This window comes from Dermacentor albipictus, chromosome 4, assembly GCF_038994185.2.
Source record: "Dermacentor albipictus isolate Rhodes 1998 colony chromosome 4, USDA_Dalb.pri_finalv2, whole genome shotgun sequence".
Taxonomy (NCBI): Eukaryota; Metazoa; Arthropoda; class Arachnida; order Ixodida; family Ixodidae; genus Dermacentor; species Dermacentor albipictus.
Window position 1 is genome coordinate 30,050,789 of NC_091824.1, and position 72,089 is coordinate 30,122,877.

At 43.7% G+C, this 72,089-nt stretch overlaps 3 protein-coding genes across 4 annotated transcripts; all 3 read left to right on the forward strand.

Annotated features, from left to right (window-relative positions):
• The first annotated feature begins 2,822 nt into the window (after nt 1-2,822).
• Nucleotides 2,823-7,035, forward strand: LOC135900213 (shematrin-like protein 1). Its single transcript, XM_065429647.2, has 2 exons — nt 2,823-2,978; nt 6,213-7,035. Exons 1-2 carry the CDS (start codon nt 2,967-2,969, stop codon nt 6,810-6,812), a joined length of 612 nt encoding a protein of 203 aa, XP_065285719.2. The 5' UTR covers nt 2,823-2,966; the 3' UTR covers nt 6,813-7,035.
• Nucleotides 7,036-21,946: 14,911 nt separating this feature from the next.
• LOC135900211 (uncharacterized) lies at nt 21,947-33,273 on the forward strand. 2 transcript variants are annotated; one of them, XM_070538037.1, is made up of 7 exons: nt 21,947-22,307; nt 22,397-22,475; nt 24,765-24,794; nt 25,962-26,024; nt 27,548-27,679; nt 29,255-29,339; nt 33,208-33,273. In XM_070538037.1, the coding sequence occupies exons 1-6, from the start codon at nt 22,296-22,298 to the stop codon at nt 29,317-29,319; spliced, it is 381 nt and encodes a 126-aa protein (XP_070394138.1). In that variant the 5' UTR covers nt 21,947-22,295; the 3' UTR covers nt 29,320-29,339; nt 33,208-33,273. The 2 variants fall into 2 exon arrangements, with proteins under 2 accessions (XP_070394138.1, XP_070394137.1); XM_070538036.1 differs by lacking the exons at nt 29,255-29,339; nt 33,208-33,273 and having other exon boundaries at nt 27,548-27,938.
• Nucleotides 33,274-57,935: 24,662 nt separating this feature from the next.
• LOC135900163 (charged multivesicular body protein 7) lies at nt 57,936-59,644 on the forward strand. The gene has a single exon (XM_065429612.2). The coding sequence runs from the start codon at nt 58,130-58,132 to the stop codon at nt 59,405-59,407; it is 1,278 nt and encodes a 425-aa protein (XP_065285684.2). The 5' UTR covers nt 57,936-58,129; the 3' UTR covers nt 59,408-59,644.
• The last annotated feature ends 12,445 nt before the right edge of the window (nt 59,645-72,089 follow it).

Here is a 72,089-nt window from a genome sequence, read left to right on the forward strand (position 1 = left end):
GTGCTGTAGTTATGGTGGCACGATATCAAGCCTGACAGGAAACAATCGGCGTTTGGGATCACCGAATACTTATATTGAGACAAGAAGGTATAAAACGACGACACAGGCATACTAACAAACTTACTATGAATCCCAACCAACGGGCCCAACTTTATTGAGCCCTGACAAACTTATCTCCGGCGTCGTATAAGTAGCGTGCAGTAACCACAGATTCCCTCAAGGATTACTTGGAGGAACTCCGGCGTTGCTGTCTTTAAGAGCGGCAAGCATGACGGTTCACCTATCATGGGAATGATTGTTGTACTATGTGGATGTCTTTTTTAAATTTCATTTACAGAATTCTTGTACCACCATAGTGACATTACTGTAGGGTAAGGGGGAGGTGCACATACAAAGTCGACGTTGCAATAATTCGCAATGAATATGCATTCACTCAGAGTAACATTGCCTTCTGCATATATGAGAATAGCTTGAAAATTTAGCTAGAATAGCAGCTTGGGCTCGTTGGTTTTCCATCCTGGTGTTAACAGCGCAAAACGTAGACGATACGATACGAGAAGACCACACCACGGCGCTTGTGGTATCGTCTTCACGTCTCATGGCCCGTCTATGTTCTGCCCTGCTAACACCAGGTCGGAAATTTAGGTCAATAAATCGAGATGAAGCATAGTGAATAAAGCCACAAGAATGTCTGAAGCCAGAAGCCCGAAGATCAGACTGATTCGTATACTAACTTCCATTCCCCGCAGAAACTGAGTGATAGCAACCCCAAAGTAGTGCCTCTAGTAATTCATGTACGAGTCTCTATGGCGCTAGCCGCTTGCTCAACTGGCGGCAGTCTATCAGATACCATCCAACAAGCATTCTGCCAGTTGGGTGAAGGGAACCACAGCCACCGAGCGCTCAAAATGTGGCGGATGCTTCTGGTAAGGTGCGTTAGGAATGGGTGTGGTTACTTTAGGCACGGACCCTGCATGGTGCTGATGGGGGCGTGTTAATGCCAGCTCCGGGTGACCGCGTTTCATAAAAAGTGCAGACAACACCAGATTTTAACCCCCTTCATTCGCCCAGCTGCATTTCGTGTCAAGATCCTAACCTGTCCAATATTATATGTTGGAATAAATTGAAGGTTCAGAGAATGGAAATCAATTCAGTGGAAATCCGCAGGGTAGAGAAAGTTTCATGAAAGGGGAAGATTGGGCATCTACTTGGACTGTAGGCCGAAGCTACAAAGGAATCAATACGGGTTTTTCCGACAGAGCCGTTTGGTTTCCATGAATAGCTTAATGCTACAGTCCATGTGTATGCCAATTTTCCCTTACATGTAATTCAAGTTTCAGAGTGAGTATTTTTGACAGTACTAATAGTAAGCACATTCTAAGGGCCAATCGCGTTTCCCTTTCTGGCCATGTGTTATGACAGGATCAGGTCTTAAGTAACATCCTATGCCATCGCTACGAGCTGTATCATGTCCTGAAATATTCACTTCAATGTTTCCTAGCCAGCGTTGGCAGGCAACCACTATCGGAGGAAGCTCTCCTAGGCCCATGGCCTGACTCTGCAACTTCAATGTGGGCAACTAATGTGTTCTTGAAGTTTCTGCAGGACAACGAACTCGACGAGTGGCTCTAGCAAGGCAACTGTCTCATATACATAAGCACTCACCACTTCTCTTATCATCATCATCCATCCCACTACTTTCACTCCCCTTCTCTCTTCCCGAGTGCAGAATATCAGACTAGAGCGCACTAGCTCAGGTTGACCTCTCTGTCTTTCTTGTCAATAAATTCTATTCTCTATCTCTCTCTCTCTCTCTCTCTCTCAGTGTCTCGGCACCTGAAAAATAAAGAGCATTCTAAAGAGCGGTTCATTAACCATGCCTCATTAGCGGCATGGTTAAAGTAGATAGTACGCCCATCCTTTTTGACCGTAAGCTCTGGGTAGGTACAACGCACATGATCGCCGTATTACCATACGAATGAGAAGTAAGCGTGGCACAGCTGAAACTCTCTATAGTTCCAGTCGCACAGTTCAAGACCTGAACACAAGCTTTCTAAGACGCATGTACGTGACTCTATAATTTCTTTTCACTGCTCGTAAGCTTTGCGGGGCTGCATAAATGTTCATACATGTTGAAGCAGGCCTGTTTTCCTCTTATAAGCCGTCAGCGAAGGATGCTGGGGACCATGAAGCCAGAGGTCGCAGTCAAGCGGCCTCGTAGGGTGAACTAGATGTACTGTTATCGCTTTCTGCTGCGATCTCTATTTGTTTATATCAAACAAAGTCAAAGTGACTGCTGCCCCGGCAAACAGTCTGTTGGTACTTCTTTATCGTGACAGGCACTGTCCTTGTTTTCTTAAATGCAACAGCGACAGGCGACGGTAACTGGTTGCCCACGGGACGCAATGAGCGTCAACAAACTATTTACATTGAGGACGCGCCGCATAATCAAGACGTTATCCATCAAAGCGGGGACAATGAGTAAAAGATGCCCAGCTTAACTGCTCCAAAGAATCATCCACCTTGGAATCCCGTACGCCATCCGCATGCATATATACTTTGCGGACACGTCCTGGTCACTTTTGAGAGATTGCGAGGCGCTGATCTCGTGGTCGGCTGGGGCACAGGGCTCAGGGCATGGAGACTGGCCAGGCGGCACCAAGGAAACAACAGCAACCCGTTGCAACCCAATCTGGACAATGAGAGTCCTCTGCCGTCCTTCTCGCCTTCCTCCTCTCGTCAGCGGGCAGATCCGAAGCTGGGCCGGTGGCGTGCCTCGAAAATCGTGCACGCTCACCGTCGCCCAGGTGCGCTTGGGAAAGGGAGCAGGCCGGACACGCTGCGTTATGCGGCCCCGCATAAAAACCTCGAATCCGGACCGTCCGGCACCATAACTCACCGGCTTGGTGTCCGCATCCGCTGGGAAGACCTTCTCTGGAAAAGGAGCACCTAAAGGACTTGACGCTATGAACATGAAGGTGAACACAAACCCCTATTTTCTGTCTGCATTGTTTTTCCGTCTTTTTTTTACACTTCGATTTATTTTTTGCAGTTGATATTTCTGTTTGAGTGCAATGAGTGCAACTTTCTCACACGTTTTTACCGCATGTGAACACTTCATAGTGTACTACCATTGAAGAACTTGGTGAGAGTTTTTACTATTTGTTTTCAAGATGTCCTACGTGAAAAGCCAAGACACTGTGCCTGTTAAACAGTTACTTGAATGTTGCAGTTTATTGTGGGATAGGGTTGAACCTAACTGCTAGCTGAATTTCAATCATTTCGTGACAGTAACCTCATTCCACATTTCTGGAACAACCATAAGCTCCATTGACCTTCGATTCGACAGCTCGGAAAGAAGAGCAGGAAGTCACTCCATTTTTCAGAATTTCTACGTAATTTTTTCGTGCTCGACAGCCGTAAGCGATGGCGTAAGATTGCATTCGCGCATTCCAAGGCTTGTCTGCGTTCCAGTACTCCTCACTTTTCGTTTCGTCGACACCAACTTGCCACATAATAAATATCGTTTCGTTGACACCAACTACATAATAAATATTGCATTTCAGTATTGCCATTAGTATACCTCCAGCTAAAACGAAACTTGTGTGTAGGATATAGCCTGTTTTGCAGGTTTGGGGTACATACCAGCTAAAGCGAAACTTATCTATAGGATATAGTCTGTTTTGAAGGATCGGGATACATGCGTCAGTAGAAATATCGAACGCGCGATGTATCCGAGAACACATTTTCGAGTGACCGCACAAATTTAGACTGCAATTATATATCCCTACAGGCAGGACTCTGTCTTCCTATACATTCCTGTCACCTAGTTCTCATCTGTTTGAAGGTACAGCCGCTTTAATTCTTACACAGGACACGAAAACGCGAACAGTCATAGCCGTCCTATGCAGCGGACGCTGGAGATCACTCCCTTTCTGAGTATGACAAGGTACTTTACTTTTAAAGTCAGAGAGAGAGAGAGAGATGAATAGGACAGGCAGGGAGGTTAACTGGATATCAGTCTCCGGTTTGCTACCCTACACTGGGGTTGGGGGATAGGGGTTAGAAAGAGCACAGAGAGAAAAGCGTTAAAAAAACACGCACACCCACAAAAGGCGTTCCAGTTAAAGACGTTCGCAAAGGCAGGTATAAAAGGTCAGAAAAGAGCGAATGGCTTTGCCGCTGAGGTATCGTCGTCGGAAAACCGAACGGAACACGGCCAGGTTCTCCAGATGGCTCAGTTTGTCCAAAAGCTTCAAGCTACGCTGAGGCCTTTTAACGTCGAAGATGAGCATTGCCAAGCATGGTCCCGCACTGGAAGAGTCCTCTGCCGGAATTTTCTGTGCATAAGCGGTAGTGTTTGTATCATACAATGCGGCCTGAGCACATACACACTGGCCTACTAACTTCTACGACCTCGTCACATCCATCGTAAGGTCCTAGTTCAAAAGCTCAGCATGATCAGGCACCAGCACAGCCGACCATTCGGTCGTTTTCCTAGGTGTCATTCAGTGAATTCAAAAAGTGAAAGTGTTTTCACTGACGAGCTTTTTTTTTCTACTGCAGCAGCCATCCAGACAGTCCCGGATAACTGGTGCAAATATATCTAATTTTGTCTTTTAGGAAGCTATCGTATCCGACAGCTTCACTACGAAGTAATCATAGTCTTATCAAACAGCTCGAGCATGCGGTAGTTGTCTGCAGCACATCCGTCCAAAAGAGGTTTCCGAACGCAGCAACCCACAATTAGAGGCAGCAATCATATATCTCATTTAGACATGCCAGCCCGCTTTCATTACGGGTTCGTAAGCGTAAATGGTTCGTCGAAGCCTATTGCGCAGTTGCGCAGTGGTGAGTTCGAACAGGCTGTGAGCGACGTCCGCTGCGAGGATTGCGAGTGGACGAAGAATGCGAAATTGCGATGGTCCGAGGATAAATTCGAGACGTCCACGTCTCTCTTAACCCATCGCGTCTGTAATTTCAAAATCAATTTCATTCTTCACGTCGTTACGCAAAACTTCTTCGGACCCCTTTCGTAACCACCGTTGCTGATGTCGGCTTTTCCTTATCGACCTGTTGAATAATTTTCGAATAATTAGCTTCCAGATTGCTTACTTGGTGCGTCTTTGACGTGAGGTATACTGCGCGATGCGCTCGATGAATACGCAGGACCACAGACACGACTGGTAGACCACTTGAGCCGGATCCACATTTCCTTACGTCGCCGTTGCCCGCGCTTCTTGCTAAATTTTGTATGAAAGCTCTTGCATCAAGCTGTAAGGGCTGCCGACAGCGATGAAGCGGAGAAAAAGTGTTCATCATTTTCGCAGACTGCCGCCCCTGGCGGAGTGTGTATATTTCGGTGACAGAAGTCTTTGATGACCGAAGGGTTCAAAGAAACCTGTTAATTATTATTGCGACAAATTCACCAGCGCGAGCATACGTTGTCTCCGTATGATAGATAGATAGATAGATAGATAGATAGATAGATAGATAGATAGATAGATAGATAGATAGATAGATAGATAGATAGATAGATAGATAGATAGATAGATAGATAGATAGATAGATAGATAGATAGATAGATGGATGGATGGATGGATAGATAGATAGATAGATAGATAGATAGATAGATAGATAGATAGATAGATAGATAGATAGATAGATGGATGGATGGATGGATGGATGGATAGATAGATAGATAGATAGATAGATAGATAGATAGATAGATAGATAGATAGATAGATAGATAGATAGATAGATAGATAGATAGATAGATAGATGGATGGATGGATGGATAGATAGATAGATAGATAGATAGATAGATAGATAGATAGATAGATAGATAGATAGATAGATAGATAGATAGATAGATAGATAGATAGATAGATAGATAGATAGATAGATAGATAGATAGATAGATAGATAGATAGATAGATAGATAGATAGATAGATAGATATAGATACCATTTTGTATCGAGGATGTAACTCATGGATTTCACCTCATTGTAAGAGCAAATTTATTTACAGGAGCCTAATTTGTCATGATGATGATGATTACGATGACCCAAGGTCTCCTTTCAAACAGAGGGATGACACTTGTCGCCAAGCTGTTCACTGCCGTATGTATACAACCAACCAAGCCAGTCATAAGCAGAACATTTTTTATTTAAATCCCTTCCTCTTTTTTTTTTTTGCACTCACATTCGCAGGTTCTCTTGGCTCTGTCAGCCGTGCTGATTGTGGCGGCAGCCGAACGCGCAGGCTACAATGCCGGTGCGTACAACCCGGCTCTTTACAACACCGGAGCTTATGCCGGTGACTACTACAACCGGGGCTACTACGCTCGCCAAGACCTTGCCGATCAGTACTATGGCAGGGACGGCTACTACGGCGCCTACGCTGGCGGACGCTACACAGCCCCGTACCGATCAGCGTACGGATACGCTCCGGGATACGCACCAAGCTATGGGGTCGGCTCTAACAGGCCATACAGCGGCGCCTACGGCGGCTACTCTGGCTACAGGGGCTACGGAGCGTACGTCTCACATGCAGGGTACACAGGTTACCCAGGTTATTCCGACGGTCGTTACGGGCGTTATCTTTACGGAGGTGCCTACAACCCGTACGGTTCCTACAGAGGTGGCCTTTTTGACGACCGTTACAACCAATACATGCACCATCGAGGCTACAAGGCGGCGACTTACGGTGGAGCCTACGGCCCCTACGAACAGCGCACGTCGCAGGGATACAGCTACGGCTACACTTCGCCTAACAGCCAGGTCTACAGTGCCGCGGGATACCGTGTTTAGAGGCGCTTTACGAAAGGGTAACCGTCTCGAGTTGCGTAACACGACGTCCGGCATTGCTTTCTTAGAGAACGTCGGCAGATGATTTTGGTCGTACTTTTCATTTTTTTTTACATCGTTTCAGCCACAATCTTTTTTTTTTTTGTAATCAGCGAAACGCAAAAGCGAACACATCCTGCGTATGACTGGCGGTGCCCATGCAATAAATTAGTTTTTTACAACATCACCTTGTCGCTTTGTGTTACTAGGCGCTAACACTGAAACTTCTACCCGGGCTGATAAAGCCTTTCGATTTGTAAGAGCTGTTTGTCACTGCAGGCCGCCTTCGCCAACCATCGTTTCATCCTTTATCCCTACGCGGCGTTGTCATGTTTTTTTACGAATAATTACATTACGTGTTTGCGAAAGGCGTCGTGATTCTTCCCCACATTATACTAGAACACAACGAACATTGCCGCCCTCGTCTTTGATGTCACACGTGTAGGCCGACAGCCCATGCGGCTATATGGCGGCGCCAACAATTAGGCGCGCAGGCTCTGTCGTTACTTAGCCTCGTGCAGTTTCGCAGCTGCCGTAGGAAGTTTTAGTGGCGGGGCCCCTACACATACGATGAGGCGAATAAATTATGGGGATGCAAGCCTTCTATATTGAAATTCTTAAGGCAATCAGAATGACAACGAAAGGCAGCCAATTTGGTATGGATTCGTAAATTATCCGGGGTAGCCCGATATAACTAAGATACAAGGGGCCACACAAATTAACTGGCAGCTTATGTGATATTGAATAACTAATTCATGAATTCAGTTAGTTAGTTAGTTAGTTAGTTAGTTAGTTAGTTAGTTAGTTAGTTAGTTAGTTATTTAGTTATTAGTTAGTTAGTTAGTTAGTTATTTAGTTAGTTAGTTAGTTAGTTAGTTAGTTAGTTAGTTAGTTAGTTAGTTAGTGAGTTAGTTAGTTAGTTAGTTAGTTAGTTAGTTAGTTAGTTAGTTAGTTAGTTAGTTAGTTAGTTAGTTAGTTAGTTAGTTAGTTAGTTAGTTAGTTAGTTAGTTAGTTAGTTAGTTAGTTAGTTAGTTAGTTAGTTAGTTAGTTAGTTAGTTAGTTGGAAATGCTGGCAACAAATATGTAGCCGGCTTCTCAACAACGCTAAATAATTGCAAGAGCGAAAAGTTAATGTGAGGCGAGGTGAATCCTTCCAGATATTGCATAATTCGCGACCACATGCATGGAATTCACACAAATCGACAACAGAGCGGCCCAAAATAAAAGAACAAGAATATAGCGATTTCCACATAGTCTAATGTAGACATGGCCCTGTGGCTTATGGAGTGCGACATTCTTCTAATGAGCACATGGTGGTTTGCTCGACTCCACCGTGGCGACCGCATTTCGATGGGGATGAAATGCAAAAAACGCTCGTGCGCTTAGGTTAGGGTGTACGACTTGAAAAAGGATGTGTGCGAGCTTTTTCCTTTAAACACGCAATTGACTTTTTGTTTTGTATTCCTAATGTTTCAAAGCAATGTTCAATATACAGGACTGTATTTCATCTTTCGTATGGTTAAATGAGTTCACCACGGATGTTAGACGCCGGTGTGTCATACGCATGAAACAGCGCGAAGAGCAGACGAACGAAGCACACGACACGAGCGCTCGTTCAAGCTTGAACATTTTCTGGGAAACTAGAAATCGCAGTAATTTCACCCAAATCCCACTAACATGAGAGCGTTGGCTAGCGCATTACTATCTTAGTAGGACTCGCCCCAGCTGTCTCGGTTCACTTCAGGTTTCGTGCGGATAATGTGACCGCCCAGGAGTGACAAAGTTCCCATTTTCTACTATTGCCTGGACAGTGCCCGAGAAGTGCGAGGCCTCCATCTAAATTGCAAACCATCCTACGAACATGAAGCAGTGGCTGGCAAACGATAGCCCACCTCACGCTTCGTAGAGGGCTTGACCTCCCCGACTGGTCCACCAACACCGACGGACTTCAATTGTCGGCAGTAAAGATCGTCCATGTCGTCATAATTTACTAAGAGAGAGCTGGGGGCTTGCCGCCCCATTCGTGAACTAATGGGTATGTCACTGTGACGTCACGTAGGCATCAGTAAAAAGGTGGGTTGAAGTACTTAGACGAATCTCATTCACGATAGCCGGCGTTCAGGGACGCTTGGCGCTCGAGACGCGTGACGCCACACTGCTCTAGAACAGTTCCTGAGCCTATATGGGGTGTCTCAGCCAACTTGCGTCAGGCTTAAAAAAAATCAACGTGTGCGCGAGGACAACGCCATCAAGTTAGCATTTTTCACTGTCTTCTTTAGGAACTGAAAGTACTTTTCACACGGCGTATGATAATTCAATAAAGATTATGTACAGACCAACATTCGGAGTATTGCTTTAGGCACAAAATGAAGAAGCTTAAAACTTGTCGAGAAATATAGAAATAATTTATTTCCGTGAAATTATCTGTTGTGGTCGTATTTTTCCGAGCTCTAGGAAAAGCGCGAAAGATTTGGAAAACTACCAATTGAGTAGGCGCCTGTTCCTGAAGATATTAGCGCTGTCAAAGATGCTGCCAACGAATAATCCATGCTTCAAGTGGACATGCATACAGCAGAGAGTTTTAAATTTTGCCGGGAAATGTCGGTTGAAACAATCAGAGCGTTCGCATGAGCCCGACCAAAATGGGTCTAGCCCTCTCGCCGGGCTACGATTTACTTGCCGCCCTCATGTAAAAGCTAGCTGGTCGGGCTGATCGAGCGTCGAGTCGAATTGAGTCAGCCCGACTGCACGGGATGTGTTGACCCAGCACGCCCCGATTGAAGCACGCTTGTAAGCGCGAGCATGTCGGTACATCCGTAGTCCGCAGCCAGCAGTGATTAACGGGTCGCGTTGTCGTATGTCTGGCGCCCACGCAGGCTGTCGTAACAATCTCGATTCATCAGGTACGAGTCCTTGTAAACGCTGTCGTGCCGGACTGCCTGAGCCCTACTTCAATCTCGACGGCATTCGGTCGCGATCGTGTAAACTTTGCGACTGAAGCAAATGAAGCGATGAAAAATACACTAAATTGCGCATGGTAATTTTTGAAGACCTGTCCTTTCTTCCGACAACGCCTAACAGAAAGCACAAACAAGTTTTTGCAGCACGTAGAGATGAATTGGAGACGGCGTTGTGACCATCGCCTCTCATTTCAATGTGAAGATTTTTTTGCCTCTTCCTTCGTATATTGCGCTGCTTCTCCTGCTGTCTTGCACGCCGCGTCGAAAGGTGGTTCAGAGAGTGTATACAGATGGGAGGACCGTGGCAGAGAGGAAAGGCAACGTGAGAAACTTTTTTGCACCTTTCCATCGAGTCGCATGTGCACAATGCCGTCTGGAGCTACCTTGAGGTCGCCATATTAGTCGCTTGACAGCTGTAATTATCCGTGACTCCTTGAAAAAACATTGGAGAAAATGCAGCAGTTACCTTTCTAGTAAAGTGCAGTTCCATATGGGAGGTGGATGAAATAGTACAGGGGAGGGGGAGAGGAGGCAGAGAATGGGTAGCACCAACCTATTCGCGAAACGAGTGCATAACAGACTTGGCACTCTTCGCTCGCAGTTCCCATGCTGGGGGACAGGCCAGGAGAGGGAAACGTTGACGCAATATAGACACAACAGGGGTTGAGGGAAATCTGAAGGTACGGTAGGCTAGGTTTTTGCGAAGCCACTGCTACCTGCCAAGTGTAGCTCAGCGGTGGCTTGCGTAGTGACTAACGATAATATGTGCAATATTACAAAATATTACAAAGTATAGAACATCTGCATTCCAAGATCGCTGTGTGCAACAAGAACAAACCTGTCACAATTGAGCACACACGGAAGCGATTAGGCAGAAAATAAAAAATCAGATAGTAGAAGTACCGAGAAACGTTACTGAGTCAGAAACATTGCAAAGCGTTTCTTCAGACTGTTTGCAAATAAATAATGAAGACCAAACTGGACTGCGCCTAATTTAATTCCTCAGTGGAAAGTTTGGAAAGCTTGGAATGCACTTTTAGCCCCACTTTTAGTACGAGCACCGCATAGGCTACATGCGCTGTTTGGACATGGCGTAATTAGCAGCAAAACCACTTACAAGTCCAGTGAAGCTATGGCCAAAGTTTCATGTCGCGAACCCACTGTCTACGATACCCGCCAAAACACAGGCTTGCTGAGCCTTACCGGACATCATGCACAGCCATTGCAAACACGGAGGCAGATGAGGCGAGCAATAGACACATAACCACGTGATCAAACATAGCGGTGGCCTCCAGATCCCCGGGAAAAGCGTGTACAAAAGTCCACTCGCGTGACGCACTGATGAAATTCCGACGATCGGCAAGTGCGCTGTCCGTTATTCTTGCGCGGAGCCTTACCTTTCTGCTGCACACAGGTTTGCCCAATGAACAGTTAGTTTCGTGACTTGCTTTGTGCCACTGTGGTTGATCACCGCAACAACAAGGTGACAATGTACGCTGCCGGTTGAAAAGCCCGACAGTGGTCTTCAACGTTTTGGAACAGGCCACGCACACTGGAGCGAACAACCCACTGCTAACAGTCCGTGACTTCAATGCAGCCCACCTCATGTGGGCCACACCCATGCCAACTCCAGTGGAAGCCTGCTTCACAAACTGATTGAGGACGTGGGCCTCACCCCCTCACTGGTCCCAAGAACAGCGAAAGGCTCGACGCAAGTGTTACAAGGGACACCATTACCGACCCGACACTGCTATCCACCACCCTTCATTGGCTTAAATACAAAGCCAGGATAGGCACTCTTCGCCTCACGGACTGGGCTAAACTGAGGAAGCCAAGCTCACAACGACCTAGAAACGAAGACAGCGAGCACCACTTCCCCATCCGGTTTTGAATCACCCAACTCCACCAGAAGGTGAAGGCGCACACCAAGACGCTACAAACGTCCACCACCGCTCCGTGCATCGACGCCAGCCTGTACATGTATGAAGCCCTGCGGAGCATACTGAAGCGGTTTAAAAGCTGATTAAATCACGAATTCACCCTATTGAGAAATCCTATTTCAATTCATACAGGATTGTGGAGGTTTAAAATTGGTTTAACATGATCCAGTTAACAAGCAATTCGGTATAAACAGCACCCATTTACGTGCAAACAGGTCTGCACCGGATCCTGTTTGGCTCGCAAACAGATTTAAACTGGGCCCTCTGGCATATAAACAGGTCTAAACAGGAGCCCTGTTTGGTAAGTAAACTGGTTAATACTGGACACTGGCAACAAACGGGTCTAAACAAGGACCCCTTTGGCCAGCAAACTGGTTTAAAGAGGCCTCTCTTACACAGAAATGGGCCTAAACAGGGGCCCTGTTTGGTAATTAAACTAACTCATACTGGTCCCACTGGCACCAAACAGGTCTATACGGGGCCTGTATGGCAAAGCACCATTCAAACTGGACTTTTGTAACAGCTATACTGGATGAAATCATATCAGGTTTAGGAAGTTTTGTTTGGCTGTCGAGACATTTTTACAGCTATTAAGTTGTGCACAGGGAAATCTTTTTTTCCTGTATAGAAATTGTGTGACCAATATCTGGCATTATGGCTTTCAATAAAGCTGCATGCTAGCATGCACACAGACATATGCACAAAACACTCTTGCAAGCAATGTCCTTGATTAACATGTGTATATTTTACATGCATCAACAGTGCAGAAATGTTCATTTGCAATCAGATACAGTGGAACCTCGTTAAGCCATATCCGATTAAGCTGTATAGCTTCATGCACTTAAACAGTAGTAATGCAACCTGAAACTAGTGCTACCACTGAATATAGTGCTACCATTCAACTTGATGCATCTTGTGACCACCTAAATCGTAGTGATTTATCTCGTACCTGTAGATTACCATACAGCTCTTCCATTCTTACTGCGAGATTTTTCAGGATATACTGCAGGTTCAACTATAATTAACGTTCTTATTAAAAGCACAATGTATAGCTAGCATCTGAAGTAGACACAACGATTTTGCAGACATGACCAGGGCCAGCCCCATTTTGGCTCTGCGTGGTTTTGGTATGCAATTTCAAAAGGTGTTGTTTATGGGGATCGATGTATCTGAACGTCGAAGAGGCATTAACGCTTAGGCACAAAACTTTTCTGTCAGCAGACCCTCCCTGTTTGAAAAAAGCGAAGATATTTGCTATTCACACACACGAGATCCCTCTTTGTAGAATTGGATGGCTGTCAAGGTTTTACTGCATCAGGGCGAGAGTCATGTACAGAAAAGGCGCTGCAGCAGACACACATGCCGCAGAGGATTGAAGCACTGGCAATTTCACGAGTTCTTGGAAAACTATCCCACCAAGGACATACTTATTAAGGACCGATCTGCCATGTACCACAAGCTACTGCCTGAAAGTTGTATAGGCCGCAAGCTTGCGAGACAGAATTTCTGTGACATTGGTTCTGAACATGACAGGAAGTGACTACTCGACTCTCTTAGTAATCGGAAAGTCTGGCAAGCCAAGATGCTCTAAGGGTAGCCGACTGGCATCGGCATGCTGTATCGCAGGAAAAAGGCACGGAAGACGACCAAGCTATTTGAAGAATATGTGAGGAACCTGGATCGCATTAGTGCTGGGAAGAAACATCCTTTTCGTGTTAGGCATTGCGTCATCACACGTTGAAGTGCAACACCTCTCCGCGATAAAGATAGCTTTTAAGACTTCCAAAACAGCCACTGTTGCACTACCTTTGATCCACGGTGTCAGCTGCACTGTGAAGCAGAACTACCAAAAGAACCGAATGTGTAACATCCTGCTTGCGATGGAATAAGGGAAATCCTACTCTACTGACTTCCTCGGAACCTTGCATGCACTAGCTCACTTACTCGTGGCAGCAAGGAGAGCAACCAGCCGTGCAGCATTGCTTTATGCGTGCCAAGTTTGACTCATGCACAGGTGATGCTTGCAACGTGGGATACAGGGTGACGTTGAGGACGATCGATGCTTGTGCCAGCCTCCTAGGGAGGTTCTGCAGCAGCAAGGGGCAGCAAGTAGCACCCTATTCTGTGCATTCCCTGACATTGACAGCAACATTGCAACGTGTCCAGATTTAACTGACGGCACTGTTGGTGTTGCTGCACCCCAACCATCGCTGGGAGTATGCCACAACGACGAGACAGATGCACTATCAGATGTGCCATGCCCAACAGTTGCAGATGTTGCAAAGGCATTGGATGTAACGTACCTGTTTGCGATCAAAAAAGAGCTGTTGGACAAGCTGACACCAATGTTAAACTTATTTGAGGCTGCGGCTGTCTCGTCCAGGCTGCTAAAGTGTCCAATTTTTTTCACTGCGCTTGAGAACAAAAGCATCTTCGGATGTTTTTTTCACTGAGCAGTGTATCTGAACTTTTTTCTAAGTACGTCACTGCAAATTTCTTGTCACCTGCTAAGCCGTAATTCCAGTTTGTGCGTACTTTTTCTTCATCCCTGCCAGGTACGGTTTTACAAGGTTCCACTGTATAAGCTTATATATATATATACATATACATATACATATACATATACATATATATATATATATATATATATATATATATATATATATATATATATATATATATATATATATATATAAGCTCTGATAAACATATACAGGGCCATCTGCTATAAAACGAAACATGCGAGTGCCCCTACACTTACGGTGCAGCACAAGCGGCCACTAGAACTAATTATGCAGGTGCAGTGAGCAAGAGGCAGCACGTCTAGCGTGTCATCTGCTACTCTTCCAGCATGTGCACGGCCTCGCCTGATAATGGCATCGAAGCTTTTTCTTGCATAGCAGTGTGCAAACGCCAGTCCTTCATATCGCCCTACATAAGGCTCTGAGCGTTTTGTGGAAAGCAGCACAACAAACTGCTCGAAATAGTAAACAAATTGTCCGAGACTGATATTAAATAGAAGTGTGCTGCCAAGCACTGAAGCAATTGCTTCAAAGCTTGACACAGTTTCGCGTGTGCCACAACAGTAGGAGGTGACAAGCAGCAAACCCCGCCTTTGGCTCTCAAAGTGCATGTGTAAGCAGTTTGTTCAATGGCTGCATCTGGCGCTCCTCGGAGCGCGGCCACGTGCATTTTCCCTAAAAGTGGATGATTGTGTGCATCATTTACAGCCATTCTTTCTCCCACATGAGCAACGCCGTACAATACTGAAACGTTCATACAATTTTAACTTCTTCCACAAAACAGTGCATAACAATCTACAATAGCATAATACATATTTAATTCTCTAGAAACTAAAGATCTTAAAAACAACCGGAGTCAGTTGTGATGCAAATTATGTGTGCAAATATTAGCAGCACAACGCACTTTTTTATGCAAATATGAGTTTCTGAAAAAGCATGAATGAACTCTTTCATTGCGTACCTTTAGGTTGAACAATTTTACAAGAATCGTATGTATTTTTAACACATTTTGATCATGAGTGAACCTATAGTCATAAAGGCTAATAGGGCTCAAGGATATAAACAAAAGAGTGTGATAAGCCGTAGTTTCATACTTAAACAGAAAAACAACTCAAGAAAGTTTGGTAAAATGGCAAACATTCATAAAGCACATGCGACACTGTTATTCAAACGCAACTTTTTGTGAGAATTTAACAAACTTATAAAACAAAAATTAAATTACTCTTCATTTTTAGATCACTTCGCACACAACTTCAGGTAAACATTCCTGTAAATTCGAACAATATTCTGCGATTTGTCCTTCTGGCACAAGGTACATTCAAATAGATATTACCTGCAGCCCTTCTGCTACACACTGTGAGCATAAATATAGAAATGTGCAATAGGTAATTATCCATGATTACCCTATGTATGTGCTAAGCTGCTTCGCAGTGTAAATTACGTCTAAAAGAAGTACCCAAATATACTAGAATGAGACTGGATGCTGTCAGTACACTCAGAAAAAAGATTTCTTGGCACCTGTTTCGGTAAACAAGTCATTGTTAAGAGATATGTAGTACATGTGCGGCCCCAAGACTCTATGCAGTGACATTGTATAAATGCAAAGTACATACTGCATAAAACCGGTGTGGGAAAGCAACTCGGCACTAATTTGGAGGATAACCTGTTAATATGCATTTGCCAATGCATTTCCGAGTGGAATATTGTCCCCAAATATTTAACTAAAACTGCGCAATGTAGTTCTGTATTTTGTAGATAAAAGCATAAGTTGACATATATCACCTGCTTCTTTTGAAAGTAAAAAGCAACCTAATTCGTTTTATGAAAATTTTTCATTCTTCATAAACCATGACAGAACACTGTTCAGTTTCTCATAGACAATAGTTTCTACCTCGTTAATGTTATCGCCAACAAAAATCAATGTGGTGTCGTCTGCGTGCATTGAGGTTTCAGAACTCAGTACCGAAAGAAAATCATTCATTTATAGCATAAACAACAGATGTCCAAGTAGGTAGCGCAAAGTTAGTTTTGATATGGCCGTAAATGCACAAAATAAATCTTTTAGCCTGAAGAAAGAGTAGAAAATACCGGTGAAGTACCAATAATGACTAACTCGTTTTTGTCAGGGAAGGAACCAGGCCTATGCCCCAGATCACTCAACTCTGCAACTCAAGAAACAGTATTCCCAATTTACACAATAGACAACATGTGGAAAAATTGACACATAACTGTATATCTGTATATTATAACCGGAAATGGCCAAGATCAATTGTATGGTTGTAGGAAATACAGAATAGGGCACATATTACACATCATTATCATCATCATTATCAGCCTATTTTACGTCCACTGCAGGACGAAGGCCTCTCCCGGCGATTTCCAATCACCCCTGCCCTGCACCAACCGATTCCAACTAGCACCTGCAAATTTCCTCATTTCCTCGCACCACCTAGTCTTCTACCGTCCTCTACTGAGCTTCACTTTTCTTTGTATTCATTCCGTCCCCCTAATGGTCCAACGGTTATCTAATCTGCGCATTACATGACCTGCCGAGCGGCATTTGTTTCTTTTGATGTCAATTAGAATACTGTGTATACCCATTTGCTCTCTGATCCAAACCGCTCTCTTTCTGTCTCTTAAAGTTATGCCTAACATTCGTCGTTCGATCGCTCTTTCAGCTGTCCTTAACTTGTTCTCAAGGTTCTTTGTCAGTCTCCAAGTCTCTGCCCTATATGTCAGCACCTGAAAACTGCACGGATTGTACACTTTCCTTTTCAATGATAACGGTATGCTTCCAGTCAAGAGCTCACGAGGACTGCCATATGCGATCCAACCCATTTTGATTCTTCTGTTAATTTCCATTTCGTGATCAGAGTTCCCTTTGATTAATTGACCTAGGTAAACGTACTCCTTTACCGACTCTAACGGCGGACTGGCGATCCTGAACTCCTGTTCCCTTGCCCAGTTATTCATCATTATTTTTGTCTTCTGCAAAATAATCTTCAGCCCGACTGTTACACTGTCCGTGTTAAGGTCCTCAATCATTTGTTCTAGCTCGTCTGCAGTGTTGCTGAATAGAACAACGTCATCGGTAAACCGAATGTTACCGAGGTATTCGCCGTCGATCCTTACCTCTAAGCGTTCCCAGTTTAATAGCTTGAATACTTCTTCCAAGCACGCAGTGAATAGCATTGGAGAGATTGTATCTCCTTGCCTGAGCCCTTTCTTTATGGGTACTTTCCGACTTTTCATGTGTAGAATTAAGGAGGCTGTGGAACCTTTGTAGGTATTTTCCAAGGCATTTACGTAAGCGGTCTGTACTCCTCGATTACGCAATGCCTCTATGACTGCTCGTATATCCCTGAATCCAATGCCTTTTCGTAATCTAGGAAAGCGATATAGAGAGGCTGATTGTACTCTTCAGATTTCCCAATTACCTTATTGATGACATTGATATGATTCATTTTAGAATATCCCTTCCTGAAACCTGCCTGTTACCTTGGTTCGCTAAAGGACAGTGCTACCGGTATTCTTTTGGAGATTACCCTGGTGAATACATTATATAGTACTGGGAGTAAGCTAATGGACCTATAGTTTTTCAATTCTTTAACATCCCCCCTTTTGGGATTAGTATAATGTTTGCAGTCTTCCAGTTTTCTGGGACCCTTATAATATCTTTCCTCTAGAGTTACTCGAATCGACGCCGTAGTTTCCATTTGCTTGTTCACCAGCCTGCTGAGGTCGCCCATTACTACAGTATACTGAGTTTGCACTTTTCTCATCGCTGATTCAACATCTTCATAAAACTGATCTACTTCCTCATCAATGTGACTGGATGTTAGAGCATAGGCTTCTACTACCTTTAATCTATACCTCAGGAGCACAATGCACGAGACTGACGTAGTGGCCGCGTCGCGGTAAAAGCTTGTCCTCCCTGCGTGGAGGGAGCCTAACCGACTCTGCAGGCATTTTTACTAAAGTTGTTCTCTCTCTCTCTCTCTTAATAAATTTGATTGCGACTACTGCTACCCTCTCATTATATCTGTAGAATTCGTCAATGTTGTCACCTATGTCGTTATAGATTAGGAATCCCCCCCCCCCCCCGTATTACTTCTTGACTGGGAGAACTCTATAGCAGCGGACACGGCCATTATTGAGCAATGTATAAGCCTCACGAGTTCTTCTAATCTCACGAAGGCCGATGATATCCCAAACAATGTCTGCAGTTCTTCAAGGGGTCCTGCTAAGCTAGACTCACTTGAGAGGGTTCGGGTGTTAAACGTTGCCAGGGTCAGTTTCCATTGGCCGCCTGCCCGGACCCAAAGATTCTTAGCAATCTCTTCTACGTTGTAACTCTAACCGCCACCTTGGTTAGATTCTCCGCATGTGCTGAGCACTGAGGGCCGTGGGTTAATTGTAGATATCATCAGGGAGGTTGTGGCCGAATACTGCACCAGGGAGGTCAATTCTTGTTATGTTGAGGGAATGTCTTTGTTCAAGCTTAGTGAGCCTTAGTGGACCTCTAAGCCTACTATATCTTTCCGAACGATTGTACCTGAAAAAAACTCTTGGCAGGTAATAGTTTTGTCGTACCTTCAGGAACATCTGTCAAGTCGGTCGTTAGATGATCCTTTCATGATTCCGAATTCTGAGTCAATCGAGTTTCTGAGAGACCATAGCCCTGGAAATAGGAAGGCTTGTAGCACAGATATTGAAGATCTATGCTGCCAACTGCCACAGATAGAACAATTAAAAAGTGTGAAAGCCTGTATCTGCGATTTAAATGTTGAGAGGATATTCATTGGCCATTGTGGCATTAGCGTGGAATCATTCCTTGAATTACTTCACATGTACTTGAATTCTACGGTGATGTGTTGGAACAACGCCTTATATATACAAAAATGTGGTGTTTGCATTGGGGAAAAGTGGCTCTCGCTCCTGGTAACATATTATTAGGTTTTTTGGACAGCGAAATTCAGAAGAAGCGCTGTGGTTTGGCCATGAAAATCTTCCATTTTGCGGATGAATACTTAGATGTGGTCGATAGCACTGAGTCTGGCCAAGTGTACGTCAACATACTGAAGATTTTTCGCGAACATGGAATGAGACTCAAGTCTACCGTTGAATTAACTCAAGATAATACACTTCAACGTCTAGATCTGAGGCTACGTTCTTTGCAAAATCATGCGCGCTGTATCTACAAGCCCCGTTTTGTGAAGCCTTTGCTGCTATAAAATTCCGAACACAGCAAATTGGTAAAGAATAATAACGCCCTCTCTTGCCTCCATTCCGCCATAAAAAGTCTTGTCAGCACCACTTGTTGGCCCGGGCAACGGATTAAGTCAACAGGCTAACCATGGCTGGTTACCCCGAACACACAATCAGGACGGCTGCTAAAAAACTGGTGAAATGGTTAAAAAGAAGAGAAAGAGCAAGCACTGGAAATGATCGCTGGAAAGTGATCGCAACAGGCCAGCAGTTATTCCTTATGTACAGTCGCGTTCATAAATTTGGAAAACATGCGAGCCCTTGGTCATGTGCATGAACGCGCCGTCTGGCGGCTCGGTGCCTGCTGTCGAGAGTATCGCAGTTCGCATGCGCGTCCATCCTATATCTCTGACCTGCGTGTTCGCTCGCTGCGCACCGGTGCGCGATCCGATTATGGTAATTTGCGTTCGTTGATCGGAGATTTTTGTTCGTTCCCCGCACCATCCAGCGGCTGCAACGTAACAAAGTGGCAGTATGTAAGAGAGCTGCCAATCAGCAAGCAGTGAACTCTCGGACGACAAACGTCCGGGGAGATTGTCGTTGTTTTTGGTTCCCGTTCTCAGAAATTTCGCATACTGCCACTTTGTGACGTTGCAGCAACTGAACAAAGCGTGTTTCGAACAAAGATCTCCGATTGCGCCCCAGTAGTGCTGATGGCGAAGCAGCGACGCAGCAGCCATGATGTCCAAGGCCCGAGCTTGGCCCTTTTGTGAATTATAGAAATGTCTGCTAGCTACGCGGGTACTGGCGAACATTTCGCCATGCTTACTAACAGGATACATAACTGCTTTATATTCGTCGCTATATGCGTTTCTGCCCTGGCTGTCTGGACGATGGACAGAGCTCGCGCTATCGGCAGAGCGGCCTGTACAAACCGCTCTCGCTGGCGGAACGTAGCGATCAAAAAGTGCTATTTACTGACATTATTCCGCAGCGCGTGCGATGCTAAGCATGGCATGAAATCCACATGAAGACTAGCGGGCATGGTTACTAAAAAAGGATAATCTCTTTATTCTGAATAGAAAAAAATACGATTGTCGCAGTTTCAAGGAAATGTTTTCCTCGCATTTCCTTTTCACTATTTCATCCTACCGCCCTTGGCGGCAATGACAAGCTGAATGCGTCGTGGCATGGAATCGTAGAGGGGTTGCACCACCTGCTGACATGAGCCTCGGAGGGCCTCCGATTCGGCGTTCATGGCTGTCCACAAGGCGTCCGCCATTGTACTGCCGAGTTTGTGAGCAGCCGGCCGGCTCTTTATGATGCCCCAGATGTTTTCTATGGGGTTCATATCCGCCCCTACAGATATAGCCACTGCAGTGTAGAGATAACGTGTTCTTCTAGGACTTTGGTCACCGAACGCGCAGAGTGGATGGGGCTGCGGTCGTGCTGAAAGAAATACATACCGTTTTCGAAGGGTCCTTCAAGAATCTACGGGAGAAAGACGTGTGAAAGCACATCGCAGTAAGCGGCTGCAGTAAATGGACCTTCAGTTTGTATAAGCGAGCCAAGGCCTTCTTTCGTCATGACACCCCATACGCTGACGACGCATTGGCCACTCGAGAAAATGCTATGGGTGTAGTGACGGAGGTTCTGTAGGAGAAACAAGCGAAAATTTTGCCGACTACTGAGTAAAACGTACTGTATAAGGGCACAGAAATGCCGATTTATGCTGGTGTACTTATTTGTCACAGAGCGAACCTATAAATTCTAGACAAAATCGAGCATGATTTCTGGCGCCGGGAGTTGTTTTGGTCGGCGGCACATGACAGCACGAAAAAATTTCGGGGGGGGGGGGGGGCTGAAGCCCCATAAGCCCTCTCCCCCCCCCCTTGGCTACGCCCCTGCTGGTCCAGACTAATATAGGGTCACCATCCGGGGAAAGAAGAGGCTGTTCGAAGCAAATAGCCCGTGCGGACAATTTGACTCCAAAGAATGGAACTCGAAAATGACAGCTAGAAACAAGTGGCGATTCTGAGGCACCAACGGGCATGGCCGATTCGAGCGACGCTCATGGAAGTATGCTTCACTCTCGATGACGAGTACCTTCAGCTTCAGTCCGTAATTTCTTCCCTCTCTGTTTCGAAAATCCTTCATTTTAGCATCTCAATCGAGTCGACGCTGCACGATATGACTGATAAATAGCTTGTTGAAGACCGCACGAGGCACTGCAAATTGGCGGCGTACGTCGTCTGCTACAAATGCCGCCTGCTAGAGCCGTCTGCTCGAGTGTGCGAGTTCCCCGGTTCTCCGCGCTTCAGCCACGCCCCTGCCACGTGATTAACACCACTACTCTAGGCGCTCCGCTATTGGTAGTGGCCCACGTGATTGTGACGTTTTTTAAACAAATATATGATTTTACGCGCGCTGCTGGAGCTGCTTATGGTTCATGGTTTAATTATATTTTATGGTTTCTTATCTACTGTGTGCTACAGTGTTGTTCTAGTTGCGCTGGAAGAACCGGATGCCGTTCGAGCTTGCGATCACGAGTGACAGTTGGGTGCAACGCTGGAGCAGCTCGTTTCCTAATGCTTGCTGCGCGTTTACTACTGGTTTTATGCAGCTCCTGTTACGTTTTTCAGTGCTGTTGTGAATGAGGCACATGTTAGCTCTCAACTTGGCAGTACTTTGTCTCTTATGGTGAAAAGGTTTAAACTCGTTCTAAACGCTTGTTGCGTCAGTTGCCGCTTTTAGTGTTGTGCATCGATCGTGAAAACAAATTTGTTTCATCCTTCGTGGGACTTGCTGTTTCAGATAATGCCCGAGAAAGTGAGCTGTTGCATCTTTTTTTTTTATGGCACTCGATGTAGCACTTACGTCTACTGTTTCATGTCTTGCATGTTCATACTGTTTCCCAGTTTATCTTGGATTTAGGCGACTGGCCAATCGCGACTTGCTTGAGCCCCTGCTCGCCACATGCAGTTCAAAAGGCACATGGTGAGTAACCCGAATGTAAACTATGACACAAATATTGCGGAACGTGGCCCAGCCGCTCATAGTTCTACTCTCCCGCTGAATTTTGTTATAAAGCTTGGCTGTCTTGAATACCAAGACTAAATTTCTTCCAGCTAGTCTGCCAAGCTGCTATTTAGTATTGCTTGTTTTGACGGTGATATGCGAGGTACCATGTTTGCACAAGTGTTCGTCGCAAACACGACGTAGGTTAATTGCAGGAACCTGCATTATGTTATAGGTGTAAAATGCACGCGAATATGACCGGTGTAGGTTTGCAGGTCCATGCGTGCCACTCTCAAGCAAATGCCAAGTTTCCATTGTATGAATGTTCCTTCACCTTGCTGCACTTCAGAGGGCTTGTTTGGTTAATCCTTTGATTTGTGCAATAGAATGCTGAAAGGTCTTGAGCCTTACCCTGATCCTCTTGTCCAACAAAAAAAAACTTTTTAGGCATTGCATTAGGCAATATATCTTGGTGATAATGCGACAATTTTTGCCTCTATAACCGTTCTTTTCTCCCATCTTTATCAGTGAAGTTGTCAGCCACATGTGATTGCTCGAACAGAGGGCCATGCAGTGACAGAATTTCTCCTCACAATATAAAATCTGTGAAGGAGATTTTTGAGACTCACCAGGACTTCTTCTTTGGGCAAGTTGGTGAAGTCTGCTAAACATTGTTTTTGTGCGCAAAAAGATGTTTACAGAGGAAGGACACATGAAAGTGCGAACTACCAATTGATATACTATAGTGATTCATAGGATGGAACATAGGGTGCAAATTTTGTGCACACATAAGACGCACACAAATTGGCGTTAAACTAGCGTACCACTGGAGAATATAAGGTAATTGAGGTGTTACTAACATGTGCACGATCTTTCTGATAAAATGTACCTTCATGTATCTTCATCTTATGAAAGAGTGGTGCAAAACATGGTTAATGACCCTTAACGTATCAAAATGTAGTCATCTCATTGAGCCGCAATCAACAATTCTAGTTATACAGACCATGTTCAATATGACTTACTGTCTCACATCTCCCATTACAAATATCTCGGTGTTCACCTTTCATCAGATCTTTCATATTCATTTTTTCAAATCACATCCATACACGCCGTCACCTCCAAGTCTTTAGGTACCCACGCCGTAACCTCAGAAGTTCCCCTGCTAATATTCGCAAACTAACCTACCTTACTTTTGTTGCCCACAATTTGAGTTTGCTTCCTCCATTTGGTCTCCTTATCATAACATGGTCACCATTTTAGAATCCATCCAAAATATGGCCGCACGATTCATCTCAAGAAACTGTAACTACCATTCAAGTGCCACTCAGACTAAAACTGATCTTTTTCTCCAACCTTTAGGCACATGCCGTGACATAGCTCTACTAACAGTATTTCACAAGTATGTACACTCCAAATCATGTTCCTTTCACCTCGATGTCCCATCCCACACGTCTAAAAGATTGCACAATCATTTGAGTCTTACACAGATCTATGGCAACACTTTATCTTTTAATTCATTAGCACTTCCACGAGCCATCAGGTTATGGAATAATCTACCAGACAGCATCACATTTCTGTCTAATCCTCATGCATTCCATCACCAACTTATTACACAGTTCACTGGAGCCGTCTTTTAGCATGTTTCATATTCATGTTTCAGTTCATGTTTATTCATATTTGTTTTTTTTTTCATTTGCTATAACATGCTTGACAAATTGTGCACTTATTCATGCACCATGTGCTTTTTATTTTATTGCGTGCTTTAAACTGTATACCATATTTTTTCTCGTTATTTCCGCATTGCTTAGTCTTCTCTTCGTTGCTGCTATTATGTGCACAAATTTCACACGTGTCGCACATGTTTTGCACATGTCGCTTCTCCCATTGCATGAAATAATCAGCTCGAAATCACTATCATGACTAACTTTCTTTCACTTTCATTATTACGTGGTTTTTAACACATTATTGCATAGTATGCGGGTGGGGCAAGGGAGAAAGGTGTACCATTAAAGATAGGCAGAAATTGGCTGGGGTGGTTGCATTTGTTTGTCCTGAACAAATCAATGAAAGAATTCACTTGAATCTAAGTTTCCAAGCGAATGTTTTGTTTATTTCGATGACTTGAAACCTCAGAGCCTTTGTTCTCTTGCAGGGAGTCAGGAAAATGACCATCCAGAAAGTGATGTCCCTTATTAATCTTTTAAGCAGCGTGTTTTTTTTGTTTTTTTTTTTGTAAATGTAATTAAGTGCTTGTTTTCTTTTCTGCAGAAGATCCATGTCTGCCACAGGACTCGTCTGGTATGTTTTGTGGCTTTCCTTGTTTGGAGGTAGATAGCACACCGAAGTGTGAAGTCCAGAAATAATAGTTGTCAGGAGTACACCAAGAGATGCATATTAGCGCAACGATGAAACAGACCTGAAAAGCGCCAAGAAAAACGGAACAGAACAAGTGTTTCGACCCTATTCTGTTCCTTTCTTCTTTTTAAATGCTCATTTAGTCATTGTACAAGTGTGTACTCCTTAGTCTTCAAACAACTCCCGGCAACAATTTTACAATGTTACCAGTAGAGTGTACTTAACAGCATGCTGTGTATAGAAAACTTAAATATTTCAGTAATGTTTTTTACTGTGAAAGTGTTTGCGCATGAAGAATACATGTTTTGTTTGTGTTTAAACGAGTCTTTATAAGTTTAATACTGGGTTATGTTTTTCTTTATTCGGTTCATAACAGCCCACACGTAGTGTGCAAAAAAATTTGTAAAAATGGTCAATTTGACAGGTGTTTTTGATTGCAAGGAATTGATGCCTCAGGGCTGGCTAACACCAGTGCTTGCTGAGGCAGCTTTGATACCAAGCACTTGCAGCATGTTCTCATATGTAACGGTGCATAAATTGCCATCTGTACATATGCTCACGAAAAGTGGGCCAGCAAGCTAAATAACCAAGCTTTTCGGTGGCAACTGTCTGTCGGGCAGATATGCAACATCTACTTAGTGGCAGGTTATGGAAAAAAATTTGATATAAGTTAATTATAATGAAAGTATTGAGAAAAACTGAATTATATGAAAAAGTTAGACCTGCAGAATGTAGCTGCTGAGCAACGTGATGGGGTTGCGGAATAAACAATAATGCTCCTGGGAGTATGGAAAGCTCAGTCTTGAATACTTTGTGATATATATATATATATAGACAGCTGCAGTTGCAAGTTAAACGCTATTAGAAATTTATAGTACTTTGAGGATGTCTAATCAAAATTTACCTGTGGTAGCGGGCCAGTGGTGGTAGCGTTGTTTTGCAGAGCACGAGATTTCAGTTTCATTTATGTGCAAATGCATTCCAATGGAAGTGCAATGCAAGAATTCTTCTTTACACTGTGTATAGGTTTTATGTTAAACTGCAGCCTGCATGCTTTTCTGGGGTGTTAAACATGTGTTAATAATTCACTTTCCTTCACAAACAATGAAGATCGGAGTTCACAGATGTACACAGAGGAGGCTGCTCATGTGTCTGAGAGTACAGAGGCACGAGGTGGGTAGTAATTCATTCGGCATATCTGTTTTGAATTCGGTGTACAACTAGTTTTTCTAAAGTAGGTGAAATGTCATAAGTGAGCACAATGGTTAAATATGCTAAGCTTTTTTTATTCTTGACCTGTTAAAACCACCTAAGCGTAAAACTTTCTTCTTTACATCTCACATTTATTTTGAAATTTCTACTTTTGGTAGCAACATATTTCACTAAAATGGCTTCTGGAAGCTGGTGGTACATGTTAGAAAGGGGGGAACTTGCTTCGTTTTTCTTCCCAGTATCCCATTCTATTAAAAGAGCCCCACAGCCCAGGTCACGTCCTAGGCAGCTTCTGCCTGTGGAAGGTATGCGACAAGCACAACTAAAGCTTTCTGGGCTGTTGGGCTTTTGCTGAACTTAATATTGTAGAGCGTATATTGTTAGAAAAAGGACTCAGCGCAATAAAGACAAGGACATAAGATAGCGACATGCACACGGCGCTGTGTCCTTTTTCCAATTTTTCCAGGCATGACTGCTATGTGCTTGTCGCTCACTCGTGTCCCAGTCTTTTTTTCCCTGTGTCCTTTTTCCAATGTATCGCCAACAAGCCCAAGCTTCCATGCTAAATGTATATTGTTATCATTGCTTTGTTTACTGCCGAAGTGCAAAAAGACTACTGCTACCAAACAGTAATTTTAGTGCTGCTAATCTAAGTGCAGAGCAAAATAATGGCACTTCACTCAAAATAGTGCAACACAAAGTTTTTTGCAATTTAGGAAGATTGACTTGGTCATGTTGCTTAACAAAAGGACTCCACTACTAAGAGGTCCTCAGTTTATTTGGGACTTTGTGGTGTTATGCTGGTGTTATGAGGTTCCTCTGTAACAGACTATACATATGTGGTGCCTTCTCTAGCCCCAAAGCAACAGTCATGTTATGCACTAAGTGAATAACTGCTGCAAGATATGGCAGGGATTAGTGAAGCGTGCCAGTAATGCCCTACTACTACTGCAAGTAGCATGACATTGCTTACGGCACAGCTGCTTGGTCAAGAGAGAATTTGGTGAATGAGGTTGGTTCTGTATTCATTAACCTGCCAATTGTATGCACCAGTAAGTATAAAAATTGGAAGTTTAGCATGGATTTCATATCCGTATGGACTAGTTGGACACAGAATTTTCCACAGCTTATAGTGATCTAACCAGCATTGTTTGTTGCATTGCAGACATGTGCATATAAAATTGTCATTTCAGTTGCTGTTGGATGTGACATGGCAGTGAGATTATTGAAGGTGTGCAATTAATTTACGGCAAAAGCAGAAATTGTATTGAACTGTAAGTTTCGGCAAGGCTATCTATACCTATTCAAAGTTGCACGTTACTAGCACGAGTGCCTTGTTAATCTAAATACGTTCTTGATAAAAGTGCTTTCAGAGTTTCGGTTTTTGCATTATTTGCAACTTTGCATTTGTGGAATTTTGTTGCGGTGCTTGAATGACCATTTCCAGTGTATAGCTTTTGCACCTTTCATACATTTATGCGCAGAATTTCAGCAGGAGGTGCTGACATGGCTCTCTGTACTCAGGATTGTTCAACAGCAGCAAGGCGAGTGGCTAACAGCATTGCCAACCCGGCGCTCTGTGAAAGAAACTGACAAGGCTCCTGGAGTAGTAGTGGGTCAGTTTGACAGCTATGACGAACTGAAGAAATTTGGCCATACGCTGACTGGTCCAGTCAGGGAGGCTGTGTTAAGATCTTGCTCTGCTTCCAAAGTCTACCACCTAGACTGACCTGCCATGTTTTTTGCATGTGAGAAATAAATTTATTGCTAGTGTTGTCGAAAAGGAAAGTTCTGAATACCCTTTAAGGCAGGCAAGATCATCAATGAAAAATTCTGGCAGAAACTAATTTATGATCAATGTCGACTTTAATGTGATTAGAATTTAAGAAATGGATCAGCACAAGCCACCTATGCTGCCGCCGGTTTCCTCTCTAACGCTTTCCTCTGAACATGCAGCACCACGTGGTGCTGCCACAATGTCCCCTTGTGGCACGCGTGTGAATATATATTTTAGCAAGGTGGTGCAGAAATACGACACGGGTTCCGTTTTGCTCAGCACCAGATAAATTTTATTTTTATTTCTTTTGCCATTGAAGAGCATACACCCAGTTATTATAGCTAGGGGCTCAAGTTGGTGTCAAATCGGTTAATTGAAGAGCGCCGTTTATCCAGAAATGCATACCTAATAACGATAATGGTTCCTTGTGGGCTGGTTGGTGACACGTTCTTCAAACTGTTACAGCCGTTGAACAGTTCACGTGTTGAACTACTTTTTTCCTGCATGTATATGTGCTGTAACAGTTTGAATGACACATACCCGGTGACTCAAGTTCATGTAAAGCAGGTTCGTCAATGACTGGCACATACTGTCACGCACGCCTTGTGACTCAAGTTAATCTTAAAGAGGGTTATTTAAAAGTGGCACACACCATATTTACTCAATTCTAGCCCTCATTTGTAACGCGCACCCGTTTGCCGTGACCTTAAAGAAAACTCCGTTACAATACCGCATACCTCATTCTTTCATACAGAAATACAACTTTCTCTCATTTGGAAAAAACTAAGATTCACTCCCAACGCTCTAAAGTTGCAATAAATAAAAAAAGTTGCAGTTCCGCTCGAAAGGCGAAGCATCCATTACAATAGCAAATTAGTAGACAGCTATACAAAAAAGTGAGGATAGTAGTTTTATCGGTTGTATATACTTTTAAACATTCGCTTGCTAACTAAAAATTAACAAGCATGGTGTCACGCGCACACAAAACATGGACACCTCTCACTCAGTGACCACAGAAACTCTTTATCAACAAGCTTGAGTGAGGAAGTGCGGTAGCAGGGGGGATGCAAATTGACCTTTGTGTGGCTTCTCACTTCAATGCGAACTAAGGGACGAGAACACAGTGAGGTGCGCCTAGACTTGTAGACTTGTCTCCATCACAGACTGTTTTCAAAATAGGGGCTGCACGGCCGCGCCTATGTAACAGCGGCCGGTGTAGAACGCCTCTCCTGTTTGCACCAGTCCCACATTCAAGGTCCGGCAACTCCGAACACCCGTGATACGGCCCGATTTGTGTCCGTCTCCACACACACGATCGCTTCCCTTTTAGTTGCTCATCGTGATCAACTCAGCATGTCTTTGCAGTCAGCACTTTATTAATAAATTAATTAATTTTTTATTTGTGGATTTACAGGGTACAAATATGGGCCTGCCCAAGCCAACAGATGGCTTGTGGGGCAGTGCCAACATCCATGCTGACAGAGCAAGCACAGAAAGCGGTAAGAGTGACGTTGCATTAACCTAAGCTAAAGGACACATTGCCTAAGCACATGTGCTACAGCACATGGAGGAAGCTACAGCAGCTAGACTCGAAGCACGTAGGAGGCGGCAATTTTGTAATGCCGATAGAGATATGGTAACGCAGATTTGGGTTCGTACTCGATTCTAACGCACAGGCAATTTTCGCACCCATTTTATCGGGGCAGAAAGTGTGCGTTAGATTCGAGTAAATACAGTACTACCCAGTTTCATGTATGCAGTGGCCAAATTTGACATAAAAGAGGTTCATTGAGGTGTGGCACATAGCTTTACATACCCAGCAACAAGTTAGGTTGAAGGATGTTCATTGAAGGGCGGCACATAAACAGTGACACAAGTTGGTGTGAACCAAGTTAACTGATGAGTGTCGCCTACCAAATGTCACAAATCTGTCACCCAAAGTGGCGCAATGATTGGTTTTCATCTCGAACACAGCAGCTTGATACTCCCCACTAGACCACGAACTACCCAGTGACCCAAAATTGGCAGGAAAGTGTGTAGCCTCCAGAAACTCCTCGAAGTAAACTAATAATCCTAATCCCATTAATATGTTTATATAGCCAGGTACAGTGATGCATAGGCTATTCTATCAGGCTTAAACCATGGTTTTGCAGGAATTTGTCGTAGCACAGCACCAACTAGGCTACTTTATGCTAGAGTCATGCTATGCTGCTGCCGGAGACTGCACATAAAATGTCACTTGAGTCTTAGCTGACAGAAAGTCAGATATCTGGAAACAGGAAATTTTCGAAATTGAGAATCAACTTTTTTCTTTTTCAGTTCATCGGGGGCTTTTGTCAGTATTGCTGTAATTAGCCAGCCAGCATTGTCATCATGCGCATTGTATTAGCCCACTTCTATATTTCTACACCATTGCCTATGAAACCCAAACATGTTATGTGCCTGCTGGCACATCTCTGCTGACATCACCTTCTTTCCGTGCAAAAACCTGATTGTAAGAGGCTGTCAGTACAGAGATTTCACATTTTTATACAATGTAAACTTGGAGCACGACATGTAGCATTCTACTCAGGTGGGCCACCTTTACAGGACTCGAAAACAAACCTTTTCTTGCAGGCCAACTTTCTATCAGCTATGTTGAAGTTCACATGCATGAAGGACATACCTATTTATTTTATTTATTTATTTGATAAATACTGCCAGCCTTCAGGGAAGGCCGTAGACAGGAGTGGACAGTACATATGAAGAAATAATCAAAAATAAGAAGACAAGAACACATTACACAAGGCTCGCACCACGCACTGAAAAGCAGCGGAAGACCAATAGTTTGCATGTCGCTTGCATACAAACCCGTGCTGCAGATATAGGACTGTGCTCTGATATATTGACAGAGTGCTTGACAAGAAAAAATTAGATAAGAGCACGGCCCATTCAAGCTACCCATCCGCGTCACACAATATGACAAACTGCTTTAATTCATCACATATCGGAGGATTTTGCGGGAGAACCATAGCATATGTCATGAGATGATAAGTGTTGCTGAAGATCGAAGGCTGATGGAAGAATTATAAAGCACTTAAGAATGACTGTATGGTGGGTTTCTCGACAATATGTGCACTGAGCCGGTTCCATTCTCGAATAGTTCGCGAAAGAAATGAATTACTGAAGGAATCGGTTCTGCAGGTGAATTCTCTAACTTTCTTCGAGTGACTTCCTCGTGTGGACCGACGAGTCACCTGTTGAATGTACAATTCCTTATTGATACGCAGATTATCATGATATATTAAATACATATATTTCAACCTATCACGATGACGTCTTAATTGAAGTGTTTCTAAATTAGCTTTTCCTAGCAGCTGAGTCGGAGATGTGTGCCAGCTGTATGAATTAAAGACGAATCTTATTGATTTTCTTTGGATGCTTTTGAGTTTTCTTATATTAACTTCAGTAAATGGGTCCCACAAGACGGAAGCATATTCAAGAATCGGCGTAATAAATGTTTTATATGCCAGTTACTTTATTCCTTTTGTCGACTGACGTAGGGAACGTTTGAGATACCCAAGCTCCTTCATGGCCTTTTATTGTATGTAGTTAATATGTGTGTTCCACCTGAGATCAGACGTGATCATGACACCCAAGTATTTATAACTCTCTGCTGAAGAAAGACTGCGGCCATTTATTGAATATTGGAAGTGTAGGGGAATCCGTTTTCTTGTTATTGTCATTGATATGGGTTTCTTCTCATTTACCTTCATTTGCCACTCAGAACACCAACGGTCTAGTTTAGATAGAGATGAATTTAGAAGAGCCTGGTCATTAGGACACTGAATTACATTATACAGTGTACAATCATCAGCAAACAACTTAGTTTTTACTGGTATGTCTTGAGTAATATCATTAATGAAAATTAAGAACAGTGGTCCCAGGATGGATCCCTGCGGTATGCCTGACAAAACTGGGGCCGGACTGGAAATAATGCTGTCGATGGAAACACTCTGCTGTCGCAATGAAAGACATGCTTATTAATGAAGTGTTCTTGAATATTGATTTCTTTTTGACAAGCAGTTTAGGATGGGAAACGCAATCAAAGGCTTTCTCGAAATCTAAGAATATAATGTCTACCTGGCTTTGCTTATCTAATGATGCGGCAAAATCATGAACAGTTTCAAGCACTTGTGTTACCGTTGACAGGTTCTTGCGAAAATGATGCTGTTTGGAATCGATCAGGTTGCTATTTTCAAGGAACTCTGATATATGTTTGAAAATGACATGTTCAAGTGTTCAAACTAGCGACACGGCAGGCATCTACTAAAGGTGGCATTGGCTGAACCTATGGTCGAACCGGTTCGGGTTTCCTCCGAAAAATTCGGCTTCGGTTCCAAGACGGCATAGAGTTTCTCGCTATAACACCTAGAGGGAAATCTGGCGCCACCGTCTATGGAAGTTTCCTAAGGGGCGCTGTGCCGTCATGGGAATGACGGTATATGTGTCTGCGAGGCTCGTGTTGGCTGGTGTTTTAAGAGGCTTCGTCTAAAACGTAGATATAGCTACACAAATAATGGGCTCTTAAAGTAAAATCTTCATAAAAAGTTTTCATTCACGCGTACATCTTTACTCACCTACAATGCATAACCAAGCAAAGAAAAGCAAGAACAGATGACAAACTGTTCCAAAGTGAGCCCGAATGAATGAATGAATGAATGAAAGTGAATCTTGTCATCTGTTCACCAACTTTAGCGGCCCACTGATATTTTTATGTATCTTATAATTGCACGTGCAATAACAAGTTCTCATAGTTAAACAAAACATATTTTTGTGTAATAGTAAGGCTAAAACAGCTTTTTACGTGCTGTTTTAGTAGAAAATGAATCATTATGACAGACGGAACGGTGCTTGCCAGGTGCATCTTCAAGGTGTCCTGGGGCTGAATCTTATAGCAGTTCAGAAGGGAACCGGTTCACTTGGCCTCATCTGATTGGTCAAAATTTTGCTTGCATCAGAGGCCATCAGAGACAGCAGGGCGGCACTGCCAATTACAATCACGTCACCCATCTGTCAATCATTTCCAAAGTGAAGAAGTCTTTGGCTAAGGGCGGAACCGGCGAAGGGGTAGTCCGCTTTGGGTTCCGTTGCTGTGGCTTGGCTGTTGGCTTGCAACCCTGGCCGCATGCGCTGGTCACGCAACCTTGGAGACACACGGGTTTTGCGCATGCGTGCGTTGGTTCGGAGGCTATCACTTGCTTTTGTCGTCTGCTTGGCGTTGCTCTTTCAGTGTCGACCACGGCTGGAAGTGCGATACGTGTTCAAAGAAATGACGGATAATGAGTTGCACCGCCCCTGCCGGCTTTCCAACTAAACCTTTTGCAGGCTACGCTATCAAATGGAGGAGACTCGGGTGCAAGCATACGAGTGGCCATTCCACGCAGAGGAAGGAATATTGCGCGCTGCGGTTCATCGCCACTGGCCTGCAGCTCCCAGAGGTCGGTCGGACGTGAAGCATTCATTGGAATTGCCCACATCTCTGCTGCCGACACTGTCCACGAAGTTGCTCTCACAATTACTGTGTTGGCCGGTAGAAGGGCTGGGTCAGCTTTCCCATGACCTCCGCTTCAAAGCCAATGCCAAAGAGATATTTGCATGGTGAGATCGAATTCCCAGTGCTATCGCCATCATGAATAGCTTGCTGATCGCCGTTCAGCAATCAGAAGGGTTCAACCTAAGCTGGTCCAGCGCTTCCTTCGTTAGGCTGATAAGACTATACAGTCAGGATGGGAAGATATTATGGAGATCTCTTATTTGGCTGCCCTTTTTTTTTTCTAGTTCGGGAGTGGCGCACTTTGTTCCTCAATTTCATGGCACAGCGCGCACCATCAGCACCACACTCTTCGATTTTACTGAACGCAGCCAGTGCAGGGCCCGTATATCATAATGTTCGATTTCAAGTTCCATTGCTTCCATCACGCGACACGCTGTGGGGCAGGTCGCAGGAATAGCGGCAGCGCGGCGGCGAGCGAGTCATATCCGAGCCGATGACAAAGGGCGAAAAAAAAAGGAAAATTGACATAGTCGGCTAGTAAAGGTGACCCTAATAACCATATCTTATTTTGTTATAGCGCAAGCTGAACAAGGACAACAGAAAGACACATCTGACACGCACAGCGCTATCCCTTGTTCAGCTTGTGCTACAACAAAATAAGATATGCCGTACCAACAAGTCCCTATAGCTACCCTCATCAACCTAAGAACCAGTTCACGGTTTTGTTGCACTCGCTACTTAAGAAGTGCTGCCAGTGCGTTCCTGTTGCATGCATCGTGCAAGCTCCTGGTAGTAGACGACATAGCGCTGCGCTCTGCCAACTCATTTACGCTTGTGATATCGTTTGTCGGCTGAACATGAAAAAGAATGACATTAATAAATTACTTCTGCATTGCGTAAATGCCCGGCACCACACGTTTATACTTTATAACTTGCCGTATAATATTTAATTTATATTTTACATTTATTTAGCAAGCAGAAACATTCTGCAGTTCCTTGATTAGCTCGTCATAGGCCCGCCAATCCTGCGTCCCGGTCGACGGAGTGGAAAGGGGAGGTAAGCGTTATTTTGCCCAGGTCGTTCTAGCACTTAGGGCCCAGAAGCGCTACATTCACCCAAATGAACATTAAATAATGATTTGACTTGGCTTCATATATTATTTTAAAATAAGCGGCTCTAAAGCGATGAATGCGAACGAGAGCTCTGAATAAGTGCATCCGTTCTGCCCGTGCGGACTTCGCCTGTGCCCATGACTGTGGAGAAGTGATTGTGGCTGTTTGATGTCGTAGATGTGAGAGCTTATGGCGAAGTCAACAAGCATGGCCATAGTAGTTCTGCCCATGTGGTGTTTAGCGGACTTCATTCACTCACAAAATTTTATTACAGTCCTGAAGCCCGGTCTCTTCAGACCGAGGCGGGCTGCGTCCATGTTGGCACCGTCAGACCAAGCCTTATGGCGCCATCGTGAACCCTCTGGACAGCCCGTAATTGACTTTGATATGAAGAGCTTGATATCATCTTGTGCCAGTAAAGCCTTTTTTTTTTTCAGGGTCGGCGAGAGTCGTGGGACAGCCTGTCAGCATGTGTCTGATGTCAATGATGCCGTCACACATGTTACATTCTTTCCTAATTTCTCTTTCAGGGTGAATTTTATTTATGAAATACGGAGTGGGGTACGTCCCAGTTTCCAGTAAACGTAGCTTGACTGCCTGAGCCCTGTTCAACTTTGCGTGTGGCAGTGGGAATTGCCTACGCGCCAAGTAGTAGTAGTTAGTGATGTCGTTGTAAGTTAGTAAATGATCTTTATGCTCCCTAGTATGGTAGTGGGCATCGGTTCGGTTCTGACTGGCACAGCAAGCAAGTCCTTGCGCCAGATCGTTCGTCGCCTCGTTGAGGTTGAGCCGAGTCTCGTCCACTTGTCCCATATGTGCAGGAAACCATCAGATTTCAGTTTTGATAGTTTTGACCTTGTCGATAATTTTAACTGCAGTCCTAGCGACATAGCCTCTGTCAAAGCTCTTAATTGCTGCTTTGGAATTGCTATAAATGAAAGACCATTTACGGTTCCTGATGGCTAGAGCAGTCGTGGCTTGCTCCGCCACCGTGGAATCCTTAGTGAATATAGTGACGGCGTCCCGCACCTCGCCCTGGCTGTCGACCACCACAACCGTGTAGGCTTCTTTGCCTTTGACCCAGGCAGGGTCTACGAGGGCCACCTGTTGTCCTTGCTGTTCAATTCCTTTCAACAAAGCTTTCACTCTCGCTTTTCTTCTGCTAACATTGTGTTCCGGGTGCATGATTCCCGGGAGGGGGCTGGTTCTGATCGCATCTCTAAGGTCCGCGCTCAACTCTACCTCAGCCTCCTTCGGGTTCCTCGATCTATTGGGGTCTGTCCCTATTGCTTTGAGTATAAGCCTGCCCGCTCGCGTTTTCATCAGTCTTTCCTGCTGTGCCATCTGTTGCGCTTTCGCCATCTCTTCTATCATATTGTGTATGCCTATAGGTTCATGAGCTTCACATTCGAGGTGCTGTTGGGTATATCTAGGGTAGCCTTGACTAACTTTCTGATCATAGTGTTGAGCTTGTTCAGCTCGGCCCGCGACCATTTGAATAGACCTGCCACATAGGTGAAGTGACAAAGAGCGAAGGTGTGCACTAGCCTTAGAGCACTGTCCTCACCCAGGCCTCTGCGTCTGTTGCTGATTCTCCTTAGTAACCTGATCACTTGGTCTGTTTTGTTTGAAATGTGTTGAATGGCACTGAGGTTGGTACCTCCCGCTGCTATGTGGAAGCCTAAAACTCTAATGTTTTCCACCTGCTTGATCACCAATTCAACGTGACAGCGTAAGATAACCTTGGGTTCCTGCCCGGGGACATACCCCCTGGGTCTTAGACCCCTGCCTTGATGTTTTAGGACCAAACGCTCCGATTTTACCGCCACACAGTTTAGTCCCATCTCGCCTAGTGTGCATTCCACGGTGCGTGTGCTCTCCCGCAGTCTAGTGTCCGTTTGGCCTACGTTACCGCTGGCATTCCGTATGGCTATGTCATCGGCATATATTGCAAAGTGTATACCTTCTATACTCTCCAGTTTCCTCGCCACTCTGGTCTTTGCTAGATTAAATAACATGGGTGAGAGCACAGCCCCTTGCAGGGTGCCCGTGTTTCCCAGGTTCATCACCTTCGATTTTAGTTCTCCTAGCGTGAGGCTCGCTTGTCTACCGCCAAGAAACGCCTTGACTATGCTGAATAGCCTCTCCACCTGTGCCCATGACTGATCGTGTTGTCCGATAGCTTTGTAGAAGGTGAGTGAGTGAGTGAAACAACTTTCGTGGATGTCGTCACAGCGTTTTTCAGTTCCTGGGTGGCGCCTGTGCCAGTGCTTTATGGCATTGTCCAATAGCTTTGTGGAAGTTGATGTACCTTGCATGATTTCGTCGCCACTTGAGACGCTGCCTTAATTATAGGTTGTCATGCTGCCTTTAGAAGCGCATACAAGCGCGCAAAACTTCATTGGTTTTTGTGTAAACAATATGGAGGTCTTGAAATGTTAGCTATAAAATCAATTACCAGCAAATCAAGTCTGCACTTTGTGGTTTTGTGAGCTTATGCTCGTGTGAGCAGCACAATGACAAAAGGTCTGTTAATGTCAATGCCATAAAATCAGCTTTGCTGCAATACAGTCATGTCATGCAGTGAAGCATACTTAATGTATCGCGGTCAAGTGAATAAAAAAGTGGACAGGGGCCACTGTGTTGTGGCAATTTTCTTGTTTTATGATCATGGCTGTGCGCTTTTAATAGGCGCTAACAAGGAGGAATCACGGTCGAAGCGCATGGCACGAACGCTACCGATGCATCACTTGGCAAAAAAAAAGGAAACGAATTGGAGTGGGTGATGCCAAAAAGAAAGCCTTGACTTTTGTATGATCAAAGCAGTTGCAAGAATATTCAATTATATTACAAGCTCCTGCCTTATTTATGATTGTTTAAAGTAAATGCATATATTGTGCACCAGCCTAAGCACCAATTCTGATGTACTTTAATGATGTAGATTTAATAATACATGGCAAATATATACTATCTGTTGTGCGGTGTTGAGCTGTTTATAAGCTGCTGCTTTCACGTAGTAATGTGTACATTGGCTGGAAGAGTTGATGCATCCTCCTTATAGAACATAACTCCTCGAAAGGTGAACCACCTGTCAAGCCATCATCATTCTTGCTGTTGTGCACCAGATTTCACAAACATGGGGATAGGTATGATACACAAAGAGTAGCTGAGGCTTAACATATCCAGATGCATGCGCATGAGTGCGGGAGTCAACCGTCTATCTCTCTAACTCAGGTTGAATGTGCATACTTGAATAACATGTAACACATGTTGGGTGTCTGGTTTCTTTAACTGTTAGCTCAGTTCGTGTTTTTTGCCCATTTATAGGTTTTGGTGTGTGTTGCTGTGTATGTATATAATTGCTTCCGGAGTGGCTTTCTTGATGCTAATAAATTTAGAGAAGGCAGTGTTCTTCATTTTGTGCATGAGACAGCGAGTGAGCGTGCTTCAAAGGATGTTGGATTTTGTTGCCATAATGAACAAAAAGGCATAAGCCTATGGACTACTTGCTGGAGGTATTCTTTGTAGCATTAAGGATATTATCATGCTGATAACTGTGCACAATAGTTAGAAAGATCACAGGATGTCTGACATATCTTCTTGCCACCACAAAATCTTGTCATATCCATAACATGGGACAGACACCATAGATCTTAGCTAGCCATCCCCAGTTGTGGTCTTGACCTCAAGCAGAGTGGTCCAAGAGACAAAACATGCAACTTTTATCTGATTAAATGTAGTTTATTTCGCATAAAATTAGAAGACCATGTCAGGTGTTATTGTCGACACAGATGCATATCTGTGAGCCACATAAACCTAATGTCAAAAGAAAGAGAATAATACCCATGAAATACACTTTTGGTAGGATGGCAAGACCAGTCTCTTGCAGAGTTAAATAACAACCATGCAGCATGATATCAAGCTGAACAATAATTCACTAATTTTGAGTTTTCTTTTATACAAGGGTACACCCGTGAATCCAAGAATAGTTTTCTTCATGCAACATTGCACTGATAGTCTTGAAATATAATACCCATTGCTAACAGAAGGCCTTCCAAATTAGCATGGCATGATGGCATATTTTGGGAAACAAGAAAGAAAACGGAGCTGGTTAACTATAGAAGATGTGAATGCAACTCAGCAGAAGTTAGAAAAATAAACCAAATGGAATGGTTTAAAAATAAGTGGTTTAGAGACAAAAGGGCCATTTTATTCCATGCCAGAAAAGCAAGCAGAGGTCGAAAATGCTTTCCACACACATACCTTCAAGGTACATGTATGTGGTGATAGACAAGCTTTTTATATATAAATGTTGGGAACCTGGATAGAGGTGAGGGACATGTACAGTAAAAACAAAGATGTACAAGATCAAAAATTAATTCCGTTAATCAGAAATTGTTCAGTGATCATGTCTGGCTTCTCTTGTTTCCTGGATAGTGAATACAAAGTGTGTGTGTGTGTGTGTGTGTGTGTGTGTGTGTGTGTGTGCGCGTGCGCGTGTGTATATATATATATATATATATATATATATATATATATATATATATATATATATATATATATATATATATATATATACACACACACACATACACACACACATCCCTGTGTACAATCATTGCATTCTACCTGTGCTAAAGTATGGGGCAGAAACTTGGAGTTTCTTGAAGACAAAGAAGGGCACTTTGTTGTCATGTTAGAAGGCACTTTTCTGGGTGAGGGTGTGTCGGCCACTGACAAAAATTGTAATGAAATTTATGCCAATCTAGCTAACATGAAATCTTAAGCTGTCGTGAAGTTGAAACAGTTTGGTTTGACAATGGTCTCAAATGATGTTAAGGTGGAAAAAGGTCTTCTTTTGTGCACCTTCTTCAGTGCAAGACACACTAGCTAGGGAATGAATTTCAAAACCATTGTGTCGGAATATAAGTCATGGATTCATGTTGTTTCAGAATTTCTGCAGGCACACCTTGACAGGCTGAGAATCAACGACCGATTCCTTGCCCCCTGCTCTCCAAGTGTTGTACACTTCCTGCAGGAGCGTAATCTGGGGAAACGCACAGGCTTTATTATATATGGAGAACATCTGCACAATTCTTTGCCGCAGGTACGTCTCCTGCAGTTTGTTAAGGACTGCACACACGATCAAACAGATTAGCTGGAATTTGCTGAAAGGTGCAAAATTCTGGTTGCGAGTTTTCTTGAGCTTCTTGATTTCTATTTAAAGTCATTTTCGGTCTGGTGGCAAGGTAAAATATTTGTCCAGAATATTGGCATCTGCATAGGTTCCTGTGTTTCACTAGTGCTTAGTAATATTTTTAAGGCTACATTGACCAGCAAATTAATCAACACCTGAGTGGGCTTGCTCTTAAAATTTTCAGGTACGTGGATGATTATTTGATTTTCATGGGCAAACGTAACTTTCGCAGAGCTATCATCGTAGTACTGAAGCTATCTAGAGAACAAGAGCAAGGTTTCAACTTCACTTTAGAAGTTCCAGAAAAAAAATGTGCTGCAACTTCTTATATCAGGCTTACTTTTATGAGGGATCGCATATGCTCAGGATATCAGCCAAGAACTTCTAGGTCCCTTCTTGATCATAAGTCTAGCCATTCAAAACCTATTAAGTACAGTATCGCCACTCGCACAATTAGAGATGCCCCAACCAAGAGCTATCCTCTTTTTAGCCTTGAAAGTGTAAGTAATCTGGTTACAAGGCTTGATGAGACAGGTTATCCAGTTTCAGTGGCTTCTTTATCTTGCAACAAGTTAATTAAGGCACTTAAAGTGCAACCAGGGTGGAAGAAGCTTAAGGAGCAGGAGCGGAACAAAGTTGCCATTATCCGCTCTATTCATTGTCGCACAGGCTGAAGAAGGTGGCTTCCGATTTCCAGGTCAGTATTAGGTTTTCGTGCAAAAGTAAGCTGAAGGGAATATGTGAATCAATAAGCAAGCACATTCTTCACAAGTAGTGTCTGAACAGGGAGGACTGCAAAGTGAATCATAGCATGCAGTTTGTCTCTTGCACATGAAATGTTGTTTATTCAATTCCTTTTTCTTGCAGCCTACAAAATATTATATCAGTCAGACTGGAAAATGCTTGAGCATTCGACTAAGGGAGTACCATAGTTCTTTGAGAGGTTTTTGCACATTCACACCTTTCTGTGCATTGTAGCAACTGTGGGTGTCATCCAGTTTTTGAAAGTACTATTCTGCTATTCAGACACAGTGAAAAGCTCTCACATGAATTAATGGAGGCTTATCACATTAGAAAGAAAGGCTCACTATGTGCTAGCCAGCCATTCATCTCACTGCAAGATAGTGAGGTTGCCTTGTTAGATCTGGAGTAAAGACACTGAGTTGCATTGTGTCTTAGTAATTGTTTTTTTTTACATGGATTAATCAGCCATGATCAGCCTTTATCAATCAGCCATTAATCAACACACATGACGTGTGTTGCTGTCAAAAACATGCACATTCTGTGATATGAAGGTTGTTTTGATATGTATCTGCATATGCTGGGGGGCCAGGTGTTGGTCACATGATGCATGTTATATATTATTCGTTTTCTTCCAATAGTCTTCATTTGTCAGTGCTGTATCATGTCTGTTCTTTTTGTCGGCGTCTGTCGTGCAGTAGCTACCATGAAGCTTCACCAACCTGTCCAATTTTCCATCTTAGTGAGCTTAGGGCTGATAACCAATGGACCATTAGAGTTACAGAATGGGTGCCATGGGATATATATATATATATATATATATATATATATATATTCTTTTTTTTCCTTTCATGAGGATGCTTTTAACAGGAATAGTAAATATTGCTTTGTCAAGTTGGCACCTGTACCCTGAGGTTATGGTTCATTCTCAATGATACAAGAAGGTAATAAAAAACATATCATGTTTCAATTGAGAATTTGTGAAATAAACGCGTAAGTTTTCCTATCAACATGTCTGGCCAATCAAGGCAAGTTTTAATTGTTGGTACGCTTGTGGTACGGGAATAAGCAGCTACAATAAAATGTACAGGTTGGTTTTGTATGGCTTCAACTAAATATGAGAATTGTGTTTTTGCATGTACATCCCAGATTTATGAAGCATACTCCAGTTTTTGACCTTGCAAACATATTATACATTGTAGGTTTAAGGGAAGCAGGAGTCCAAGAAAACTTGCAGCACAAAAAGCCAAGTGTTAAGCTATCAGCATTAGTCATATAAATAATATGCATGTGACTTGAAAGATTATTGGTTATATGAATAGCTATGTACGAGGTGTTTGATAAGAACAGAGTTTTTAATTTTGTAAGTAAATGTGCTAAAAGGACTAGTTATAAAGTGAAAGTCTCTTCATTTTACCTTCACTGATGTTAGGTTTTTAACTAACGATGACACTCCAAAGAGACTATAGTCTGTTTGAACTGAAACGGACCTGCCAGGGTTTGGTTGTTTCATGACCAAACACACAGTCATCTACAAAAAGTTGAATTTCATACGTTACGTTATTTCGGAGGTCTAAAATAAGAAAAATCAAGGGCCTAAACACTCAGCATTGTGGCATGCCAGAAGTGACGACAGATTTGTGAATTCGAGTTAACATACAAATTGTGCATGGTCACGAAGAAAGCATTCAGTGGTGGTGGTGGTGGTGGTGGTGGTGGTGGTGGTGGTGGTGGTGAATTGTAGCAACAGGCGGGTTTAGCCTGGTGATCAAGGCTGGCAATTGCTCCGCGCAAGCGTATCTTACAATACCGCTGAAGGGTTTCACCATATGTCCATCAAACCAGTCACTCTTAAGAATTCCATAAGGAGACGTGAAGCATTCAGTGAAATTTAGTAATTGCATGCATATCAATATTAAGTTCACTTATTCAGGAGAAGGAGGCAGTGGCACAAAGTGTCAGAATTTAAAACGCTAAAAGCATATATTCAATGTAGGAACCAAGTTCAAGAGAGGAGATCAAGTTGGCGAACATGACAATAGTTGTTTTGCTTGAGAGGGAAGGTTATATGGCAACCATGTTGACTTTTGCTGGGGAAGTGTTGTGACACAATTTAGGATTATTGTGGAGATTTAAATAAATATCGCAGGGAGGTCTGGCTTGGCAATTGAGGTCAGCAATAATATTGTGTCTCTCACAATATTGCTGCAGTAGATCACCACGTGCATTCTGTTATAGAAGGGAATGCTAATCTGTGTAATGTATCTGTCGAATGCCGACCACAGTAGGATGCTGACGGTGTGACAATGATGGCGTGATCGACGATGGGATGGCAATTCTAAAGTCTAATGACCGTGGCATGATGAATGCATGCATGGCAACGACTGCGTATCTACTACACAGCGCAAAGGCGGCAGCATCCAACGGCATCATATTAAAGAAATTAATATGAAATAGAAAAAGTTAAGGTTGTATAGCATGTACTACTTCATATAAGGATGGTCGACTTACAATGTATATTGTATATCATTTTATATTGTATATCAATTGTTCTCCCCCCCCCCTATGTAATGCCCAAGCTGGGCCTTTAGGGTAAATAAATGAAAAAAAAATATATGGGGTTTTACGTGCCAAAACCACTTTCTGATTATGAGGCACGCCGTAGTGGAGGACTCCGGAAATTTTGACCACCTGGGGTTCCTTAACGTGCACCTAAATCTAAGTACACGGGTGTTTTCGCATTTCGCCCCCATCGAAATTCGGCCGCCGTGGCCGGGATTCGATCCCGCAACCTCGTGCTCAGCATCCCAACACCATAGCCACTGAGCAACCACGGCAGGTGGCATGATGTTACAACCAATTTGAAATGACAATGCAATGATGACGACAGATTGAAGACTGTGAACAGTGAGCAATGATGTGTCCACTTGGCAACTAAAGAAAAAATAAATAAAATCTGAGGAAAGCTAAGCACGTCTTATCTGAGTTGTGATTGCGAAAGCATTAATGGCCAATTGAACGCCGCTGAGCAGTCCTTCTAGTTTTGCTCTGCGATTAATGTACCCTAGAGCTACGTTGTGCCCGAGCTAGCAAGCGGCAGCCTGTGGTGCCAATGCCGCATGCCACTGACATCCTGCACGACCAGGGACCAAAGAAGCAGCAGTGGCCACCAAGGCCGGCAGGCACGCACAGCAGCTAAGCCCAGTGGGGGGAGGGACATACAGACTGGGCCAATACCACCTATAAGACAAGACAAGGCCTGAACGCTCGGCGAGTGACGTCACGGAGAAGAGGCCAGCGGCTTGCTCAGGGATACGGGTTGAATGAAGGGATCGCGCCCTTATGGGCAACATTAACCAGAGTGCAGTTATTGTTTTTTTTTAGGCATAGTTAAGCAGATGGCCTGCAGAGAACAGGGTGTTCCAAGATTATTTTATTTATGCACAACTATTTACGCACTGCATTATTAAAAAGCCCGTCCATAAAGAATGAAATGGTTCAACCTTAGGATTGAGAATGAATTTCGGGTAAAAGATGACAGGAGCATGGCTTATATGAAAAGTCAGTGCTGCCCTCTTCAGAGTAGCTGCTTTTCTTCGATTTATCGTCAGCGTCATTTGCTGTTCATGCGACCACAAAAGTTCTTCAACTAAATGTTAGCACTGCACCATAACATATCTCATGACAACTTCACTGGTGTGCGCTTCTTCACATTCGGGACACATGTATTTATTCCGGCCTAGATTAGGCTCTAAACAAATAATTTCACTGTCCAGGCATTATTACATACAGTACCGTAGTCCACAGATATACAGCACCTCAAATGAGTTTGGTAATGGAGATACAAAACATTCGTGCAGCTATTTACTAAGAAACAGCAGCCTTGTTCTGCAGAATGCCAGCTTTTCTTTTCTTTGCCTTAGCACTGGCACCCAATATTCTGTCATTGATGTTGCGGAAACATGAACGGATGATTTTTTGGCCCCTTTTTGTAATTGCTCCAGCAATTGGGCACGTAGCATTTATTAGGCATATCCTGGCATGAACGTAATCCACAATCCGCAGCAATGAAGGCTTGCCGGACACACAACTGCAATCGTAGCACAAGCGCACAGACTACATGCGCGGTTCATGTCCAGAAAAAAAGTGGGCTCGGAAGCATGTCGCAGCATGCCAGGACTTTTCTAACCCTGAAGCTATCCAAGGAGCAGCAGGGCTCCCGGAACTAATTGCATCGCTATTGCGTCGTCGCCAACTCGGTCTTCCGTGCCCCACTTTCAACACAGGTGCACCACTCGTAGCTTTGTAGCACTCTGAACGGAATTTCTATTTGGGCCTCTTTTGCGTGACATAGCTCAAGGGGAGAGGGTACGGCCAGAAGGCCTTAAGTTCTGTAGTGAGTGGGCACCGGCTTGCGAGAGCAAGGATGGCATGGCGTCGCGGCAATACCCTCTCCCCTCACGCAACACCTGGAGCACTAGAGCGATGGCAGGTGTGCCCTTTCACCCTCTCTGCTCCATCGAGGCGCGCTCGTGATGTAGCGTCTCAGCCAACGGGATTTTGGGTGCCCTTCCGCTGAGACGACAGATGCCAGCTTTTTCATTCAATGGGCCATTTGATACTTTCGCGTAAATAATGACTACAAAATAACAATGACAACATGGTTATGTTGAGCTCACGGTTGCACTTGGTGTGCATGCGGGCTGCCCGAACTGTGTACTTTTGGTACTGGGGCCAATTCTGTACCGTGCAAGACACTCAGCCATGGAGCACCCTCAAAGATCAGGTGATAGCCAAAAAATGCTGCGCTTTAAACATGCACCCATAGAGTGCTCCAGTATCGCAACCAGCCGATCCACGCATAGCGAAGCATCCGCACAGCCGTGTTTGCCACATGGCTGTGCTATGCCAGCGTGTGGCTGATAGTAACAATTGAGTGATCGAAAGACTGCTTCTGAATGCATTTACTAACCAATTTGAGTGCGCGGCACTTTAATGTGCTGCTTTGAATGACTGTGTGTGGTACCGCAGTTCCCGCAGATTTTTTCTTGCACCATGCACGAGGTGAGTACTTGCGCAGCAGCGCTCGGCTTGTTTTGACTGAAGCAATATTGTCATTTCAATGTTCCTCGCCACTCATGACGGCTGTAGCTGCTTTAATTATACACTTTGGTTATAAAGTACAGTAAATCTAGCTAACAAATTTTATTGGGATGTGAGGTTTTATTTTGTTAAATCGAGAACTTTGTCAAATTGAAACCACTTGATTAGATCATGCAATAGGCCATAAAATTTATGCAAGACCCAAAAATGTCATTTTTGCCTACGTTCACGCTCATTGTAGCAGTTGAGCATGTACTCTCCCTTAACGGGAGAAACTATTAAACATTTTTAACAGTGATACTAAAATCACCAGAACTCAATTAGACCTACTATACCCACACTTTTCTTTTTAATTATGGCAAATCAGGCAAGATGTTAGTTGATTGCTCATAAATGTAATGATTGCTCATAAATGTAGTGCTCATAAATGTAACAGCGGGAGTAACGAATGGCATGTAATGTAGTGCAACTGAAACAAGGACACAAGAAACAAAACACAGACATAATCATGCGCTTGCATCTTTGTTTCGTTTCTTCTTGGGTCCTTTCTTTTTTTACTGCTCTACATTACATGCCGCTCCATGATGATCAACCTACAAGACCACATTGTCACCCTTGTAGAGAACAGAAAATTTCGTTATTCACTTAAACCTCGATATAACAAAGCAGGCAAAATCTGCAATTTGCTTCGTTATATCGAAATTTTGTTGTATTGAAATTTGACCTTTTATGCAAACATGCACAGTCGCTGATAAATTTTTATTGCAGGGAAAGGGGCCGCGCAATTTTCCGAATTATCGGGCAATTGAAGAAAAGCAAGTTTGAATGCGAAAACAATTTATTTTGACGAATTCGGGAGTCAGCAATGAATGATACGGTTACATGCCACATCAATATCTTCACATTGGCAGTACGAATTAAGCGAAGCCATGCTTTCACATGCACTCCACCCCCATAGGTAATAGCGTCGCCCGGCCGCACTGCGATGACGCTATCATGAAGAGCGCTGGCGATGGGGAGCGAATGCTTTGTCTGCTTCTCACTCCAATGGGTCACCGAAACTCGAGATTACGCAACCTCCAATACTAAACGTGCAGGAAGACAGCTTACATGCATGATGCCATGCCGTCTCGGCACGCCTACTCTTTCCACACGTGGCAAATTACCTCTAAAGCGATGTGCGCGGCTGCATATGCGCTCAGCCACACTTACAGCTAGGCACAGCCAGGGACGAGACGTGCGCCAGAAATCGCGAGCACGCCAACTTACCCCCCGCCTTTCGTGTGCACTTAATCGAGCGAGCGAGCTCCCCCTCCCCTCTGCTCACGCTGGAAGGTGGCACTTGTGAAGCCACCACCTTTCTCGTCTCACCCTCGCACACTTTCACTCACACCTACAGCACAAAGTGCACGGGGCATGATAGGATCTTATCGCACTTGGACTTTATACGGAACATCATGAGGCTCCACTTCGGCAGTCGTTCTTGCTGCACTTTGCGCAATTTTAGAGGTGCATTTGCAAGCAGCCACTTGTAATTCGGTCATTTGACTATCTGTGTCCGCAGAAGTTTTGATCAATTGTCTTGGCATTCCTTTGCGGCGGAAGCAAACTTTGGTTATATTGAAATCACATGCAAACACACTTCGTTATATTGATGTTCTTAATACATGGTGTTCTATAAAGAAGAGGTTAGGAAAAGTTAAATGCTTTGTTATATCAAGAATTTCGTTATATTGAAGTTCATTATATCGATGTTTAACTGTATAGATATTTGAATGTGTGTACCTTGCTGTGTAGCTCATTCAGTCATAGTTTCCACATCGCTCGTGGGTGCAAATTCTTTTCGCCAACTCTGTCCAGTATAGCAGCAAGGAATAAACCACAGAAACTGAGCTCGGGTCAATTGATACTGCTTACCCAATGTTACTCCAGTTCACTCAATCAGACTGCAGAGTGCTGCTACACATGACAGCTTTGCAAAAGGGAGCATGCAAAGGCAATTTTTGGCACATGTTCAATGCTCTGTTCTGTCAGCAGTGGTGAAGTTGCTTTAACTGTATAGATATTTGAATGTGTGTACCTTGCTGTGTAGCTCATTCAGTCATGGTTTCCGCATCGCTCGTGGGTGCAAATTCTTTTCGCCAACTCTGTCCAGTATAGCAGCAAGGAATAAACCACAGAAACTGAGCTCGTGTGAATTGATACTGCTTACCCAATGTTACTCCAGTTCACTCAATCAGACTGCAGAGTGCTGCTACACATGACAGCTTTCCAAAAGGGAGCATGCAAAGGCAATTTTCGGCACATGTTCAATGCTCTGTTCTGTCAGCAGTGGTGAAGTTGCTGTTTTTTTATATCCTTGTTATGCCTGCACCTAGTGATTCACTTGTTCATGTGGTTTGAGCCGGTGATATAAACCTTTTTATAAAACAATGTAGCATATTATACTGATTGTACATCAAGACAAAACTTTATTACTCTGTATTTGTAAGAACTCGCTAAACAATGTGGAAAGGATATTCCTGCCATTTCTGCATCCTATCAAGAGAGTCTCCAGCTCTGTGGGGTAAAATTACTTGACTTCTACACATTTATTGACAGTGTACCGTAATTCATGTACAAAGGGACCGTGTTCATACTAAGTGAGATTGCAACATTTCAGTCATGTAATATTGCCAGTGTTTTGCTGCAACAGTAAATATATATAAAGTCCTCATCGACAAGTTTGACAACTAATTCATATAAACAATTGCAGTATGTACGCTTGAGTGAAGCATTTTTGTGCCCTATTTAACTAAGCACAATTAGGTTACTGCATGATGCTCTTTTGCAAATATCAGCGCATTATTTGTGTGCCAGAAACAAAGACTTCATTATTAATTATAAGCAGCAAACAGCTATATTACTATATTCCGGTTATATACTTAGTTGTGCAGATTTACTTTCTATCTGGCAGTTGGCAACTGCTATATTAAAACAACATTGGCCTAAGTTTAAAGGGAAATACAGTATGAAAAAGATCTAGTACCTGATGCCTATCACACCGGAATATATATGTACCATTTTGCCTACACCATTGGCAGATTCAAATGGAGGGCCCTGGAAGTTTGTCTCTTTCCCCGAGACATGTTGGCTCTAATTCCGACTCATATGACTGTATCTGTTGTGTAGAAAATCTCTCTTCACCCCATTCCCCTCCAGTTCTCCGTTTGGAGGAGGCCTCCTCTTGATGCTATCCTTGTTGCCATCCTTGATCCACTCTTGGCCCACATCATTTCATAATCGAGGCGTGTAAGGCCACAGTTCCTTAGGCGATGCAGCTCTGACATCATGCATATCGTACAGAATTGTACATGACGCTGAGCCCATGCTTAACCGCTCTTCTGATCAACGGTTAATTTTTAGACTAGCATTCTTTCCTCTTGCATGACAGTTATCTCTGCTGTATTGCTGCTGCTCTCTCGTGTATGTATACGAATAAATTATCTTAGTCAATTTCTTCTTGAGCATTGAGTCCAATCTTTGCCAACTTAAGTGTGTGTTGGATATTAATATCTTAAGACCCGTCTTCACAATCTGCCTCCACCTCATCCACTTTAGCATCCTCAATTCAGTCATTTCTCCATCCTGACTTCTAGATAACTATTAAAATTGTTTAGGTTCCATACAGCTTTGCTGATCATGTTTTGGCTCTGAACTGAGTAAATGCTACGCATTGCATAATTTCTCAATAAATTTTTCCCGGCTGCCTTTAACGTCCATAGTTTCTCATTAAAGCCAGCACTCCTCTTGTGACCCCCTTTAAAAAGCTTGTGGTAATGTATGCCTAACGTGAAAGATGGTTGCTGTGTAGTGCTAGTATGCTCTGCCTTACTACATTGTTTTATGTGCAAATTGACATACAAGCCTAGCAAATACCACATCAAGCATTGGTGTTTCTTGCTATTTTGCCTTCTGTTTCAATTTCACTGCATCTATACATTTTACCAGTGCACCAGTAAAAAGGGTTCAAGGCTGTTCTTTAAGACACTCACAAGCACCTATCACGATCTATTCCCCATATCAGTAGTTTTGCTGAAGCGAATAAAGGAATACAAGCATAATTGGGCAACGAGGAATTTGGGTAGGAATAGTTTATTTTCAGCAAACTTTTTTTTTTTATGAGCTGCTATTATACTGCTAATATCTGCATATTTAATAAAGGTATACTGCTCTGCTTCATCACTCCATGCTAAGTGCAAGTGTCCTGTTCCAGGAAGTCAAACCAAGACGTGGGATGTTCAGTCTGTGAAAATAAAAACGAGTTTGAAACATTAACGTTTAAAAACTATAGCACGCTCAAGGAAATAAACACAGCACAACAGCAAATCCAATGAATTGGAATTACCTTTGAGAGCATACGTGCAGTTTCTATGGCATAGTGAAGAAAACTTATTCCTCCGGCTTTTTTTGTGCGTGTGAAATGATGAAAGCATATGTGTTCTGTCCCATTTTGCGTATCTGTTTTCTTTTCACATACAAAAAAAGATGTCGTCTCAATGCGCCCAACTGTTTTTGCATATCCACTTCTCTGCTCTCATACCATGATATCTACGGTTCAAGGCTGTAGCAATGCTTAGCTTGAATGAACAAATACCAGCTACATGCACTGTGCTGTTGCATATGGCTGTGTAAGTTACGTTGATTCACAGCACGTTCATGTGCTACATACATTTGATCTTGATTGTAGGCGAGACAAATAAAAAGAAGGTATGTAAATAAGAATGTTCCCTGATGAGCTATGCAGAAGTGCTCTCCCATTTGGAGAGAAGCCGAGTGCAACTGCAGTGAGCAAGAAGACAGCTTACACAGCATTTAAAATCTAGGATCTAAATATGCTACAGATTTTTCTGAATTCAAGGTCAGAAATCTAAGTGTTGAAGGTGACACACATTTAAACAAATCTCTGCTCAGACTGGTAATGCTATGTGTTGCCTAGTTTGATAAAATATGCCTTACCATTGTTCTACCAAGCTAAGGATACTCTCCAGTTGCAAGTGCAATTCACTCAATTATGTCTTGGGTATGCATGAGCCAAAGGCAGCCAAGATTACTGTGCCACTGAGGTCTATTTCCTGACATCTGATTTCTTCTCAGAAAACTACCTCTCCAAAAGAAAGCACAACAAAATAACCCCAACCTTTCTTGAGAAAAGCCATCACACTGGTCCTTGAACACTAATTATGCAATGGCTCCTTGAAATGTAATGTTCTGTACGTCAGTACCTTACAATGCACAGGAAGATTTAATAACGGCATCATGGCAGGTACCCTACAAAACAAATGGATAAAACATCACACAGGATGCCATCAATGATCATGTCTCCATTTCAATGTGGATGTTTTTAGCAGTCAATACATGTTCTCATCAAACTGAGTGCCACAATATCAGAAAAGCAAAGGGCAAAGGTCTTTACATTCTAAACTGACAAATGTGCTTTAGTATGTTTCATCGCAATACAGGATGTGTTCTGCAGTAAACGGTCAAGTAAGGTTTCGGCTAACTACGGCAGGCGTGTCCTACAGTGAGGCACAATCTGTATTGCGGTAAAGCTTATTGATAGTGACAAGCGCTAACCTGGCATGTATGGCTTTAGCCAGCAAAAGTTGTCGAAACATCATCCTGCCACAAAAATCTGCTTTAAGACTAGAACATTAGGTTCATCCCAGACTGAAACCCTACATTCCCGATTCGCGTAAATCCTTCTCACTATCGGCATGCTTCACCGCAACACACAAACATGTTGTGGTGATAACTGTGGTTGAACAGGCTAGTGCAAATGTTTCGACAGGGGAGTTTGCCTTCATCAGGGCAACTGCTTTCCTTGGCAGCTTTCATACATGTGAGTCTCCCTCACTCCCAACAGGGGATATTTAGCTTGTAAGACCTTTGCCACGTGACGTACCGACAAGCGTTTGGTAGTGGCTGGTAAAGAGGCAGGATTCTAAAAAGCGTTGCGAAATTCGGCTTCGTAAGGTTAGCTCCGCCGCAGTACAAATACGTTAAGCGTTTAGACATACAGACTGTTTTGTGGTGAAGCATAGCAAGGGTGCCTGGCCTTTGATGCAAAGCAGCTTCTCAAGAGGCACGCTGATCTCACGGCTAGTTATGCATTTCCACGCATGTGAGTGAGTACCCTGCGTTCGGTGTCTTCCAAGTAACATACAAGATGACATTGATTGACTGTGTTGTAAATGGGCGACGGCACTACTGGTGCAAGAATGTCGTTTCGCTTTCAAAACTGCACTTGGCTAAAAAGAACACCTTGACATGCATATATGACCAAAGTAGTTGGACAGGAAACTACGAAATTACATAGCTATTATGGAAGAAATCAACAGTTCAGAACAAAATTACCGTGTAAACATTGACTTACGAGGTCGACAAACCAACGGTTCAAACCGTCACAGCCACGTCCGAAATAGCTCTGAAGGCCTGCACTTATTAGGTGCCGCGGCACGCGTAATGTAACAGGAGACGGCACTAGCACACGTACATCATTAGGAAACGCATATTTTATATGTTCCGTGACAGTGGCCTCTCTTCACTTTTGACATGCTTCAGTGCAATACTGTTGGGTGCGCTTCACCATGTAACGCAAATCTACTGCGACTTCAAGACGCCGATTTATTCAACCTATCTTGCGAGGCAGGTCCGTTTATCACGCTCGGCAACGTTCGACCACACTTACTGCATTAATTTCGTTTGTTGTCTTTAATTTTCTTGTCATAGTGACCCTGTATCATGCAGTAGCAGAACTGGTGCCGCGTCTTAACTGCGTCAGGAAAGGTAAGCGTGTATGCAGCAGGCACGGCGGCACTGGCTCTTGTTGGAAAACTTCAAGAGAAGCTGTTCTGCACAGCAATGCCATTTGTCTTATTAAAAAGAATGCACATGATTAAATGAGCTGCAGCAAAGCTGTAAAAAGCAGTAGTAATGCTGTTCCAAGTCCATCTCGCTCGAGTGAGATGGTCTTAGAAAAAAAGCGGGTTGTAACACGATCTAACGGAACAGCTCGTCATGCCACTGTTTTCTTACGTCCTCGTTCTTTTGCACATCCTTCCCTGAACCAGACTACTGAATGGTTCTGTGCACGCACTGATGATCCTGACGGAGGCAATACCACTGACATGTGCAGTTCTATATGGGATGCCACGGCCCATTCCATGGGCCGGCTGCAATCTGACGCGGCCAGGAGGTAAAATATGCACCCAAGGTACCCAACGCTAACGCATCAAACAGCTCACAGCCCCAAGCTTTTTTTACACACATATAGCATGGAAATATGAATTAGTCACGCTGTAAGTGGGCACGGAATACGGACCGCTTCGCAGCACAACCGGTCCAGAAAGACCTCGGTCCTGCAGACCTCGGTTCCGCAGGTCCCAAAGCTAAACCAAACTCCACGGCCTGGGACACAAGTTTCAGCGCCTAGTTCACAATCCACCAGCACCTCAGAGAAGGTCATGGAGGTCGATAAAAGAACCCCAGCGTCATCGACGCCGAAAGATCTGCGCTCTCAGGAACGAGCTAAGAGGGATAAAATTCCTGTAACTGCTCTGAGGAAGGGACCGGTAACCTAAACGGTTACTGCCCTTGTATACATATCCATCTATCTTTATCACATGCTCTTGAACACAAACAACAGAAATCTTCCTTGATATGGATACACAAATAATTCAGTGGAAGGTGATATGGATACACAAATAATTCAGTGGAAATGCCAGGGGCCTATTTCACAATCTAGATGATATCAAACATCTACTAGAGGAATATCAGCCACAACTATTCTGTGTTAAATAAACGCATTTAAAGTCGACACAGGGGAACTTCTTAAAACAGTACATAGTTTTCCATAAAGATAGAAATAATGGCAATTCTTCTTCAGGTGGTGTTGCAATCATAGCCCAAAAGTCAGTAGCATGCCAGCATGTATCATTCCAGAGTTCATTTAAAGCAGTGGCTGTTCGGGCTATATTGTTCAATCAACTTGTAATGATTTGCTCCATATATATATATCGCCTGATGAACGGTTTGACATTGCAGAATTTGAAAAGCTGATTGACCAGCTTCCTGAACCCTATATAGTAATTGGAGATTTTAATGCTCACAGCCCATTTTGGTGTGACTCAAGATGCGATGCAAGAAGAAGGGCAATAGAAAAGTTCCTTCTTTCATCTGGAGCCTGTCTATTTAACAAGACAGAACCAACTTTTTACAGTCCTACATACAACACATATTCGTGGATAGACTTAGCCATAGGATCAGCATCACTTCTTCCACACTTGGAATGGAGAGTTATTAGTAATCCATATGGGAGCAGTCACTTCCCAACACTCCTTGAAACAACAAAGTGGCACGATGGACCAGCTTACCCCGAAAAATGGAGACTTCATAGTGCAGACTGGTCAAAATTTAGAAACTTATGTAGGCTGTGCCTGGAAGAGTTGGACCACCTAAGTGTAGAAGAACTGACCAGCTACATCACTGAACACATCCTCTGTTCTGCTCAAAACTGCGTATCTGAATCCTTCACGGATAAAGTTAATCCAAATCTATGGTGGAACAAAGACTGTAAATTTGTAAAGAAATGCCAGAACAAAGCATGGAGCAGATTTTCACGCTACCCAACAACAGAAAATCTAATCAATTTTAAGCGGTGCAAAGCAAATGGCCACCGTATCCGCCGAATATCCAAAAGAGAAAGCTGGACACACTACGTGTCATCAATAAACTCATACACGGATGTTAGCAAAGTATACAACAGGGTACGTAAACTAAAAGGACAACGTCCAAATCCTTTTCCTCTCGTCACTGGCTCTGGTGATAAAATAGAGAATTAAGCAAACACTCTTGGCGAGCACTTTGAGAGGGTATCAAGCTCAGAAAATTATTCCAAAATGTTCTTACACGATAAAAGAATAGCTGAAAATATTCCTCTACGTCCAAACAAGTCATCAGAAGGATACAACAAAGCACTAACATTTCATGAACTCAAGCTTGCCCTAGGCTCTTGTGGCAGCTCGGCTCTAGGTGCTGACACAATAAAATATGAAATAATAAATAATCTGCCTTGTGAGACCCTAAACTGCATCTTGGGTTTTTACAATAAGATCTTCGCAGCTGGACATATACCTTCATCTTGGAAGGAGGCAATAGTCCTGCCAATACTCAAACACGGCAAAGACCCTTCCTTAGTTAATAGTTGCACTCACTACCTGTTTACTTAAGGTATTTGAAAAAATTATTATTAACTGTCGCCTTGTGTTCTTTTTGGAATATAATGGCATATTGGACCCTCACTAATCTGGCTTCCGAAGAGCGAGGATGACAACCGATAATCTTGTTCTGCTTGAGACATATATACGTGATGCATTTGTACAGAGCCAATACTATCTGTATTTGTTGATCTTGAGAGGGCATATGATACTGCCTGGCGATACGGTATTCTGCAAGACCTGTCGTCCTATGGAATTTGTGGTAGTATGCTGAACATTTTGCAAAATTACTTATCTGAAAGGAAGTTCAGCATAAGAATTGGCAATGTACTGTTGTGCACTTTTGTTATAGGAAATGGTGTACCACAGGGAGGAGTGCTAAGTTGCACACTTTCTATAATTAAAATGAACACTCTTCGCTCTGTTATACCGTCCATGGTGTCTTATTCTGTCTATGTGGATGACATCTAAATCAGCTTTAAATCTTGCAACCTGTCCATATGTGAACGCCAGATACAGTTAAGTGTTAATCGGCTCGCGAAATGGGCAGATGGAAACGGGTCTAGATTCAGTGAAGAGAAGACTATCTGTGTGCTGTTTTCCAGACGTAGAGGGGTATGCCCTGACCTTTGCATTACGATGAATGGGAGAAGCCTGGTAAATAGAAAAGAGCAAAAATTTCTGGGTGTAATCTTCGATACTAAGCTAACCTTCATGCAGCATATAAAACAGTTGAAGCTGAAATGTCTTAAAACTATGAACCTTTTAAAGATGTTATCTCACCAGTCGTGTGGAACAGATAGTTGTGCCTTCTATCTCTCTTTAAAAGCCTTGTGTTGTCATGTATAGACTACGGATGTATTGTTTACCAGTCAGCTTCAAAAGCAACACTTAAGCTATTCAATCCTGTCTATCACTTAGGTCAGAGAAAGGAACCTAGCACTTGGTACCTTTTGTACGAGCCCCGTCCGAAGTCTATATGCAGAATCGGATCAGTGGCCGCTGGATTATCAACGTACATATCTGGGAGTCACCTATGCAATAAGAACCATGTCGCTAAAACAACATCCATGCAAAGCACTCGTAAGTGATCAGTCCACAAATCAGTTGTATCTAAACAGGCCTTCACATGCCCCGCCATTCCCGTTAGCAGCGAAATCTGTTGCGGAAAAACTCTAAGTACGTTTCACAGATCTGCAGGAAAGCAACAATGCTAAACCCATCCCACCTTGGAAGCAATGTACAGTTAGCTGTGACTTGTCCTTTACAGAACTTAACAAAAAAAGAGTTATCCAAGTGCCCTCATCATGCAACATTTTTTGGCCCTTGAAGACAAGTATAAATCTATGGCATTTTTCACTGATGCTTCAAAGCCTGCAACTTCGGTATCATGTTCAGCCATGGCCCAAACTTCTCCAACTCTAAAACCTTGCATACTCATAGCAGCAGCTTCACAGCGGAAGCGTACAGTATCCTGATCACTGTTGAGTACATAGTACAACAGAAGATACAAAAGTCTATAATATACACATTCCTTAAGCGTTGTCACAGCCCTGTCCTGTACTGTAATTAACCACTGTAACCACTGCGCTGTAATTAACCCTGTAATTAACCAGTTCCTTCAACACATTCACGTAGCGTATAAACAAAACCTTGCTCTTGTATGCTGGATGCCAGGCCACTCTGGGATCGCAGGCAATGAAATGGCGGACAAAAATGCTGGACAAGCGGCTCATCGGGCTACAATTGATGTAAGCTGGGTACCTTGCGTAGATATGAAACCTGCGGTATGAAAGGCACTCCGTAATCATTGGCAAGCTGAGTGGGACAAGGAAGTTGAAAATAAGCTGCACCTGCTTAAACCGTAGTTAACCAAATCTCCCACTGAAGCTTGATAAACACGCCGAAGTCACCCAGGCACGACTCAAAATAGGACACACTTATGGCACCCACAAATACCTCTTGACTGCAACTGACCCACCGACATGCACACGCTGCGCTGAGAACCTAACCGTCCTACATGTCCTCATTCAATGTCCTGAACTTCACCGAGAATGAGTGGCTCATTTTAGGAAACTCTATTGACATCATATACCCCCCATCCTGGTATCTTCTTATCAGATGATGCACTTTTTAACTTTAAAAGAGTGCTTAATTATCTTGCAGAAACTTTCTAGAAATCATCTCATTTCATCCTAACCATCAGATTGTGCCGCACAGGTGAGGTACAATCTGATGTACAAAGTATGTCTGACCTCTTGCACTTCTTGCGTAGGTAAGAATTGTACAGCAAAAGACTTAGACAATCAAGTATAATTTAGCATGTATTCCTGTCGCCAACGCATTTAAGGCCTTATATTTATCTTAGTAATTATTTTAGGATTGATGCACTAGTATTCATATATTTATCTTACGTGTAGGCCTCTCTACAGCCTTTATTTTAAGTCATTGTCCTAAACCAGCAATTTTACAAAACCGAAACACATGTCTTGGCGCTCATTGGCCTTAGATGCCCTTGCGCCAATAAACTTCAATCATCATCAGACAGCCGCCATGCAAATAGACGGATGTGAAATCATGGGTGAGCGTAGCAGAGCATAGAGTTTCACCGTCGAGCAATCCGCCTGGCCGTTGAGGCCGTGAAGAGGCACCGTCCTCAACCCGCGGGAACTGCTTCGTCGTCCCCCCAACCCCCATAGCTCGGTGAAATAATAAAGTGTTCAATCAATCACTCTCACTATATTGTTCCGGGCACCTTTCGTTCGCTGTGCCCCGGTCGCACCAGTCACGGCGGTTGCTAACCGCCATAACAAAACTACAGTGAAGTTCACTGAAGTAAAACGAAGGATACTGTCAAGTTGCAGCCGGATTTGAAAGAGGAGTAGGATTACAGGAGGGCCGATCTATGATACGAAATGCGATAGCAATAGAGCAAATTTTAAAATCAATGGAGCGCTTTCTAAATGTCATGATATAATTTTGCGCTAAGAGTTTTACGTTAGCGCTTTAACACAGAATATTGGTTCAAAAAAAGCGGGCTGCGCACTTTCGAGAAAAAAAAAAAAAGTATCTTGGCAGCGAGGATTGCCCGGTGCCGGCCTCTCGTGTCGATTAGGAAAAACGCCTATATGCAAGAGCACCGCTACCGTCGCCACCTGTCGCTGTCGTCGCGCCAACGAGAGCGTATTGCCGTTTCTTGCATGTTGCAATTGCGAAAACATGTAAGCGCGTAGAATGCAAGTTTCTTTGCAACCTGTATTCCCCTGTTTGAATTCGTCATGAAATGACTGTTACTATCGTGATCCCTCGTCGCTCACCGTTTCAGACGATCCGCTAATTGCCATGGAAAGCAGTGACAGCAACGCCTTTGTCCTGCCAGTGTGCTGGAAGGATGATGTACGAATGCGGTCGCTTTTCGCCGAGTTCCGCCCCAAGGAAGCGAATCCGGAAGGATGGCAAGACAAAATGGACTTTTGGGTTTCGCTCATCCTCCAGTGGAGCCGCGAAACGAGGACGCCAGTGTTTTCAGCCAGCGACGTTGCTGTCGCCTTCGAGCGCAAGCGGAGCCAGCCCGCATGCCTGAGGACAGTACTGTCGCACATGAAGAAATCGGGCGATCTTATAAACAGCAAGGACTACTTCACTAGTGAAGGTTGGGTCAAATGGGGCTTCGACACTCTGGTCAAGAGGCCGTTGACATGGATGTGGACTTGGGGTTCGGGCAGCGGCGAAGCTGACACCGAGATCGATGAGATGCTCGTCAACGTTGACGTCCTGAAACAGCTCCAACAAGAAGTCATGAAGCGTTGCGAAGACGAAAAGTTTGTAGAAGATGTCATTCCCTACTCCGAAGTTTGGAATGTGTGCGCGGGCATTTGCAAAGACCAGCGATCCTTCGCTTACGTATTAAACGGGCTGGAGAAGTCGCAATACGTACGGCTCTTTCAAAAGGACGGCAAGAAAGTCGTGCAGTTCCTTCGCCATAACAACCAGCTGAGCGAGCAGGAGAAGGCGATGCTCAAGCTCGAGAAGGCCAAGCAGGACTTGAATCAGAAGGTGGACTTGCTGCAGGGCGACATCGACCGTTGCACGCGCGAGGCACTCGAGGCCAAGAAGCAGGGCTTGCAGAACAAGGCCCTCCACATACTGAAGAAGCGGCGGAGGGCACAGCAAGTGCTGGACAAGCAGTTCGCTATGCTGGACAACATCCACTCCCTCGAGATGAACATCCACGAGAACAAGGACATCCAGTTAGTCTACGACGGCTACAAGACGGCGGCCCAAGCGCTCAAGGTGGCGCATGGTGGCCTGGAAGTGGACAGCGTCGACGACGTCGTTGCCGAAATTAACACTACCCTTGAAGACCAACAAGAGCTTCAAAGACTTATGGGCATGCCAGTGGCCGCTGCAGACGCCGAGGTTGACGAGCTGGAAGCGGAGCTAGACCAAATATTGAAAGAGGACACTGATTACAAGGAAGGCCAGAATGTCAGCGGGGCTTCGAACACGGACGAGGAACTGAAGTTTCCCGCGGTTCCCACCGAGGCTCCTCACTCTCCAGTCAGACCAGGGGAAGCAGCTCGACGTAATGCCCAATTCGTTGCTTGGAATGCCCAGTAAAAGTGCCTTTTGCCAATTGTGCCTTTCCGGCAGCATTTTCATGCTTGCGTTAGTGAGCATTGTGCAGTGTAAAGCACAACTTTAGAACTTATGTGCTGTTTTAGTTAACAATGCAACCTGTGCACAGGGTGGGGCATCTGCGCTGTTTGTTGCAAGTTTCTTTGAGTAACACCATTTTTGTGTTGTCCTTGTATGTAGAAAACTTTGCTTTCAAATAAATTATAATTTATCATGGTAGTTTGTGTTGTATGAACCTTTATAAGGCCGATAGAAGGCAGGCCCAAAACAGACTGAACTGTCCTAAAAAAAAATTCAACAGCGGACAAGAACCACTCCGTTCCCTTCAAAATAATCTCTAGCGAAGCCAGTACACTTGTCCAACTTTTTGTCCCATTGTTTGAAGCAACTCTGGAGCTTCTCATGCATTATTCCATTGAGTACCCATTGCGGAGTAGCCTTCACCTATTGCACAGTGATAAATCTTCCTTTATTGAATCTTTCAAAATAAAGAAAAATCACATTGCGCTCGGTCTGAGAAACAGGGTAGGTGGAGAACGCCGGCCCAGCCCCGAAAATCTAATTGCGCATGATAGCCAAATCAGTTGGAGCTGCAGCACTGTTGTGATGGAAAAACCAGCGAGCTGCACTCCCCAATTTTACACGTTTCCCTCACACATTCGTTCTTAATCGCCATAATGATTCCTAGTAAAATTGGTGATTGGCAGTCTGTCCAAGAGGCACGCATTCCCACTGCTTTATATGAGGAACACAAAAGAAAAAAACTATTATCTTTCCACGAGTGCACTTGCTTTTTTTCGGTCTTGGTAAGGAAGATGTCAACTGGCTCGAAACTTGTTTGGTTCTGGTGTCGTACCTATATAGCACCATGTTACACCGCCTGTGATGTTCGAAAAAAGGTCTCTGTTACTTTCAACATTATTTTTCACATCCTAGCACAAAATCAAGCTAAGGTTCTGTCATCTTTCTTTTTTGCCCTTCGCAAGCAGCTGGAAAACTAGCATTGTGGCAACAAGTCTTGTGCCTGATTCCACACTGAAACTTCACTCGCAAGAGCTCCAAGTCATGCCAACAGCTTCAGAAACCTCAAATGTAGGGCGGCAAATCTCGTTTTTAAAGCAAAGCTTTGTTTGCCTTTTCCTTTGACTTCCCCACTACTGCTGCTGCTGTGAGGCACACTGCATCGGGGGGGGTCAGAGCATGTACGTATATATATGGAAGGAGCACGGCAGAGCAGAACAGAGACACAAGAAACTCGTTTGGACCGCACCACGTCGACTGCACAATGGAGAGGTTTAGCTTGTTCGGTATTCGGGTAAACGCAGGCGTACAGGCCGTTAGGGGGGGTTGGGGCGAAGGCGTAAACGGGAGTGGCCTGCATGGAGCAGCCACCTCGGGGTGCAGAGCTCAAACAGACAAAAGCAGCTAACATTGCAATAACCAAGTGTATTTTACTTTGCTGCGGGTGTAAATTTTTGGCAGCAAAAGGATTATGCCAGTGCCGAAAATTTAAACCAGCAGTGAAGTAGAATACACTTGATGTCCACCTGCGTTTACCCGAATACCGGACAAGCTAAACTTCTCTAATGCCCTTTGGAGCTCCCGGCTCATTACCACATTAGCCTCTTGACAGCTGTAATTGTCTGTGATACCGGCAAGTGCTTACCTTTCTACCGACGTAAAAGTCCACAGGGAAGCTGGATAGAATGGAAGAGAGGAGGGGGAAGAGACAGCAGAGAAGGGGTAGAAATGACGCAGTCGCGAGACGGGTGAATAACAGCCTTGCCATTCTTTGCTCGCAGTTCGCATACAAATGTATGGAGGAGGGGGCTATAGGGAAAAGGTGACGTGAGAAGCCAAGGAAATACTGGATAAACTGGTTCAAGGTATGGTACCATGCGTTTCTGCTATTTCTGAAAAACAAACGCCATGCAAATATGTCAGGCGGGCAACTTACGCAGGGCATGCAGAAGTAGAGCCGCATTAATTAAAGCGTACCGCAGGGTCCAGGAGACACTACTGAAACAGACAGCTGTCAAATCAACATTTCTTTGCTTGCCACATTAGCTTTGCAGCTACGGCATTGCTCAAGGTCGCGGATTTGACCGAGGCAGCCACATTTTGACAGGGGCAAAGTAAAAAATGCTCGCGCACTTTGATTTGGGGACACGTTAAAGAACACCACAACGCCGAAATTAATCCAGAGTACCCCACTACAGCCTGCCCCATAATCCGATTGTGGTTTTGGCATGTACAGCCCCATAATCCAATTCAAGTTTAATGCTTTTGCCACAATGTGATGTGCCATGTGAGGCAATGACAATGACCTCTCGAAGGTTATGAAATATGGCGCACAACAACACCTCAAGCAAACACCTCTTCCTTTGTGCTTTGTGTACTACAAAGACAAACAGCAATGGTACACGCAAGGTAATGTTTAACATAAACTCGCCACTCGTGTTGGACAAAACGTTGAATAAATTAAACATTCGCTGTCAACATCACTGCTAATTATCGTCATTCAAAGCAAACAGCACAGAAAGCTTCGCTTATATCGGTTCCCACAGTGCGTGGGATCTGCGTAATTTTTGTCAACCCTTCTTGACAATCTTGTATCTATGACTGCTTGAAGTTTGGCCATAATGATAATGGCCTTTGACAATCGTTTCTCATCTCGTAACAACCTAAACCACTCAACAACTCGTGTACGGCTCAGCGCTTCCTCCATAAACATAGTTCAAGCATTTCAAGTATTTCTTTGGTCATTTTTCTAAAGATTGACTATCTCAAGGGTATTCGCTGTCTGTTACAAGCAGACATCATGATTTCACAAAAGTAGTACGAGAAGAGCTGGAACAAGAGTCGCCATAAACCCATAGGACATTTTCAGGTGATGTCGGCTTGGATACTTGTGAAGTGGCCTTCTAGAGAGTTCACTTATGCCCACCTAGCAGGAGAAGACAGCAGTAAGCTTGGCAGAAACTTCATGAAGCCAGTGTGGTTCTTTCTGGGTCCACCCTCGTATGCAGATGCATCCTAACAAGCACACTGCCTTGACCTTAGCAGGAGTGACAGGTGAAGCAAACTGCATCAAAATGTGCAAGGTTGTTTTTTACATTACAGGAGTGCAGATCTGTTCATTTGTGTAGAGCATGTGAGCAAGCCCATTTCAGCAAAATGAATGTGCTGATTATATGTTGTCGCATACGAAAAAGAATGTGCGCTGTCTTGCTCACATGTGTGGTTGAGCATGCACCTAGGCTCGCCTTCCTGACCCAGCAGCAGCTGCCATTTGTTGCATACATCAGAACTGGCTGTTTCAGTGTTGTACAGAGCAGTGATTGAATCTGTACAAACCAACATTGCATGCTACCCAGCTGTACTTTGCCATGAAGATGAAATGAGGCATGAATGGGGAAATGTAAATTAGAAATTAGTTTTTGCACTTAAGCGTTCACAATTCTGCTTGACTTTAGGGCAGTTCGGGCTATATTCATATATGCCAAGTAAGTGGCTATAAGGTGATTTGGATTGCCAGACATCGGCAAAGCACGCCGTACTTTGCAGGACATATCTAATTTTAAACACATCTTGTGTGCATATGATATAACAACCTAGATCAGCTGGGGCACATCCAAGAGACCTTGAACAAAGGTCACAAGGCTGCACTTAGTATAGGACTTAGATGCCTCACGAAAAAATTCAAGCGTATGGTGATCCACAAACCGATGCTGATTATACTCACAAATGAAGAAGACTGCGCATCACAGTCTAACGGCAGTAAAAGTGTAGGGCTCTGCACTCAGAGGCACAGGTGTCAGACAACAACAGTACAGCATCACCTCAGACGATGCAACCAGGTAGGCGCCATGCATGCTGTGCCTGGTCTACAACCACACCTGAAGCTTCTGTCTCCGCTTGCTCATGTAAAGGCTTGGACATCGCCAACTCAAACAAAATGCTAAACATTTATGCAGAAGCAACAGGCATCTTGGAAATTTATGTAAAGGGAAGCTCTCCTGAAGTGGAATTGGCCAAGAATGGGCACATACCCAATGGCTCAAGAACGGGGTAGAGCAAATCGTACAACAAATGTATGTAGCTCAAAGAAGCCATTGAATATATGTGCTATTCCAATAACAGATCTGCAGGCTTTAGAGGTACTTATAAACCAACACTGTGCTTACAGGTTTTAGATGGTGTTTCATTGTTTGATTGTGCAGAACAGAGTTGTGCTCACTGGCATTACTTTGTTGGTCAAAATGCCCGGCTACATAAGCCAAAGCATCCAGTGGCACATGCCCAGTTGCCCAAGAATGGGATAGCCCAAATTAGGAAAATCAAAGACGCTGTTCTAGGTCATGTGCTATGACATTAAGAGGCCTGTGGGCTTCATAGATACTTGTGTGGTGACATTATGTGTATGTTTTATGTTGTGATATTTTGTTTGATTAGGCAGTAGATAGGTGTGCTCACTGGCACTATGTCAGCCAACATGCAATGGTAATACTGTAGGTGGATTTGCTGTTTTGCATCCAGTGCACATGTTAAGTTTGTAAGATGTATTTTATGTTATGTTTATAATTTTTCTTCAACTGCGAGGCTTTTCTTTCGAGGAAACCGTATGGGTTTCCTTTGTAGCAGTTGCTGCGAGTGGTGGATGTCTGATTTTCTCTTTATTTAATTATTTCTCTCCACCTTGCGGGTTTCCGCAGAACTATTACGTCAGAACTCTTGCCTGTGCTTCGAGTTGTCGACAAAATTCGACTTGGCCCTACCATCTGCTGGCCACTTGGTTAGCTCAGATGGTAGAGCGGGCTGCCTAGGAAAGGCGGCTGTCCCGGGTTAGAGTCCCGAACCAAGAAAAATTTTTCTTCAACTGCGAGGCTTTTCTTTCGAGGAACACGTATGGGTCTCCTTTGTAGCAGTTGCTAGGAACTGGTGAATGTCTGATTTTCTCTTTATTTAATTAAGAAGTGTTCAAGCCAAGAAAGCAAGCTAATTGAGATTCGGATAGATGCGAGTTTTTGAAGTAGGTGATTGTGGAAAATGTATGTATGTATGTAGCATAGCTATGCCGTGCCCGGGCCGCCTTCAGTGGCCCAACTAATTTTATTGCGATAGCAATCACATGGGACACTCTAGGTGAATTGCCGCCGTCATCATTGCCATGATTTTCTGTGTAAAGTCCAAGTGTGATAACATCGTGGCCGCACCCCGTATGCTGTAGGTGTGAGTGAAAGCTTGTCAGCAAGGAAGAAAGGCAGGGAGGGTGCGTGCCTTCCCGCACTAGGGTTGATCGATTCATTATTCCATTTGTTTAACGATTAATCATTCATCGTTTAACCTTTAATCAATTAATTGCTTTTGATGCAGGGTTCTTTATCAATTAATTGATTAATGAAAATTTTTGTTGGGCACTTTTGAAAAGGTTGAAGCACAGTTTTCTACTTTTGTAGGACTCTACTTAAATGTTTGAGAGGCGAAACCAAGTTTGAAACACTAGCGTATAAATGTTTGATGAAGTATAATATTTAACTTGTTAAAGACTTATAATAGTTTGCACTAGTGGCTTTCGAAAAAATAAAAAATATATGTTATAAAATGATAGTGCAGAATGAAATATGATACCTGCCACTAGTGGATACGTGTACAGTATAGTTAAACAAAAAATAAGAAATATGGCGAAAGTGAATGGTGAAGCCCAACTTAAATATGCAAGCAACTGCAATATGCGCAAGGGAAAGAAATGGCTGGTTTAGGATTTTAAACGAAATCATATTTTCTACAAAGCGAAGGAATGTCAATTGCTTGGGATGTTTAGGGGAACCTACACCTTCTTTGAATGGCCACACAACCAGCATGCGAGATTAGGTGCTCGAAAGCCATAGATTTGCTCCATCGCTCCATCATAGAACTCCATTGCACTGTCAAATACACACTCCAAGCCACTGCGCATGCTGTGCCATGACTGGGAGTGGCACGATGATGAACGGCTGGGTTGCTATAGTATGCTTTGAATTGCGAGGGCATTTCGTGCCTCCTGCTTCGGGCAGCGAGTGCAGTGTTGGGGAAGAGCGGGGAAGTGCTAGGCTTGGCATCACTCGGAACTTGGAAAAACAGTCTACAGTTGCTATAACACAGCCTCACAGTCAGTGCTCGTGCACCGGCATTCCAGTGCAATTTCAAAATTTTCACGCTACTCTTGTCAAACTCTCCGAAACGATTAATCAAACAGGTCTAATCAATCAAGTCAATTATATGAAAGGTGGACATACATGAAGATTAATCATTTTGCGGGATACATTTAATCGCTTAATCTTTAATTAATATTACAAACCCTATCCCACACATGGGTGAGGAGGGGGAGATGTGAGTGTGCTAGGAGGTTGGGTGGAGGGGGCAGGTTAGTATGCATCTCCTCTGCTACTCCAGCTATGGCAGCTGAGTGCAGCCACGCATGTCCTGTATTGGAGGCGATCTACGCTGAGCTTGAAGGCTATGGCCAGCCAAATATAGCTTATGGCTTGGTGTGTGCTGTATTCCAAGCATGCAGTGAATAGCACTGGAGAGAGTACGTCTCCTTGTGTGACCCCTTTCTTTAGGCATCTTTCTACTTTTCTTGTGGAGCATTAAGGTATCTCTATAATCTCTGTAGATATCTACCAAGATATTTGCGAAAGCCTCCTGTACTTCTTGATTACGTAATGCCTCTATGACTGCTGTTATTTCTACTGAATCAAATTTTTTATTTTATTTTCATAATCTTTTCAATACCTTTTCATAATCTATGAAAGCCACATACATACATTGTACTCTACCGATTTCTCGATTACCTGATTGATGACATGGATGTAACCCATTGTAGAGTATTCTTTCCTGAAGCCGGCCTGTTCTCTTGGTTGACTGAAGTCAAGTGTTGCCCTTATTCTACTGGAAATTGTCTTGGTGAATATTTTATACAATGGGCTTATAATTGCGCTTATAAATGGGCTTATAATTTTTCAATTCTTTAACATCTCTCTTTTTGTGGTTAGTATAATGTTGGCATTCTACCTGTTCTCTGGAACCCTTGAGATCATGAGACATTTTGTGTAAAGGGCTGCAAGCTTTTCAAGCGTGATGTCTCCTCCATGTTTGATTATATCGACTGTTATTCTATATTCTACTGCTGCTTTTTCCCATTTCATGTCTTGCAAAACCCTTCCAACTTCGCTAGTTATAGAAGGAGCCTCTGTAAACTGTTCATCACTACTTTGAAGGGAGGTATCGTGGCTGCTCTGGGTACTGTACAGGTCAGTATAAAATTCTTCCAGCACTTTTGCTATATCTTCAAAATTGCTGATGATGTTATCTTGCTTATCTTTCAGTGCGCACATTTTGGCTTGTCCTATGCCAAGTTTTCTCCTTGATGTCATGCTGCGTCCATTTTTTGCTGCTTTCTCACTATTTTTCACGTTATAACTTCAAATAGCCCTTACCTTCTCCTTGGTGGTCACTTCCGACAGTTTCGCAAATTCTATCTGATCTCTCAAGTTGGACACTTTCATTCTTTGTCATTTCTTTATGAGGTCTTTCATTACTTGGGAGAGCTTACCTACTGGTTTCATTGGTGTCTTGCCTACTACTTCAATTGTTGCTTCTTAGGCCAGTCTAGTTATGGTTTCTTTCATTACATCTATGTCATCTTCATCCCTCTGCTCTAATGCCGAATATTTGTTTGCAAGCACCAGCCTCAATTGGTCTGCTTTTACCCTTACTGCGTCTAGGTTGGCCTGTTTCTTCTTGACCAATTTTACTTTTTCTCGCTTGTTTTGAGGTGAATCCTAGACTTTGCTTACATACGATCACTGCGCTTTACCCTACAAGCACTTCTACATCAGGCACTATGCTGAGAGCTGTAGAAAGTTTGAAATCTATTTCGTTTCTTGTTTTACCATTAGGTCTTCTCCAGGTCCACTTTCTGTTGCTATGCTTACTGAAGAATTAAGGTGTTCATTATTCACAGCTTATTTGTTTCCACGAGTTCTACCAACATCTCTCCTCTACTGTTCCTAGAATCAATGCCGTAGTTACAACTTGCTTGTTCATCAGCCTGCTTTTTTGCCACTTTCACATTGAAGTCGCCCCTGACTAGAGTATACTGAGTTTGCACTTTTCTCATCACTGATTCAACAGCTTCATAAAACTGTTCTATTTCATCATCATCGTGACTGGAGGTTGGAACATTAGGTCTGTACTACCTTTATTCTATACCTCCTATTTAGTTTTATTACGATACACTACTTCCCTCTCATTAATGCTGTAGAATTTGTCAATGTTGCCCGCTGTGTACTTATGGATTAGGAATCCTACACCATATTGCTTCCTATTTGGGAGTCCTCTATAGCAGAGGATGTGACCGTTAGTCAGCAGTGTATAAGCCTGACCAGTTCTTCTAACCTCGCTAAATCCTATGATTTCTCAAACAATGCCTGATATTTCGTCAGAATCCTGCTAAACTCGAGGGCGTTTGTATATTGTACATTGGCAGGGTCAGTTTCCAGTGGCCGCCTGTTCGGGTCCAGATATTCTCAGCACCCTCTGCTGCGTCATAGGTCTGACCACCGCCTCGTCAGGCGCTCCGCAGCTACTGTGGACTGAGGGCCATTGGTTCATTGAAGGAGTCATCAGGGACATAGTGGCTGATTACTGCACCAGCAAGGTCAATTCCTGTCCTGGTGAGGGAGTGTCTTTTGTTGAAGCTTAGTGGTCTTTCCTAATTTGGTTGTACCTGGATTAGTATAGCCGCACTGGCTCTCAGCATTTTGTGCCGGTGTCAGGCGCCACTCCAAGCCTGGTTATGTAGAACTGGACCCAAATTAGTCTTTGAATTGGACTCGTTGGGACCAGCAAGAACAACAAAAAAAAGGAAAAAAAGACCAGGATGGGATGTAACCTTAATATTACATGGATATACTTGAGTTCTTTCGAGAAGCATACCCACATATGAACATGCTACGGCAATACTCTTCATTGACACAATATTCACATACTGTTTTACAATGAGAAATACATGTAAGCAAAATTTGGTTGACCAAATGGTGCCAATGGTTCATGAGAAATTGGTAAAATTTCAAGATAGATATTTTAACTTGACAGAAAGATAACTGTGCAATTGTGCAAACAAAGATATCTTATTGGAAAAAAAAATAATACTTGTGCTATTATTATTATCAACTATTTTGTTGTTAAACGAGATTACTTATCTAGTGACTTCCAGTTGGGTCCAGTTGGGACCGACTAGCATACCAAGCTCCAGTGACGTCCAACTGTCACCAACTGGACTACTCATGAAACCCAAGTGGAACATGGGCCTCTGATGATGTCCAGTTGGAACCGGTTGGGTCCGATCGAAAAATCTAACTGCACTCATGAACGGTTTCTTTTTTTTACTGGGAGAGCTAGAGAGCTGTCATGCTGCCCATTTTAGCACTCATGTTGGAAGCTTTGTCGCAACCCTGTTTGCTGTAACATCGTTATGCTGTTACCCTCGTCGTGGATTAAACTGTTTCAACTTTGGCTCTTGGTCGTCCAAACGGAGGCAACTCTCGCACCCAAGAAGCTCGCCGGTCACGCTACCGCGAAGCGGGCCGTCGTCGAGTGCTCGGTCGCAACCGGTCGCAACAACAGATAGCAAGGCCTAATTTCTTTTCAAATCTTCAGTCAGGGTCTTATGCGTAGGTTGGTAGTGCGTGTGCAGAGACTTCCTGAACATATTTATTTTGCCAGTGCTCCTGTCACAACATAATTTTGTCACTCTGCACGTTATGACGAAATAGTGAACTTTAGAACAGCTGACCCAAGAGCTTTGGGGCCAAAAAAATGTCGGCGCCACACTTTGCATCCGCAAATGTGACTAGGTTTGTGTTAATGATTCCGTTTGTTTGTTTAAGTGGAGAAACAAGCCAAGCGCTGCAGTCAACTCCGAAGAGAGAGAGAAAAAAGGTGCATAGAAAGGCAGAGAGGTTAACTAGAGGAAGTCCCGATTGGCTACCCTGCACAGAAGTAAGGAGCAGGGGGATAAAAAGAAAAAAAGAGTGGAAGGGGGCGATACAGAGAGAGAAAGTGACGAGCACAAACAAACTGCATACACTATAGAGCGGTACATTATAGGGGCGCGTTCTTAAAGTCTATCGTGAGAGCTTGGTGGCCCGCAGAGGACGCTCTTAACATCCATCCATCCGTGAGCACCTAGACTGCATGAGCCTTAGTAACGCGAATAAGGCCTTCAGCGCGGATGTTATTTGGGAGCACTGACCTAAAGCGTTTAGTTCTGATAGTGAACTATTCTCCAACGGTGTGGAAAAAGTCCACTTAGAGCTTGCGGCTTACATTTTGTACAGCATTGCACAAACCTCCGCTGTCTCTATCGTTGTGTGGTAGGACATCCTTTTTTGAAGCTAATGTTGGGAGCCAAAACATGCAATGCAAAGCAAGGGGCATCATAACGACCATAAAACTGCTCAAAGCATGCAATGATTACATCGCAAATTACCGCAGTGATGCAATTACCGCAAGTCGCAGCTATATTTTTATGCAGCAGCGCGGCGCACGTAGTCGTCATGCATTTGGGGACTTGTGTATTAGTGAATGTATAGGAAAGTGTAATTTGATGTACGCTACAGTTAGGGTCATAGTTATGACAGCATTAGTAAGTTTAACTTGAGATACGTGACATCTGTCGAGATCATGGCTCGCAAATTTGAATGTGGGGAAGAAAGTCATCATCATCATCATCAGCCTGGTTACGCCCACTGCAGGGCAAAGGCCTCTCCCATACTTCTCCAACAACCCCGCTCATGTACTAATTGTGGCCATGTCGTCCCTGCAAACTTCTTAATCTCATCCGCCCACCTAACCTTGTGCCGCCCCCTGCTACGCTTTCCTTCCCTTGGAATCCAGTCCGTAACCCTTAATGACCATCGGTTATCTTCCCTCCTCATTACATGTCCTGCCCATGCCCATTTCTTTTTCTTGATTTCAACTAATTAAGATGTCATTAACTCGCGTTTGTTCCCTCACCCAATCTGCTCTTTTCTTATCCCTTAACGTTACACCCATCATTCTTCTTACCATAGCTCGTTGCGTCGTCCTCAATTTGAGTAGAACCCTTTTCGTAAGCCTGCAGGTTTCTGCCCCGTAGGTGAGTACTGGTAAGACACAGCTATTATACACTTTTCTCTTGAGGGATAATGGCAACCTGCTGTTCATGATCTGAGATTGCCTGCCAAACGCACCCCAGCCCATTCTTATTCTTCTGATTCTTTCCGTCTCATGATCTGGATCCGCCGTCACTACCTGCCCTAAGTAGATGTTTCCCTTGCCACTTCCAGTGCCTCGCTACCTGTTGTAAATTGCTGTTCTCTTCCCAGGCTGTTAAACATTACTTTAGTTTTCTGCAGATTAATTTTTCGACCCACTCTTCTGCTTTGCCTCTCCAGGCCAATGAACATGCATTGCAAATGCTCCCCTGAGTTAAGCAAGGCAATATCATCAGCGAATCGCAAGTTACTAAGGTATTCTCAATTAACTCTTATCCCCAATTCTTCCCAATCCAGGTCTCTGAATACCTCCTGTAAACACGCTGTGAATAGTATTGGAAAGATCGTATCTCCCTGCCTGACGCCTTTCTTTATTGGGATTTTGTTGCTTTCTTTATGGAGGACTACGGTGGCTGTGGAACCGCTATAGATATCTTTCAGTATTTTTACGTGCGGCTCGTCTACACCCTGATTCCGTAATGCCTCCATGACTGCTGAGGTTGCGACAGAATCAAACGCCTTCTCGTAATCAATGAAAGTTATAAGGGTTGGTTATATTCCGCACATTTCTCTATCACCTGATTGATAGTGTGAATATGGTCTATTGTTGAGTAGCCTTTACGGAATCCTGCCTGGTCCTTTGCTTGGCAGAAGTCTAAGGTGTTCCTGATTCTATTTGCGATTACCTTAGTAAATAGTTTGTAGGCAATTGACAGTAAGCTGATCGGTCTATAATTTTTCAAGTCTTTGGCGTCCCCGTTCTTATGGATTAGGATTATGCTAGCGTTCTTCCAAGATTCCGGTACGCTCAAGGTCATGAGGCATTACGTATACAGGGTGGCCAGTTTCTCTAGAACAATCTGCCCACCATCCTTCAAGAAATCTGCTGTTACCTGATCCTCCCCAGCTGCCTTCCCTCTTTGCATAGCTCCCATGGCTTTCTTTGCTTCTTCCGGCGTTACCTGTGGGATTTCGAATTCCTCTAGACTATTCTCTCTTCCACTATCGTCATGGGTGCCACTGGTACTGTACAAAACTCTATAGAACTCATCAGCCACTTGAACTATCTCATCCATATTAGTAATGATATTGCCGGCTTTGTCTCTTAGCGCATACATCTGATTCTTGCCAATTCCTAGTTTATTCTTCCCTGCTTTTAGGCTTCCTCCGTTGCTGAGAGCATGTTCAATTCTATCCATATTATACTTCCTTATGTCAGCTGTCTTACGCTTGTTGATTAACTTCGAAAGTTCTGCCAGTTCTATTCTAGCTGTAGGGTTAGAGGCTTTCATACATTGGCGTTTCTTGATCAGATCTTTCGTCTCCTGCGATAGCTTATTGGTATCCTGTCTAACGGAGTT

Coding starts and splice junctions, on each gene's coding strand:
- LOC135900211 (XM_070538036.1), top strand. Junction 24,795..25,961: donor TCTGCCACAGGACTCGTCTG/GTATGTTTTGTG, acceptor CAAACAATGAAG/ATCGGAGTTCACAGATGTAC. Junction 26,025..27,547: donor TGAGAGTACAGAGGCACGAG/GTGGGTAGTAAT, acceptor ATTTATGCGCAG/AATTTCAGCAGGAGGTGCTG.
- LOC135900163 (XM_065429612.2), top strand. CDS start 58,130: ATGGAAAGCAGTGACAGCAACGCCTTTGTCCTGCCAGTGTGCTGGAAG.